General features: G+C 38.5%; 3 protein-coding genes across 7 annotated transcripts; 1 reads left to right on the top strand and 2 right to left on the bottom strand.

The window, feature by feature from the left end:
• Window positions 1-1,383: 1,383 nt before the first annotated feature.
• Window positions 1,384-23,973, bottom strand: IQUB (IQ motif and ubiquitin domain containing). Of its 2 annotated transcripts, XM_030478283.1 has the most exons (12): window positions 23,555-23,973; window positions 22,706-23,184; window positions 21,428-21,589; window positions 21,167-21,342; window positions 20,775-20,930; window positions 19,502-19,712; window positions 15,472-15,647; window positions 11,122-11,292; window positions 9,706-9,882; window positions 7,876-8,124; window positions 4,356-4,541; window positions 1,384-2,167 (listed from the first exon to the last, which is right to left on the bottom strand). In XM_030478283.1, exons 2-12 carry the CDS (start codon window positions 22,719-22,721, stop codon window positions 2,000-2,002), a joined length of 1,848 nt encoding a protein of 615 aa, XP_030334143.1. In that variant the 5' UTR covers window positions 22,722-23,184; window positions 23,555-23,973; the 3' UTR covers window positions 1,384-1,999. The 2 variants fall into 2 exon arrangements, with proteins under 2 accessions (XP_030334143.1, XP_030334142.1); XM_030478282.1 differs by lacking the exon at window positions 22,706-23,184 and having other exon boundaries at window positions 23,555-23,776.
• A 3,795-nt stretch (window positions 23,974-27,768) lies between these two features.
• On the bottom strand, window positions 27,769-31,172 carry NDUFA5 (NADH:ubiquinone oxidoreductase subunit A5). The gene is made up of 5 exons (XM_030478288.1): window positions 30,917-31,172; window positions 30,415-30,459; window positions 29,669-29,785; window positions 28,773-28,838; window positions 27,769-28,182 (listed from the first exon to the last, which is right to left on the bottom strand). Exons 1-5 carry the CDS (start codon window positions 30,935-30,937, stop codon window positions 28,081-28,083), a joined length of 351 nt encoding a protein of 116 aa, XP_030334148.1. The 5' UTR covers window positions 30,938-31,172; the 3' UTR covers window positions 27,769-28,080.
• ASB15 (ankyrin repeat and SOCS box containing 15) lies at window positions 31,092-46,376 on the top strand. Of its 4 annotated transcripts, none has more exons than XM_030478284.1 (10): window positions 31,092-31,166; window positions 38,200-38,328; window positions 39,409-39,461; window positions 39,558-39,689; window positions 40,101-40,259; window positions 42,243-42,488; window positions 43,155-43,326; window positions 43,707-44,277; window positions 44,856-45,009; window positions 45,328-46,376. In XM_030478284.1, the coding sequence occupies exons 2-10, from the start codon at window positions 38,213-38,215 to the stop codon at window positions 45,498-45,500; spliced, it is 1,776 nt and encodes a 591-aa protein (XP_030334144.1). In that variant the 5' UTR covers window positions 31,092-31,166; window positions 38,200-38,212; the 3' UTR covers window positions 45,501-46,376. The 4 variants fall into 4 exon arrangements, with proteins under 4 accessions (XP_030334144.1, XP_030334145.1, XP_030334146.1 ...); XM_030478285.1 differs by lacking the exon at window positions 31,092-31,166 and adding an exon at window positions 31,399-32,739; XM_030478286.1 differs by lacking the exons at window positions 31,092-31,166; window positions 39,409-39,461 and having other exon boundaries at window positions 38,249-38,328.
• Window positions 46,377-52,401: the final 6,025 nt, after the last annotated feature.

The raw sequence follows: 52,401 nt of genomic DNA, 5'->3' as shown, positions 1-52,401 counted from the left end.
ACTCTGATCCTTTCAATTAGCTTTCCCAGTATTTGCCACTATATGATACAGAGAACACTTTCATGCTTCTTCATACTTGTCCAGTTCCTTTTTTAATAGCACTTGTAAACTCCATAAACAGGTGAAGCAACACAGTAATTATTTTAAATTAATTCCTTTTAAAAACACAATAATTATAAATCCTATGGACAAGAAGGTGTTGCTGGAGCATATCCAAAGAAGAGCAGTGAAGCTGGCAAAGGGTCCAGAGCACAAGTCCGATGTGGAGCAGATGAGGGAACTGGGGTTGTTTAGCCTGGAAAAAAGGAGGCTCAGGAGGGACCTTATCACTTCCTACAGCTACCTGGGAGCTTGTAGCAAGCCAGGTGTTGGCCTTTTCTCTCACGTAACAAGCAACAGGATAAGAGGAAACAGCCTCAAGTTGCACCAGAGGAGGTTTAGATGGGATATTAGGAAAAATTTCTTCACTGAAAGGGTTGTCACACATTGGAACAGGCTGCCCAGGGAAGTGTTTGAGTCACCATATGTGCAGATGTGGCACTTGCAGACATGGTTTACTGGTGGGCTGGGTAGCATTAGATTAAAGGTTGGACTTGATATTAAAGGTCTTTTCCAACCTAGAAGATTCTATGACTCCAAAAATCTCCAAAATCACATGGCATTGAAATCAACGGACTAGTGGCTTTTCACATTGGTTTGTACTATTGCCTTACTGTTTATTCAAATCACCCTTCTGGGATTGGAAGTACATATTTTTAAAGCCGTTTAAATAGAAAGGGAACACATTTATAAAGAAGTGGGTTACCATCTATATAATTAATGTTTTATTTCTTGCCATTCAATGCATAATTTTCGTCAAAACCCCTTTTACCACTCTGGAAGAAGCCCAGTCTTAGCAGCCATTCCTATCTAAGGGCTCAGATCCTGGAGAGCACATAAGTCAACTGGAATGCTCATGTGCTGCAGCTCTACAATTAGTTCAGTACAGGACTAAAATCTAGAATCTCAATTTAATGGTAAATTTAATGAAAAGACTCCACTGATGTTAGAATGCACTCATCAGTCAGGTACTGGTTCCACAGTTCATGCATATTCTGTTGCGGGAGCCTATCCAGTTTTCAGCTGTTTGTTTCCAAATATATGCTTACTTCTGTTTGTAAATGCTACTGCCCTTTCCTAGACAGAGCAAAAGGCTTTTTCCTAGGTCAAAACCACATCTAGAATAGAGGTTTCAAGCAGAACTATGCAACTTTCTGTAGGACACTATTTAATGTACACCATATAAGATTTTTCTCTGCACTGTAATCAAATATAAACATAACTAAGTTTACAGAGAAATTGACTTCTATTTTAATTAACAGAAGCTCCTCAAAAATAATCATGTTCCAAACAGTCTGTAATGTTTATTTAAAATTGTAAGTCTGATTTACACTGATTTCAAGATCTTAGATGCAATAATTACAGGCTGGCAGTTCCACTCTGACCGTCAAAATGAACTATAAAGTTATTCTTTTGCCTAAATCTTTGTAAGGCAAAGCATCTATATTTGGAAGGGCATATCAATTCTGTTCTGCAGGAATTCAGGGTCTAGAGGATTTTCTGCCTTTTATGAGACTTTCTGCCTTAAGGTGAGAGAAATTTAATACAGTTTGTAACATTATTTTTCTAATTAAAAGGTGACAAAGAATTAGCTAAGTTCCCCCAACAGACCGAATGTTCCAAGCAACACAGGCAAACACAGAAAGACAGTCATTGTTCTAAAAATTTAGCATTTACAAAACTCACCAACATTTTAGTTTTTAAATAATAAGGTTACAAAACATGAAATACAGTTATATTGACTAGTCAAGGTCGAATTATTTTAACCTCAGAAGTTTATTTTGATATGTGTAATACAATTAAGGTATTGATGAAACAGTACATTTCTTTAAAACCAAGGAAATTGCATTAATCGACAATTCAGTTAACTTCTTTAACTTCAGCTAACTTCACCTAAGAGTTATGTTTTTGTACCAGTAGGAATAGGCGTAGCTATTAAAAATTCATTTGCATTTGTCTGATTTTCACTCCCCTGCAAAAATGATGTCATGGCTGGAATCTGAGCAAAGCAGTTTTTTGCCCGGATATGCTTATGCTTTATTCTGTGAATAAATGCCGCTTCGTAAGCCTGAAAAGAAAAAATCCAAATCCCATTAAATACAATTAAAATATCTAGCAATCTACACATTACTTCATATCTCAGACAGTATAAATAGTGACCCTTTAATGAACTAAGTCAAATAATTTATTCATATATGATACACAATGAAATGTTTTGTAGTTCTATACTGCTACCTTATGGCCCAATAGTGAAAATTACTAAGCACTCCTTGAGAAATATTAGTCACCTTTTATAAACAAAAAAACTTCTGTCATTTTTTATCTGTACAAGATAACATTTATTTATTTTCAGGTAAGAACATTTATACTTAGCTTTGAAAATTAAAAAAGGCAATGCTTAAATATCAACATTTGCAAGGTGATGACTATAGGACATTTCCTTGATAAGAATCAAGTGATTATTTACAAATAATCATGGCAGCATTTTGCAGCAATTCAGTCGGCCTTCAAGTTCAGTGGTGACATTTTCCTGAGTTTCTACTGATTAGTAGCAGTTCAGATGATATAATAAATAAACAGAATAATTAGCTGAAAAACCCCTTTGCTATCGCTTTAGTCATCATTATGAATAATTGCTATTAAAGAAAGTGCTTGAGAGGCCTTTTTTTTTTGTTGTTTCAGTGAATAAGAAACAATGATTCAACTTACAACATTCTAACTTTGCCTCATTTTCCTTATTTTACACATTGTTTTTTTTGAAACAAAGCTTTGGCCATTATCAGTGAAGAAAGCTGACACCTCTTTTTGTAGCAAGAGCTAAGGCAAAATACCTTATGATTTTAGGTAGGCTTGCATACCTTACCTGTTGCTCTTCTGGCCTAAATCCCACCTCCACTGAAGCTCTGGAACTAAGTTAATGACATCTCTTTGACTATGACATCCAGACTTACGAAGTTAAACCAGATCAGTGCATAACCAGAATTGCTGGCTGCCATAATGCTACTAACATAAATTTATGGATGCTGAGCAGCATTGCTAGATTCAGACTGCCTGAACAGCCTTGTTGACTGAAAGTGAGATAGAGGAGTCAATAAAGGAATCTCCAGCTTGAAACAGATTTAACCTTTAAAAGTAAGGCTCACATGAACATGTCTTCTTGAAGACATAAGCTGGGCACACACACACAAAAATATCATGAATGGCAGAATTCGCTTTACCTTTAAAATTCCCTGATTTATTTCGACCCAAAGCAAACCTTTCATTAAGAGAGCAATTTATTTGCTCCATCAGTTTAGTTATCACATACTCTCAAGACTTCCAAAAAGAAGGGCAAAAAGACAGCTGAAGTTGCATTGTGATATATACATATCATGTTAGAAATTGAATAAGAACATGCCGAACAGGACACTATAATACAATGAGCTCAGATCACTACTTACATAAATCAATAACCTAGAAGTGAAAGGCTTAATAATCCATTACTAATTGCAGGGCAAACAAAGGTCACAGGATTCCTCCATGCCTTAGAAAACTAAATATTCTACCATATGATGTCCAGTGGAGTGATATATTTACCAGGCTACCATATTTAGACATGGAATTTGGAGGGAGTGGTGTAAAAACACAGTTTCAATGACAACTTTAACACTTTCTTAAGTTTTTTTAACTCAGAACTGCAATTATGTTTTTACTGCTTAATTGCAAAAAGATTACGTTATCAGGGGTACTTAAATGACATCTGTATAAGAAAGTAAATTGAGACAAATTTTATTATGATTAAGTTCTAAACAAAGTGCCATACTGTTATTTGATGAGAAATTTATCAGGCCAGAAACTAATGAGGCCAGAGCATGTGCAAGAGCACAGGCACATAACTGTCATAGTATTTATGGTTAGTCTTTAGCATGTTTTTTATCCAGGCCAGCTCTTATCTGATCTCAGCTGGGTGAAAGAGCATAGGCATGGGACTGTTCTCAGCAGGCAGCCTGGATGAGGCCACTTAGCTGCTTTCAGTTCAGGAGGGAGAATCAGGACAAGGGGGAGATCAGGTACATACGAGTTGCACATGCCAGCTGCCCTCTTAATAATGTTTAATAATATGCCTGTTTAATAATACAGATGCAGTCATTTAAATAGTCACAGTGGGTCAATTTAAACATGGATGAGTGTAAGGACTAAATCTGGCCAAACATCATTAGTCACAGAATTCTATTAAAACATAACTATTGCAAAAAGTTAAGCCCATCAAATTTTACCTTCTGAAGGTCACACAGTTTAAGATGTGCATCTGCCTCATCTTTAGTGAGAAGAATAGTGTTCCACGGAGACCACTCATGCTGCTTATCCCACCTGACCATAACCAAATCATAGAGGTCACTGCAGGCACTGAGAGCTGACTGACAGCCCCATATTTTCTCAATCAGGTACTGCAGATCTTGATGCTGAAATGGAAAACATGGTTCAGAAGGAAAAAGCATGTTTCATTCTCCAACAAAAGCACTGTAACCATGTAAGAATCCAAATAAAGCTTTGAGTAAAAAATTTTCTATGTGTATGTCATATAATCACTTGGTTAAAGAACATCCAGACATACACCTCTTCCTTTAGCATGGTTTGGCAATTATTAACTGCATTTTTCTTGTATCATCTCTAAAATACTACATTCTTACTTTGTCCCTGCCAATGGCAATTCATATCTTCTACTAACATGCTGATTGCTTTACCACTCTTATAAAACTTCCTAAATCTCATGTTGGTTTTTTTTCTCATAGAATATGTTAAGCCTGTTCAGGACATTCTGGATAATAATAATCCATCTCTGCCATTACTGAGATGACTTCCCCATTTCATTTTTGGATTCAGAATTAATGTTCTTCAATAAATGAGTTATCACAGTACTAAATTACTTGAAGTCTACGTACAATCAGAATAATCTGGCCTGGAAAATGTGGGAAATTAGGACAAGAAAAACTTCCACCTGTGACAGACCCCAAATCACTGCCTACTTCGCTTTCTTCCCGTCGCTCTGCTGCTGACATATGGAGAGTTTATTGCGCTGATGATACTGTTGCTCATTTTACCAAATGAGATTATAAGATGAGGTTGCTATGATACAATATTAACAATAAATAACAGGAGGTCTGTTTGTAAAGGTTTTCCAGTACACAAAGGCTTTAAAATGTACTTTTAACCTAGGTCTAAGGTTAATTTACATCAATCTTAATTTGTTTAATTTGTTACCAGCCACCTGAAATCACTACTAAATCTTGATAAACACAATCTCTTGAATGAAAGAAAAAAAAAAAATAACTGGGACAGCAGTTACCACTCTTGCAGGTTTTTCTGTCACCATTAGAAGATTTTTATCTACAGAGTCGGTAAAAAGCAGATTTTTAAATAGGTTTTCCTCCAAGCTAGCCATTTGAAGAAGACTCATTCCTCTAAAAAGAAATCTTGACCTAATTAAATAATGGTGTTTACATGTTCCTTATGAAATTCCTGACAAAAGATGAATGAAACTATACAAATACAGTGCTTTAGTGATATGCAGCTTCATGTATACTTATCCATCTTGCTTCCAAAATCCAGGAGCCTGTGTAAATTCTTGCCAGGAAAAATGTAAGATAAAAGGGGGGCTTAGAACTGCCACTGGTAATAGATTTGTGCCTACTGATTCCAAGAACATAGGCCTAGTCCTACATCTGGTCTTAAATGTGGTCCTACAGAGCCTCCTTTATAAGGTGTCACTAATTGTCTTCTGTTTTCAGTATTTCCTCCTTTTCACAAAATTTCAAATAATTTCTGTATCTTCCTCTTAGAAGCCAGAAATTTGCAAGCAGACATATTAGCAAGTACTACTATTTCTGTGCTAAGCTACACATCTCTAAAGTTACATAAACTTGCAAAAATATATACTGAGGTATATAAGGGTCCATGTAAAACAGATCTATAATTTGATCTTCCCTGGATTAGAATTATCTTTTCTGCCTGAAAAATAGGTAAAAGCTTGTATTCTGTTAAAACTTCTCAGGTTATGGGGAAGAGTTTAAGAGACAACTTCTGCACTTCCTAAAGGTAGGCATGCATTTTTCTGTGAAATTTTACAGTTAATTGATTTCAAATTATGCTCCTCCCCTCAATTTGTTCTGTGCTCACAAGAAACGAAACAGCAACAGCCTTCAAGTGCTGTCATCTGACAGGCTGGGAGCAGGTATCATTGAATGCTCAGCAGGTGAGGCTGGGAAACAAGGGCAGGCAGCAAACCAATAAAGGAGTTAAGTGTATTTGTATCTTCAAATGAATACGACATTGCCATTAGGATGTTTCTCATCAAGAAAAATCAAAGCCATAGTATGTGCCATCAATTCTAAGGAGCATGGCATAGTTAAATCCTCTGAAAGAATAGAAGGCAGCCTCAGGACTTGACATACTTGCTGAACTAGTTCATTCTGATACAAAAAAGGCCTTTAGCTGCAGTACGCAGAACTTACTGGAGCTATCCTAACTCTTGCCAACTGTTTTTAGCCTTTTAAACCTTAGCAGCACTCACATAGGTGGTCAATCCAAACACAATTAGAATCAGTATGCAAGAGATCTGAGAAAAATCTTTTATCTTACCAGAAAAGTCTTGCATCTATCCACAATACAATCACAGCCAGCAATGCTACTGCACTGGGCAATAAATGAAGCTGTTATAGCTCATGCAAAAGACTTTTAGTTGTGCCCAAGTCATTCCTAGATGCCCCAGAACTGTTTTCTGGCTATAAGTGCAGAAGGGAACAGATGGTTGTTGGGAGGGGAAGGGAGAATAAAAGCTCATTAAAAAAAAAAAAAAAAAAAAAAAAAGGAAATGTTAGGAAAAAACCCAAGGAAATTAGTGATTTAAGATATAAACACCTGTTTAGATACTTACACCTCTAAAAAAAATAAGTTCATTTGGATGAAATGACACAGATGCTGCAGTGCTACAACCACTAATGGAACTGCATGTGAGGGCTTTCAGTGTCAGCAGTTAAGAAGCAGTCATATTTCAGTGTACCAATGGCCACAAGCCATCACAAGTGATTTGGAGAATGTTTACATATTAAATAAACTAAGTGAGACACAGACAAAAAACTTTCCATCTTAAGTGAAAACAACGTCAACGAAAAACATCCAGGTTCTTTCATAAAATTGCTTAACACAGGCATGATAATTAAAGAATCCCAATCTTCCCCTTGGCAACTGCCGTTGGCGAAGTGCTAAACCCTCTCCTAATAAATGCAAAAGAGTAGAACTTCCAACTATACAGATATTCTACTGACATAGAACAGAAACATCAAAACCTCAGCTCCTTTATCTTTTCCTTCTGAGAATACAAAACAATTTATTTGTATTACTAAAACAGTCTAAATAATGGGGCTCAAAATGTTTTACTAACATTATGGCTTGAGAGATATTATAATCACAAAAAACATTATTATTGCTTTACAGATTATGGTAGTATCTTTAAGCAACAGGATGGCCATAGGAGAACCAGAATAAGAATTTCGATCATCTGATTCTTTGACCTTGTCAGCTAAGACTTCTACCTTCTTGTGATGTACAGCTTGTAACCACTTTTGAAACTACGGCTATACTTCAAAAGCTTAAGTGCTCCTTCTTTATGGTATGTAACATTCCCTGTCACAGGAAGAAGTTTTTGTAGCTCTTAATCTATTTTTCAAACTGTCAACATAAAGGAAAAATTACAGTCAGAGCCATTGGTTTTATTAGCAATGCTCTTTCAGACAGTACCTGAAGTAAGAAAACAATTTTAGCATCATCCTGGTAATCAGCTTCAGACTTTCTGAGTTTTTCTAGTATAAGTTTGTACTTCAAAAATGTTTCTCGGCGCCGAGCCTCATTATCAAGCTTGCAACACAAGCGACATCTGCCAGTGGTGCGTGAATTAGCAGGAATAGGAAACGCAGTAGATGATAAGTAATTTTTGCAACTCTGACAGCAGTTCACATTTTTATAAAGCTTTAAGGGATCTGGTGGAACCTAAAAAGATTTTTTGAAAAGTTAATTTACCACAAAGTATCTTTGCATTACTTGTGTGTTACCCTAACTCTGTCAGAACACATTTTACACATATTCATGCAAGTATTCGTATATGTGAAAGCTAGCAATATTTATTTTAAAATACCCAATAGGTTTGTTTGTTTTTAATAAAGACTGAAAGCCACTGTATTTTCTTATTATACTTGTTAAAATCAGTTATATAAATCAGCCAATTCATTTTTAAGCTATATGACAACCCTAAACTTTATGCTCCAGTGCTCTTCCTGGCTTTTGTGCATGCTGATTGTCAGCCATTCTGGAAAGACGACAACGCAAAGAAAACAGAAACTAAATCTTCTGCATTTAATTTTTCATATAGAACCTGCCCTTTATGTCAAAGAAAAATCCCTGAGATTACGGGCATATTAATATTTTGGCAAAAGAATATAAAGTCATCAGAGCCAAAAACAATATAGGGGAAAATAATAAGCTAAACTTGCTAATGGCCTCCTCATCTCATATTGCTTCATGGGTTCTGGAAAGAATATAATTTAGTCTGTGCAGAGGGCCCAAGTCTGTAATTGGACAGTTTGAGCAGCCTTATTATCCACCTACCTATTGAGGTCATCTGCCCTTTTTTGAAAATAACCTGAGGATTTGGTCACTTTGTCTATTGATAAACTCCCATCTTCTTTTTATGGTCCACACAAAGTTAACAAGATTCAAATAGAAAAAAGATGCAATTCAGACTTCAACTCAATGTACAGCTAACCAAAAGCTACAGAAGACAAAGATCACCCATATCCAGTCTCTGCTATGACACATTTAGGTACATCTGTGCATAAACCTGTGTAAAATAACTGTTAGTTGATTCTAAATCCGATTAACATTTACTGACAGATTCTTTACCCCTGAGATACCATCAACCACTGTAAGAGGAATACTCTTCTGACAGATGCAAAATACATCTTGCTGCCTAAAGCAGCAACCTACAGTAGTGAATCATATTTTTAACTGTAATCTGTAGTCAGAAAGAAAAACAACCACACAACTTGAGAGGTGTCTACCACTTTCTCCGCTACCTAGCTATCTATATATCATGAAGTAGCAACTGGTTGTACAACAGAAACTCGTAACAGCTCTTGCTTAGGTGCAAGCTCATTAGACATCACTTTGACAATAGCAACATTCTTCCTTTCTGGAAGGGATGCTAGCCCTAATCCAGTGGAAAAAAGATAATCACTCTATTTGTTCCCTATTTGCTATTACATTTTACTGTTACGATCCCATAAGATCTACCATTTATAATTCTCAATTTTTATTTCGTACATAGAGTTCCTGGTCTCTCTCAGTGCTACCAACCACCTGTCAGGTTCTTACACCCATATCTATGCCCTATGCTTCCTATATGACTATATAAGCTTATTTATGTGAAGCTTGTGTACTTGCTACGTTTTACCTCTTGAAGAACTTCTCTAGCAATTCTACTGCAAAATGTAAAATAAAAAAGCATTCCATTCCCCTTCTCCACCATCCTTAGTTCGATGGCCATCATGTCAGACTGCAAAATAGGAATAATACCTTAAGTATCCTAGCAACTTCAGGGTTAAACTTTGGAATTTTAATAAACTGAAGAAATAATGTACAAATTCTTTTCCTTAGTCCTTCCAAGTTGCATTCTTTCACCTCTCTTGACATAAGATCAATTTCCCTGTCAATTAATTCCATGATCTCCTGTGTTAATTTACATTCGTGTTCCTGAAAAAAAAAATCACAAAGAAAAAGGAAAACAAACTCCACAACAATAAGGAAGCAAACAAACAAAATAATTCTAATGCAGATATGAAAGCAAACTATGGATTTGATGCCAACGATCATTCATACCTCTCTCTATGTTCACATAAGAACATGTTCACAGAACATGTCTTAGGAAAACAACCTCCAAGAAAACTAATGTAAAAAACTACAAAACTGAAAATGCTTACAGATTCTGCTTTAAGGTGGCCTGTATATATGCCAAAGCTGTAAGGAACTGTAAAGTTGGAGGCATTAAAAAATGCTAAGCAGAGGCACACAACACATGCAAAATTTTCAGTCTCCATAAACCCAAGAAGTATCTCCTAAAGGAGCTTCCTTTGAATATGTGATAGGAGAGAAGGTACAATGTATATACACAGTAGATGGTTTAAAAAAAAAAAACCAACATCAATATTGACTTGTATTAACATGGGCAGGAGTTCATAAACCAGCAGTGCTCTCAATGCTATATGGCCTTTAGATCAGATTCTGGTACTACTAAAGCAAATAGTGTATGTTTTAAGAGCAGGAAGCAGCATTCTCTTCTAGCTTCACGTCAAGAAGTCAACAAGTATCATGAAAGTAGTTTGAAGCTCCTCATATTCTTTTTGTACATGAATAAATATATAAAACAAATATGAAAGATTAAAAGAAATGCAACCAGCTTCTAATTCACTGGGAACACTGCAGCAGCAAGGGCGGGGGGGGAGGGGGGGGAGGGGAGGGAATAAGGGATAAAGGAAAAAACAAAACTAAACAAAACTATTTGCTGCTCATAAAACTGGTAACCTAAACAGAAAGATGAGGTTCTAAACAGACATTTCAAAGAACCTTGAAAAAATACTAATAGCCACTTACAACTCTGCCATGGTTTTCATCAAGTTGCTATAAATATTAAGCTAAACTTTGCACTAAAGCTCTATTATGTATCAAGATACAAAAAGACTAAAACCATGGGGTTAAAATTCTAACACAACTTCAAGAAAAATGTGCACATCACAAAATGACATATGAATTTAAGGTATATCTGGAACGTAAATTAGTCTCATGCCAGGTGGTACACTAGGCTTTCTCATACTGCCAGCTGATCATCCTGGCCCCTGTCTGCCAGAAGCAGCACAGCTTATCTGTCAACACAATTGATTGTATCTTTGGGAAGTACAGCTTCAAGCTAAACACAAAGAGAAAAATAAGACATACCTTCACTGTACATTTGACTGTTAGCAGCACATCTATTCTCTCATCTTGTGGGATGTCACTCATGCTAATGCTGCAGTAGATTTCCAGTAGTTCTCTGGCACGGAGTGTGTACTGTGTATCCATTTCAGTGATTTTTCCATCATATGCTTTCCATCTCTTAGGTTGTGCACACTTCAGAAACAATTTGTATAACTCTGAGCTATTTTAATCTGATCACCAGCTGAACCAGTGCACTACTTTACATCAAGTTTCACCAGAACAAACAGGGACTTAACATCAATGCTTGACTAATACAAAAGTCTAATTCTACTGTTGATATTTATGTATCTTTTCCCCTAGAGCAAGTATTCAGTTGCACACTTTGTTTAAAGCTGTAGGTCCTGAAAATTTGGACTTACTGTATATTAAAAGTAAACAGTATTCTCCTACAGGGATATGCTCTACTTCTTTAAAGCAAATTTACTGACAGTAGTGTTAAAATATATTTGCTATGTATTTCATCTTGCCTTCATAAATCCCTCTAACCTATCAGTAAAAATCAATGGGACTGTTGTGTAAAGATTGCAAATTTAAGGCCTTAGAGTTACTGCAGTACAAAATATCTCCAGGGAACTGTTCTATTTATGTTAGCTATACAGACAGATATTAGATATTAGCAAAGACTTTGTTAAAGCTGACTAAGGCAAAGGAGGAGTTACAGCTTATCAGATACTTCACCAAGCTTCTTGTTTGCTAACTCAACTGCATACCTTACCCCTACCACTTCAATTGTTTCTTTAACTTCTATAGACAATGAAAAGTTACAGTGTCAGTTGCCCCAGTCAGTTTGAAAAGTTCAACTATTCACCCCTTTCAAGAAGACTGGATTTGGTTGCAAACCACGCTGTTATACAGGGAGGTAGGTACCTAAATCCAATAGAAAGACAAGTATTCAAAACCCTCTCCCCATCACAACCTAACTCCAGTCCCTTTCCTTAATTCGGACAGCTCTTTGGAACCTCATTCCGTGTATTAATTATTCTCTTTCACTTTATTTGGAACTTGACTGCTCACAAAAACTTGTGAACTTCACTTTGCAGACTCAGTGTGAGTTAACTACAGCAACACTTCTTGCAGTATTCACTTGACTAATAGTTTTCTGGATATGACCCCAGCATTGACATCATTACTATTTTGACCAAATACACATGCTTGCTATGGTGATAAGTCATTAAAATGCTAAGAATATTAGGTAGAACAGACATGTTTAGTCACTAACACAATCAAAATAGAGCTTCCCTAACTTTTAAATAAAAAACTTATAAAGTTAGGAAAGCAAAAGGAAGACAAAATAATTGGGGGGAAGAAAAAAAGAATTTAACATTGAATAACTGACATTTTGACCTTCTGCAAAACTAGAAAGAGGCAGTTTCCTCTCTGTCAGCAAAAAGGGAGCATTCAACTGTAACTTCATGACTGTTTCACTACCTTCAGATAGTACTAGGAATTCTAAAAAAACTCCAAAACAAACCAAGCAAACAAAAAACCCCAAACCACCAACACTTAGAAGCTGTATCATGCTATAACTCCTTTGTATGATAGACTGCCAAAAATCACCTTTTCCTTCAGAATAGTTAATTCAGTACTTACATTTGATCCTCTTCAATGAAATCACTTATTACATGACAGGAAGGTCACTTGCTTATGCTAGGGAGAGTCAATGGGCAGAGTTTCCCCTAGGAAATGGTTATTAAAACTTGGTTCTCCTGCAACAACCCATATAGGAGCTAACGGTCTTGGTATTCCACTCTGCATATGATCCATAACACAGACTAACTATATTAGGATAACCTCTGAATTATTCAAAGATATAATATCTGTAACTTCTGTAGTTTTTTTTACTACCTCATCATAACTGGGTATTATATAAAATAAAATGATTTGGAAAAAAAATATGCAGCTTTTTACTAAAAAAAAAAAAAAACAAAAAAAAAAAACAAACAGATGTCTCATCAATATGAAGATTTCCAGTATTTCACAAAGAATCACAGGCTTTCTGATTTAAGGACTATTTTCATGTGTTCAAGATTGATGTGGGAAAACTAAAACTTTGATATTTTTTGCCAGCTTTTTCTTGCCTTTTAGTCTGCTGGCAGTGCTGCAGAATTTACAATAATCCTGTTATCTGGACTACTTGAGAGAGCAAGATTGCTATAACTGCACTCTGCTGCCAATGCATGAAAGCAGAAAAGAAAAAGCACCTAAGGAGAGAAACATACCATCAGACACACAGAAAAATGTAAGAAAAGTAAAAAAAAAAACAAAGGGGGGGGAAAAATCCACAGGTTGAGTGCAGAAATAGCACAAAGCATGAAAGGTATGAATTCAGTGACAGTTAATAATTACACGAGTTCCTTTAAGAAAATATGATTGCTATATAGAAGTCTAATCAAGTACTTCCTCTTCAAAGTACAAATGCTGAAGAAGAATGAGCCCAGCAAAAAACAAAACAAAACAAACTAGAATGCAAGCGCACACACAACCAGTAGCAACCATTGTAAAAGCATGAGTAGGTACATGCTTAAAGTAGAAAAGAAGGGAACAAAGGTTTCCATGGAGAAGCAAGTTTCATATCACATTGGCTATTGCAGCAAAGTGAAATGCTTGCAGCCTTCAGATGTGAAAGGTATTACTTCAACTGGCAAGTGTTCAGGTTAACGTTATCAGCTCAAAGGTCAAAAAATAAGTGAATAATCTATAACTTAGGACTCCAACAATGTTATACTACAGTTTGAAGTGTTTAAATTGCACTGCTACAGTCATAACAAGCCACACATTTAATTTTGAGATTTCAAAAATTCTTTTTACTTATTTTTTAAGAAATGCAAGAATTACTTTCTTTACCTCTGCAGTTAGGCTGCTATGTCAACAGTTTAGAACTTAAAGCCCTATAGCTGACATGAAAAAAACCATGAAAAAAGTTGCAGTAGTTCAGAACTCACCAGATTTTCAAATTAAAAAGAAACCAATCTCTTTAATGAAAAAAAAAAAAAAATTAAAATAGGAATAAGTAAATTAGTAAGTAAGTGCTTCAGAAACATGTCCGCTACTTGGAAAGAGAGAAAATCTCTTGTCTGTCATGTGTCTCCTGGATCTCGAAACATCAATTGTCACTAAGAATTCTCGTACTGAAGAACATTTTGCTTCTGGTTCCTAAATGTAAAAAAACTTGTGAGAATATATACTGGCAGTATCTATATAGGGTAGGACATTGGAAAGCAGTCCTTAAAGGAAAAATAAAGGTAGAAACTCATTTAAGAGAGAAATATATTTGGGTTTTTTGAGAATATAACAGAATACAATGTAAAAAGCAGAAACAAACATTTAGCATAGAAATGATTCAAGGTTTTGATATCCTAAATATTCCTTTCTGATTCCTAAATATTTAGTTTTTTGGGGTTTTGTACTTTCATCAAATCAGTTTTTACAGTCCAGATCCCATACATCAGTAATAAAAAGAATGAGAAACAGGGTGGGTTTTTTTAGATTGGGGGGGGCAAAAAACCTATTTCTGATGAGCATTTCTTTTCATAATTATGTCACATACTATGAAAACAGCCAGGAAATAAACTATTTCTTTTTTTTGAGGGGATGAATTGCTGGGATGTCTACCTAAAAAACACCTAAATCATGTTTGTGTATGAATGCTCTTCTTTGTTTTATAGATGAAAGCCTGAAGAACACTTGTGTTAAATTTCATCCCTAAGGTTATGCAAGAATGAAATCTCAAGTTAAAGTTCTAATGGAACTGAAACTAGTGAATTAATAACCAAGTTCAATATGATATAAGATTCAGTCAAAGTTCTTCTGGTTTTCTATCCTGTACATGCAAAAAGAATAAATGCTTTCTTTAAAGAGAGACATATGATGACCAGAGGCCTGTACTCAACTGAGGAATTGATCATTCTGAATTGTTAGAATGAGAGCCTTTAATGCTGTAAACAGTGCCATCTGAATCATGTTCTTTACGCAGAATAGTACATAACACAAAATTCATCCACTCAGTGCTATTTTTTAATGTTACATATACACACCTGAGATTTACCTTAGACACAGCTAGTTTACAGTCTTAATGATGCACTATTAGTCCTTCAATCAGTCACAGACCTAAGAAACTCTCAGCTAGGAAAAAGAAATTTACTGAATTGTACTGACCTGAAAAACTAGATTATTTGGATATTTATAACATTAGCGTTCACAGAATTAACTGTTAAAGCTACAAAAGTTACTTTTGGCAGGTAGTTTGCAGATGTCTTTTGTGTTCCTGTACTTTGTTATTCTTTATGTTCAGCCTAAAATTACATCACTGACCTTATTCAGAAAGTGCAGTATTGCTTTTTGTCGATTCTCCTCATCTGCATTTAGTTTGTGTCTCCCAATGGAAGCAATCAGCTGTGCTTCTTGTTCCAGAAGTCCACAAAGTGCTGCCTTTCTTTCAGCTCCAGTAAGAGTTCTGTTAATCTGTTCAGTCTCCTCCTGCCTCCATACTACAGATACAAATATTTTGGGTATTATTTACAATGTGTTTTCCAGTGAATGTTCTGCTTTCATATTTAAGAAATAACATAATTTTTTATGTTTATTTAAAGCTAGTTTCTATGTCAGGGAATTCATTATAATGTATATTTTCACACACAAAATGGCCCAGCAATTAATGTAAATTATACAGATGTACTGTGAGAGTAGGTGTGTGTACATCAATTCCAAACTGCCAATTCATACTCCAAACTCAAAGATGGGTTAGGAGAAAAAGTTGCTTTATGTGAGAAAAATAATTTATCTCCTGTGGAAACATGTATGGAAAAGGTATGAACAATAGGGACTTTTTAAACAATTGCTCATCAAAGTCACAAGGAAAGATACCATAGAGATCTTCCCAACAGATTAAGGACAGCATCTTACTGTCTAGTACTTCTACCACTATTCCTGCTTCTCCCTGCATAAATGAGTAAAATCTAAAGAAGGTTGAACTCTTCCAAAACGGAGATAAAGCTCGACTGGCAGTTGTATTTAGCACTCCAGGTCTTACAGTGAATATTTCAGTGGTATCACCTTTTGCCATCTAAAGCAGATGGAAGCGCATTAATAATTATACCGTATTTGCTTTACTCTCCCTTTCCTGTTCTACAACAGAAAGTGGAAGGAAGTAGCATGCAAACCACAGGATGCTCATCACAGCAGCACTTGAACCAGTAGCTGCTGTGTGGGACTCTGGCCTTCGGACTCGTATGGTCAAATCACCAAACCACAGGCACCTGCTGCACTTACAAGTTAGACTACTTAATGACACAAACATACAAATGTATACATGTGTCTATCATGGTTTATTTTGTAGTACCCATTTCTTGACTATAACTGGTGATACACAGACTATACGCCTTTACAGAAATCTGTTAGTAAAATCAAATTGTGTTTCCTGAATAGTGTTTTCCTTTGCATACACTGTAACAATTCTTGGCTTCTCTGAAGAATTTGTTCCGTTTCAAATACCTCTAGAGTTCTGTAGGAAATTTTGTAAGATCAGAAAATTCAACATTCCTGAAATCTCGCAAATCCCAGCGTTAAAGAAAACAATCCAATATGTGATGCACACTTACTGTATCAGGTAAGAGTACATGCAGGAGGGAAAGGAGGAAGGTTTAGTTTCTGCTTGCAGCTTCCTTATCTACAATACCTTATGTTTTCAATTTTAAAATATTACAATTCATTTCCTTAAGGCTCTCCAAGCTTTGGTATTAATATGACAGTTGTCTGACAAGTTCTGAGTACCCAAAGCTATATTTTTAAATAAAGTCATTTCAGCAAACAAAAGCACTTCAGAATTAATTTAAATGAAGTTTTATATGCCTGCAGGGGGCAGCAACGTCAAAGGTAGAGGTAATAAATACAGTAAGCAATTTTGTACTTACAGAAATGAAAAAGCTGTCAGTTATCATCAATACTCACCTACTGACTCACCATATACATGCAACCAAATTAAAAACATTCCTCTTAGATTATCTGTTCTGTAGGCAGAGATTATACACGTTACATTTTTTTTTCCATTTTTTACAGATCAAAGTAGTTCATACTTTTCAAATAAATAATGAATGTCTCTATATGCAGACACACTGAACATATAGATCCATCTCACTTGCACCACACTGTCATCAGGCAAGTTTTTGTACCAAGGAATCGCTTGTGCTGGCTGACCCTGTAACAGTATCCCCCTGTTGAGATCAGCAGCAATAACCTTCACAGGTCTCTGGAGGACAATGGTGTCATTCTATTACTGTCACAATGATTTAGCTTGTGTAGACTGTTGACACTGTAAGAATGTAAAAGTAGTTTCAGATGCAGGTAGGAAAAAAAACCTTCCTAGAACCACTAAGCTCTATTAAAATAAACAGCATGACTGCAAGTCTCCATGTTCAGAAGCAACTAGTCAACAAAGGTAAACAAAACCAAAAAAGATTGATACTAGACCATTATTTTTAACAAAATGTTAAAAAGAAATTTTAAATACTGGAGTTTGTTCTGTTCCAGGTCTGAAGCAGCACATGCTTTTTCAGGTTGCCCTGATATTAAATTCGTGAACATGCATAGCTGAAAGGTTTATTATTTGTGAATCTGGTTCACAAATAATTAAATTCACATCAAATTAAGCAAAAGAGACACATAACCATAAATTCTAAATCTAAAAATACTGGGAATACCAGCACTCATCCGCAACTTTAACTCAGCTCTGTTGTTTCTATTCCAAATAAGACTCTTCTCACTTAAGGAAAAAAAAAAAAAAGGTGGATTGTACATTTGATAACATTTTAAAGAAAATACTGCAGGAAATCAGACACCAAATAGCAGCACTTGCCATAAATGGAGAGGAAAAAATTATTTGAGTGCCTTGGCTTTTGGTTACCTTATCAGACACACCTTAAAAGAGGCTGGTTCTTGTGAAGTGAAAAGCTAACTATCTGTGAAGAAAACGAGAAAACAACCCCTAGCCCCAAGTCTCATAAAGATACCATTCCCAAAATTCTAAAGTTTAAGATCAGTAATAATTTTAAATGTCGCAAACACTAATGTTTACAAGTCATTTCTACACTCAGATCAAGTGATTTGTTCAGTGACCCAAGTATGACAGTATTAAAAGAGTTCTTGAATCATGACCCTAAACTCTATGAATAACACATGCCACCAAATTTATGCTCTGTTCACGATGGAAGAAACAGCAGAGATTATTTCAGGTAGGTCAGGTAGCTTTGCCATGAAGCAGGCAATCCATTAGGCCAGTTCTGCTATAGGGACAAAAATGTCCAAACTGCCACAGAGTTACACCATAAGGAAGCACTGTAGCCTACACAACGTACAAGCTACTTGCAAGTCACAATGTAAGCATCTTGCTTAAAAGGAGACATTTTTAAAAGAACTCTTGCAGTTTCATTATATGCTGGTGCAAGTCCACCGATTTCTGTTGTTTTTATGTTTCCCAAAAAGACATACTCTAGGTTTTTTGTTCCATTTTGCAACACTACTCTCATGTAAGGTTTTATGTCAATTATCTGCAGTATTCACCTTATTTTTCCAGGGAAGTTTAGAGGTGCTTGCCTGTACTAGACACCATCCACCTCAACAGGAAAAGTAAATCCTTCAGGATGCCCTGTAGGACTCCTAACAGATCTTTTTAATTTTGACAACACAGTTCTGTGAAACATGGAATAAATTAGAAAGGAGAAAAAGCATCCATAGATGACGACTAGGGCAGAAGGAATAACCTCAGTCATATATTGTAAAATTATGGGAAAAAAGTTAATCCATTATAAAAAATGCCTTTATTAAATGACAAATGTTGGATCTCAGTACTATATTTCTTCATGCCATTATTTTCAGCATCTTAAACATAGAGTAAAAAGATTAACATAACCCTGATCCAAAAAAAATGTTCCTGTTCCTCCAGATGTCCTTAACATTAGAGATGAATGAAAAAAAACCCAACTCAATAATAGAACTGCCAAATAGCACTATTCTATAAGCTGATTATTTCCTAAAAATATGTACTGGTTTTGGCTGGGACACAGTTAATTTTCTTCATAGTAGCTTGTATGGTGCTATGCTTTGGATGTTGATAACACAGGGATGTTTTAGTTACTGCTGAACAGTGCTTACACAGCATTAAGGCCTTTTTTTCTGCTTCTGATAATATATGAATGTCAAATTATTATGTAAAATTGAAATTCCACTGTAAGTAAAAAAATAAAAAAATCAAGGAAGTATCTATAGAAACACACAAAAATATAAGTCTGTTTTAAACAAACTGCTGTATTTTGGTGATTTAAGAGTATCCTTTTAAGAAAAAACTTACATTCTAAAGCATGGTACAGTAGCTCGAAGTCTCCTTTTGTTTTGGGGTTCAGTCTTCGCTCGTGCTCCCTTCTCAATTTTTCTTCTTTTTCTTTTTTTCTCTCTAATTCGTCTTGTGTCTCCCACTCCAGCCTTAACCTCTTTTCTTCCCTCAGTTTTTGTACTATATTTGTAGCATGCCAACGACGGAAATATCTCTGTAATACTATTACCTATGTGTGATACAATACCAAAAAATCATGAATTTAAATCAAAACAGCATGATATTTTGTTCTTACCTGTTATTTTTTCTAGCCACTTACCTATGTTTTCTAAGATTTGCCTCAATCTAATCTAAAGTACTCAAACTAATTGAAATGTACATACACACAAAACCAGCTGCTTTTTATTTACAAACAAATAATGAAAATGAAGTTAAGAATGCTGTTATGACCAAACTGGAAAAAAAAAAAAAATTAAAAAAATTGACCCTCCATAGATGCAGCTATTGAAGACTAGGGAACTGCCTATAGTATGCTAAGGGAGGATAATGCACAAACCCGACTTTCTGCCAGCTGCGTTAGCTTGGACCCTTGCAGGGCAATACCATGAGCTAATAAGCACTGTTCAGCATTGGAAGCTATCAAGCACATAACCACACTAATAGTTATACTGTCTCTAGAGATATCTTATCCTAATATTTCTCTTGAATGTGTCTCCAGCTAGTATTTCAATATGGACCTACACTGCATGGTGCAGATCCATCAACTTGAACGAACACCAAGCTGAGGTCTCTCTACTGCGTGCTATGGATTACCTACAAATACATTACATATTTCAATAATGATCACAGTAAACATATTGGTAGTCCGGAGGAAACAGTTACCTATTTGGGTTTTCCCCTTCTACAAGATGCATATTGCCGCCAGCTGATGCTGACCAACTAAGTTCTTACAGAAAATTTCTACCCAGAAGTCTTCAAAGCATCTTGCCAACCATGTCAATACAATTATCCTACTTCAGACACCTGGAGAATCAACTATCTCTCCATTTAGTTAGATTCAGACTGCCTATTTTAGGGAATCAAATTAATAACTAAAAACTAAATATCACAAAAACCACAGAGCAAACACACACCTCCCCCATATCTGAAAATTACAAAATGTGAAGATTAAGCAACATTTTGCAGTTCACTTTTAAATTCACTCTTTGAACACTCTGAACACTCATTAAATATTTGGATAACCTCTGTAATATTTTGTTTCACAGATAGTTTCAAACAGATAAGAACTTACCGCTTCAAGTCTACGTTTATTGTATTCTTCCGCTGTAAAATACTTCCCAGGACTTATTAGTTTGTCAGTCTTGTTTGACACATACAGGCCGGTTTTAGTCATTTGTGTTGATGTTGTATTTGTTGTTTGTTGTCGCTTATTTTTTTCAAAAACAGTCTGGGGAAAAAATACATGTCAGAATATAACAAAATATAGAGATTTTCCTCATTACAGCAAGTGGCAAAATTAGCTATCTGTAACAAAAATCACGAGACCAGTGATATTCATCCACTAAATACTTTAAATTGCACACTTATTCTTCATCTATTCCCTCATTCCTATTGGAAATAATTGCGTCGACATTCTATTCCATTTGGCAAAAACATTGTAAAAAGACACTACAAAGCTGTTACCTGTGTTTCCCTACAGAATACAAGAATTCCTTTATCAGGTGGTTTTTTGGGTATCGTTTGTGATCCTGCATTATGAAATTCCACTCCTGTTATCCTGTTCTTAAATCCACCCAGAAATGGTTTTTGATAGGTAGGTCTTTCAATTTTTACGATTACATCTTGGAATGAATCAGAATCTGTGAAAAAGGAAGTTCCAAGATTGAAATATTGAGATTAGAGCACAATTACATGTATCAATACATGTGCAAAACCAGCATTTACCTGCTTGTACTCTGATAGTTATGACATCGGGCATGTGGTAATCCTGTTGAACTGCTTTCCCAGGAAAATGTTCCTGATCTAGACATAACTTCTCAGACTGGTCAGTTTCATCAAGGTTAGCCCTAGTCCTCCCAGGAGTTTCATTATCCTCAATCATGCTTCCTAAAAATAAAGCCAAAATTAATTCTGGGTAAGCTTCTCAAAACAAATTTGTAACTCTTTCAAGTTTACTCTAAATAATCATATTTTTGAGCTGGAATGACAGTCTGCTTGAAAACTGAAACATTATCACACACTTTATAAAGAGATAACTAACGTAATACTGTCACCACTGAAAGTCATTCGTATTTCATTTTTTACAAGGTACAGTAAATGCATAATCTTAAATCAGTTGCCCATTTACAGAGAGACCTTTTACTGAAAAATCTTACTTAAACCTGCTCCACTTTAGACCTGATCTAAACATATGTTGTATGCTTAGAATCACTGTTGTTTTTCACACAATACTTAACATTGTGGTGTTTACTCAAAGACTATATTCTGAACCAGATCTACTTAACTCCAAAAATTACTTCTTGATTTAGAGATAAGACTCTGTCTGGCTTTGGTACAGTGCTTTTCCCAGGATGCAATTGCCAGCTACACTGAACGAGAGCATCTGAATACAGCCCTGCCAAGAGGACAGCAGTCAGCAGGTCCATACTCCAAGTGGTCACTCACTGCACTCACCTGCTGAATGAGATCTTCTACCTTCTGCTCTAAAGACCTAAGAAAATGGGGCACTGAACTGGGAAGACGAAGTAACACTGGACACCCAGAATGCAGAGGAACAAGTGCAGCACATAATGGAGTATTTCGGGGATTGCAGAAGGCATGGGTAATGGAAGGGTGGCAGGTAAGTTACAGGAGAATCTAAGAGAGCTAAAATAATAAGGTGTTTGCTGTGACCTAGTCTAAACTTGTAGTAGCCCATGTACTCATGCGAATTATGCACTGCTGTTCTGCAAATGCATGTACAAAACAGAAACACACACATTTCTGGACATAAAGATCACTGTAAAATGTCATATGAGTTTCTACTGCAACTTGAGATGAAGAATGCATTTCTCACCTTTTCAAGCATGTTTTACATGAGAATTTAAAAAGCCACTTCAATTTCAAAAGCCAGCAAACACGAATGGAATGAGAGTGCAGGGATGGAAGAAGCCCTATCAAGTTGAAGAAAAAAAAAAAATCTCTTTAAAGCCTTAACATCCAACATTTTAGTAACTTCTTTACCTGTCCCACTTGCCATGTTCTCTGATACTGAGTTTTGAGATGTTTGTTCTTCCCTTTCTGAATTTCTTACTTCAGTTAAAGTAGAATAATTCTCATTGGTAACAGGAGATGTGGTCTCAGATGATGTGTTGAATGAGGCACCCGGCTCAAATCTTGCTGGTTATTTCCAATTGCTCCTTGATTGCCTAGCCCTTCTCCAGGTTGTTCCCACTGTGCCGAACTTGACTGCTCCTGTTCCTTCAAAACTGACTGCTCCAGGGAAGACTGCTGCTCACAGCCCTCCTCACTGTGCAATGCCTGTAGCTTCTGAAAGCAGAGGCTTCTCCGCTTCGTCCCCGTTCTTGCCCTCTCCGACTGCACTTCTTGGTGGGGATGCAGATGGTTGCTCTGCACCTGGCCCTTCTGCTGTAACAACTTCACAGCAACTATTCAACATACCCTCCTTTTCCTGAAATATCAGTTGCACACTTTCAACCCTTCTGCAAGAATAATCACAGCATCTGTTTAAAACCACATACTAGCACAGCTCTACTACCAAACATACGGGTGGTGTAGTATTGTCAAAAGCTTTGTCTGTATCTATTCCCTAATAGCCTGTTTAGAATAGCCAATCCAAAACACTTATCATCTTCTCATTGGTGTTTAACAAACATAATACTGCACAGCAGGCAGTCAGCATAACTGGCCAGGCTGGATGGGGCTTGGAGCAACCTGGTCTAGTGGGAGGTGTCCCTGCCCATGGCAGGGGGTTGGAACTAGATGATCTTTAAGGTCCCTTCCAACCCAAACCATTCTATGATATATACACCCCGAGACTTTATCGAGCAGCATTACCCAGCGACAGCACACCTTTAATGTTTTCTGTGCTGCCGCTGCGATGACATGGGCTGGCAGAACCCGAATCCCACAATCGTGAAAAACGCGAGCAGCAGCAGCAGCAGCGAAGGGCGGCGATCCCCGGCCAGGCGCCGGCCACTCGGGTCATTGCAACCGACCGCGCATCCCGGCGGGCGCCCCCTCGCCCGTTGTGCCGCCGAGCCCCATCACGCGGCGCCGGGCGGCGCGCAGACGCAACCGCGGGGCCGGGCCGGCCCTCCCGGCATGCCGCGCGCCCGGGACCGCAGCCCGTGGCTGTGCCGGAGGGCAGCGGCTCCCCCGGCCCGCCCCGCGCCCCCCGCCCGGCCCCGCGCCCGTTACTTCCCCCGCGGCTCCCGCCCCGCGCCGCTCTCCGCAGCGGCCGCTTCCCCGGGCGGTGGCGCGTCGCGGTAGCCATAGCAACCGGGAGCGGCCGGTGCCGCGGCGGACGCGAGCATGCGCACTAGGGCAGGGGTGCCCGCTCCCCGCAGAGCCCCGGCTGCAGGCGGGACGGGCCCTGCTGTGCGCGGCCCACGGACGAGGAAGGCCAGGAAGAGGGTGTACGGGAAGCGGAATGAAAGAACAAAGGCCGAGAGGTCTCCCTGGCTCTGTCTGGCTTCGGCACTTAGCAGAAGCACGGCAGAACGGAGCACCTGCAGAGACTGCATACTGCTGTACCGTAGGGCTCTGTGCCTCGGCCCGCACAGTGTTGGTGACCGTGAACTCTTACCAGCTGACAGTGGTATAAATGTAGGAAAACACCATTTTTCCTTTCAGTTTACATTGTGGATAGTAGCAGAAATCATGGCAGTACTCCAAGCTGCTCCCTGGATATGATGAAAGGCTGGGGTGTTTGGATGCTGGTAACCCTCGCTCTATAGTCCCATCATTCCCAGCTCCTGTGGCAGCACTTACCTATATAATGTGCTCAGCCTAATAGTGTTCACCCCAGAAGGTCTGCGGTTCTGATGTGAGGGCTGAGGCTGCTGAGTGGAAATTAAGACACCAGAATTAAAGCCCTGTGAAACTGAATTTCTCGGTGTTTAATGTGTGATTTCTGAGACAACACCCGCAAGTATTTCAGCACGCCGCAGGAAAACTGACTAGACTCACTTTACAGAACCACTTTAGAGGTGAAATACACAGTTCTGCGTCACAACTGTGGGAGAATCCTGAAAAAAACTATTTCAGCAGGCCCTGAAATTTGGTAAAATACAGTTACCTGCATTTGGTAACTGTGTGCCATGATCACTGTTGCCATGTTTTGCAGACTCAGGCATTTGAACATGGACCTGCTTTGCATCAAAAGGGACAGAAATTTCCTGTTACTACTGTTAATGATCTTTTTTCTAAAACCTGGATTGAACTTGAACTGAGGATAGAACAGGACCAGCAGTCACTACTGCATAGTCGACTTGGTCAAACATTCGACCTCATTTTCAGTTTGCAAGATGATTTTTCAGGGGTTTTTTTATGAAATGGCATATAAACTGTAAATAAAACCAAGCATCTTTCACTCATCTTCCGTTGAACGCAGGCAGAAATTATGTCGAAGACTAAAATGGTGTCCTGTTTAGCCCTAGGAACAGGGGAAGCACCACAGAGTGCAGGTACGAATAACAAAACCCTCAGTACTGCTGCTGCCTGGCAATCCAAAAGCTGTTTTCCTGGTTTAACAGGCTCTGTCTCCCTTTGGTCCCATCCCTGCAGACAGTGGGATGTTCACTTACATAACGACTCCCATCAGATGATCTCAAAGCATTTTAAAGATCTAAAGTTTGTTAACTCTAAAGTTTGCAGTGATTTACCTTACCAGACTACAGCAGAGAAAGATAAAAATCTTTTGCATCATCATGTATTTTCAACATAGTTAAAGGAGGAAAATCAAGCAAAATCGTTAGTCTCCAAATTAGACCTTGCTAGCAAAATCGTTAGTCTCCAAATTAGACCTTGCTAGCACATTTATCTTAAATTATTTGCAACACAGTACTCCTAATATAGATTCTCTCTTGCCCATAAAATATGCATACTGTTATGTTGCTACAGTATGCTGTGGATTGAAATAACAGATACATAGTTACAGAGTTAATAGCAAGGTAAAAATTACTGTTTCTCTTCTTAGCAAAGACGTATTTTTAAATCAGCTAGGAACAAGCATGACGTGAACTACCCAACACTGCACAAAAGGCACGTACCACTTCATTTCAAAACTGCAATCCTCCCTTTCTTCTCAATAACTATTTAAACAATGCTACAACATAATTAATTTAGTAATCTTGTGTAGCACAGGTAATTAATTTATGCTAATATAATGAAACCATATTTAACCAATGATGATAATAATGAAAATAAATCATAATGCAAAAAATACTAAAAAGCGCAAAGCTGGAAAATCATTATTAATGATCCCTGGACTTGGCTTCAGTAGAACCTTTTAAGAATTAAGTTAATTGATTCCAAAATTAAAGCATTTGTGAAGGCTAATCCAGTGTTTTGGATAGAAAGATTTAGAGAATGATCTTATTTTGAGTCACGTGAAACAAACACTCATACACCAGAAAAATCACTGAGAATATAAATTAGGAAATACAGCTCTGAAAAAAAAGAAATTCCCTCAAGGTAGTGAACATCTTATGTTAGGGCCTGTACGAAGGACATATTTGTGCATTTCTGGAAGGGAGAAGGTGCGAGTACACTTTTGATCAGTGAAACTCAGTTTTAAAAGACCAGATTTTTAAAAGACAAATTTCAACAGCAGTGGGCCAAGAAAAATATTTCCTTTCCCCTGCAACAAACTCATGAGCTTACTGGAGAGCTACTGGAAGTCACGCGACAAATACAGCTTTAGAAGTGGAGAAAGTAACCGCACAAGAAGAGAGTTCAGCTAATGTCTCAGTTATGAAGGAGCTATGAAGGAGTTCCAACAGTTGTGACCATCCCTGGCAACTTATTTTTTCCCCCTCGAGTACCGCATGCCAGCATCATTCATACTAGACTTTGGGGTATTTTATTTTTTATTTTGCTTCCTCCCACATCAGCTCAGTACTTATACCTACACCCATTCATCTTCATTTCTCACCTGACATCGTTTGCCCTCATTCCGAGCTTGTAATCCTTTAATAGTTCTCATGTGAAAACTGTGCATGTTAACTTTAGCAAACTCCTCTTCTGGAATGCCATCTAGTGGTTTTATCTCAGAAGAGACCAGCTTCTACCCCTTTCAAGACTGAAAAACCCTTCAAAACGAACCAGTGAAGCAAAATACCTTCCACTTTTTCAATTTTCAAAAACTGAAACTTTCTGTAATTATAGTAATAATAGTTGAAATAAACAATGATAAAGAATGCAGTGAAAATAGTTGCTAGAGTCAATACCCTAGGTATACTTCCTGGTTTTTTCCTTCCACTGTCCTACTCCCCTAATACCTTGATTATATGAAATACTATATAAAGATGTAATTAATCATTAATAATAATGATGTCACAGGCAAACTTACAGGCCTAATGACTATGAAAACCAGCTATGACAAAGTATATTACATAATGTTATGTAGTGCAGTGCCATTATCGTAAACGTTTAACCAACTGCAGATTTTTGTCATACAGCTGTATTCTTCTCTTTAAACTTCTAAGAACTTTATTAACACTACTGAGAAAAAAAAGTGAGTAAAGGCAAACTCACACAGTCCCTTTGATCTAATTTGGATATTTTAATTGGAGCTTATAAGCTGAAATCTGTAAACAAAAGTTTTCAGAAGAGGCAGGCACTGTTTCCATTTAAATGTTTGAAAGAACCTAGCCAGATGTATCAAGAAAGATTCATTATTTTTCTTCCTTTACTAAGTAATATTCAAGGTCTGAATCAATAGTATACATCTATAAAGTATACATGCTTATATACCAAGCTTTTGTAAGACCCTAATAGTAAAGTCTCTGCCCTGTGTATGATGTCAAGCATGGTAACCTAACCAACAAACCTGTTCTTGCCCTCACCTTAAGGGGCAGCCTTCCTTCTCCCCTTGCCCATCTACTCTTGGGTCTTCCCAGTGCCTCCCCTGAGACAGAATTATCACTGATGCGGGCAGATACCAGTCACCAGATCCTGATCTCAGAATTTCTTTGGTCACAGATAGTGGCAGCAACTGGCGAAAATACAAAACCCAAGATTGGAAAGAAGGGCAGGATCACACTTTTCTACAACTTGGATTCTGATTTCAAATGGCCTGTAATATCTGTATTTGTTAACATACAAAAGCAGATTATAAAAATAACACCGCACAAATACCCCGTTAATAATAAATTACTAAAGGAAATAAACCAAAGGTTGTATAACAGCTGGAAAGAATTTTCCAAAAACTGTTTTTCCAAAGAATTGGAAGCAGTCTTTAGATTGCTAAATATAAAGGGACACTGGGATGAAACATGTTTTTATGAAGTTATATTTAAGGACAGCTGTCAGAAATAATAGATTAATAATTAACTTTTTTTTTTTACTCTCAAGAGCTTACACCATTTTGAAAATTAGATTGGCCATCTCCACTGGTCAGAAGGAGGTTCTTCAACTAGAGGCTCCCATGGTTTCCACTGCATCATTTTTCTTGCCAGGGAAAGCTCACTTTCAGCCTGTTAATAAACACCATACACAAATTCTTAAATTCTGTACAACTGACAAAGTATTAAATTACCTCTACTTCAGTTCATTATCTAGGTGATGTCACTACTTATCACAGTTACAGACTACCACAAATTTACTCTATAAATACCAAAAGGAACTGTGTGCTTTGGGGGTTTTGGGTTTTGTTTCTAAAACCCATATTGAATCACCCCCAAATACCAGTCAGTCACTCTGTTCACCAAGGCATTCCCAATGACAACTTCATGATACTTTCCAATTTATCTGGATTATCCCCCCAATATTATTCAATCGTCTCCTGCCCTTTCCGCTGATTTAAGACTCCATAAGAACCAGTGCAGGTACACACAGTATGCATGTAAGCATAATGCAGTAAACGTGCTAACTGTGTCAGGTTTCAGCATGGTCATCCCAATCACATGACAATTCATTTTCAGATTTTTTTTTTTTTTTCCTGTTTGACTCTTTTGCTGCAAATGAAGATATGGAAAACTGCTGATTTTCTGACCGAAGCTCAGCCAAAGGAACACTGAAAACCACAGCTCCCTTTTGCATCTAACCTTCAATTTTCCCACTTTACCTGTAAAATGACTTCTTCTATATGACCACTATTCAGTTTGTCCTGTAGCTTTTGCACGTCAGTCTCCTGTGTATTCAAACATACATAAATAAATATTTAGATTCACCAAGAAATAGAAAGCCCAGATAAACTATGAAAACAATAGTTTAACCAGATCACATTCCAGTCTTCCTCAAAACTACCACCAAATTAGCTAGCTTCTGCCATTTTACATTACCAAAGAAATCTCAACACACTTTTCTTATTGGAAAACAAACATTAAACTCTCAGTGATAAATACAAAAAAACGAGTACTATCTAATGACATCCAAAGAACAATTAGCAGCTCGGGGCTTCAGTATGTATCTTGAAATAAAATTTTGATCTTAGCTTTTTATAAAATGATATGCAGCCTTCCAATTATCATTTTAAATACACAATTCCAGTATTGCATAGTTTAACGTACCAAAAAGCAGTTTAAAACGTCAAAGGCAAGGACCGCACTTTGAGCAACCTGGTCTAGCGAGAGGTGTGCCTGCCTGTAGCAGGGGGTTGGAGCTAGATGAAATTTAAGGTCCCTTCCAACCCAAACCATTCTGTGATTGTGCTAAGACCCTACATTGTTAAGAGCACGTGCATTTTTTGTGCATGTGGAAATTACCACTCTTCTATGTATCTTAAAAAATTATGTTTTCTTCTAATTTTCACAGAAAACATCAGAAAGTAACAATTCTTTTTAATATACCATCAAAATGTTCCAGTCAATAACAAAAATAAACCTCAAGTCTTCAATTACTTCTGAACTGATACCTGAAAGGTACATATACTCCTAAAAACAGCCAGTCATTTCGAAAATCATTCTTCTCATCCTAAAAATGTTTTCACGTGTAGCATTTATGAAGCAGCACCGTACTTACTGTTTGCACCAAATTAAATCGCTCATTTACAATCTGCTCAGTGTATTTCCTGTATGCTGCATCTTTGGGAATGTTCTGCAGGACACCAAGGATTTTTGTGTACAGTATTCGCAGGCGCTGAAGTGATCACAAGACATGGTTAAAATACACAACTACAATTACTTAACTTCTTGTCCCACTTAACCTACTAACTACCTAACTATACACAAATATAGAGGGTTATAAAATTCAATCCAGAAAGGTAGGATTAACAAAATAATTAAGTCTGAACCCCAGAACTGCGTCTTGGTTAAGACTGGGATTTATCAGGACTGGAAAGTGAGCACTGTCAGAGTCCTAGAAGAAAAAATACATTTGATGCAAAATGAAAACAGTAAGAGCTGTGTTTCTAATACTAACCATATTTTTAAAAAATCTGGTAAATTCACATCTAAACCATCAGTTTCTAAAAAATTACCTGGGAAAGATTACCTCGGAGATTAGAGAAATCAAATACTAGTTCATAACACTATGTACACAAAGGAGGTTTTTGAAAATTAGCACATGCAACAAAAAGCAAATGTACAAAATAACTCCTAATGGTATCAGTTAACTTCTGAAAATTTATTTCCTTATTACTTTGGACCTCATTAATAAGTTGTCACTGCTTTATGCTACACAGTGTACCTACTACCACAAATATGTACCTAAAAGCCTTGATCTCGCTGACAATTTCCATTAAATACACCACAAGACACATGACATACCTCATGAGGGTTTTCAGCTACGGCCAGTCCTACAAGTCCAGTGGTCTGCACACAGAGCACAAACACATTTAGTATACTTAAGCATCCATTCCCGTCCTACCCGATGATTCTGTTTTGGCTCAACACACGCGTGACGGGGACCACCCCATGACATGAGTTTCCGCCTCCCACCACACACACACACGGCACCCCATAAGGTTTGCGGTGCTTTGACCGGGCGGGAGAACGAGCAGAGGGACCTGCTCACAGGACAAGGCGGCTGCCGGCAGCCTCCCCGGCGCGGCGAGCTTCGGCTTGCCCGCCTCCTTCCCCGGACCGCCCCTCCGGTAACGGTCGCTGCTGCCCTACGAACACCCGGCGCCTGGCCCGCGTCCCCCGCGGAACTGGGCCCTACGCTCCCCTCAGCCCTGTCCCCGCAAGGCGCGCCGCTCGCTCTCGCCCGCCGCTGCCCAGGGAGAGACCCCCGGCGCAGAGCAGGCTGCCCGCCGGCCCGGCGCCTCACCTTCCTCAGCGCCCCCGCCATGGCCGCGCTGCGCGAAACGCCCCAGCCCGCCCTCCGCCGCCGGACAGCGGGCAGCCGCGCGCATGTGCGCACGGAGCGCCGGGCGCCTACAGCCGCCAGTTAGAGGACGCGGCGAAGGACGCCGCGCTGCGCGTGCGCCGCGGCTGCGTCGGCTCCGGTCCCGGTGAGCGGCGAGCGAAGCGGAGCGGAGCCTCAGGAACGCGCATGCGCCCTGTGACGCCGCGGTGACGTAAGCGCCGGGCGGCGGTGTGGCGCGCATGCGCATGGTGGCGGGAGACAGAGGGGCTGTTCGGCTGCGGGCCTTCCGCCCGGCGCTGCCTCGTCCGCTGAAGAGGGCCTGCCCGTGTGGTGGTGCAGTGGCCGCCTGGGGGGCAGGTGGCTGGGCCGGTGGCTGGGCCTTCGCTGGGCCTTCGCTGTGGAGCGGCGGGGAGGGGAGGCGGGGTCGCCCTGTGTGAGAGGCTGGGTTGCCCGTCCTTGCCCGGAGCGGCCTGGCTGGGGGTGGGGAGAGTCCAGGCCTGCTTTCGGGGCCTGTTCCTGATACCAACATTAGGCCGGGGCCGTGCGCGGCCTTTGTTTATGGAGCGGTGTCCGAGCCGGAGGCAGGCCGGGGTTTGCAGGCCAGTGCTGCTTGATGGGCAGGGTGTGCTGTAGCAGTGCACTGCGGTTCGTACTTTGGTGCTCTGAGGAGAATCACAGATCTGATTATCCCCGTTAAATGTAAACACGTTTTCTAATAGTGCTGCACGTAAAAATTCTGAAGACAGCTTCTGGTCAGTTTGCAGAAGTTAGAATTTTCTAAATGACAAATACTCCGTTGAAAAGTTGAAATGGGTTGAAAGACCCATTCCTAGAAGTGCATTGCACAGAACTCATATGTGTGGCATGCTGTGTTTAGATGTTTAGCACATTTCTAATAAAGATGCAGTATACATTTTGTTGATGTGTTTGTATGGCTGGTGACAGCAGTGGAAATCGACTGACTCTTGCCAAGTGATAGCTAACTAACTGCCATAAGGAGTTCTCAGTGCTAACAGGTTCATAGCTTTGGATTTGTTTTATTTTCCAAAATGTTTGGCAGCACCCAACTTGATTTCAAAGCTCCCGTTTCATGAGTCAAACAACTATGTCAAGCCTTAAAGTGTCAGAAATATGTTTGGCTGCTGCTCGGAGCAGTTTTGTGTGATGTGTACTTGGAAATAAAGATACTTATGTCCCCTCACGGTGGGATTTTGGTGTAGTACATGTGATTTGAATATGTTTCATAAAAAGTATGATCGATAACTGATGCAGTGTGCAACAGTAGGCATTTTTATGCCTGGGAATGGGATCTAATTAGAAATAATGTAGAAGCTTATAAACAATTAGAATGTTACACATCTTTTGCAAAATTACTGTACTAAAGGGTTGTGTGCATGTGTTCATCAGCCAGGTCTTCCTGAGGTTGGTAATTTTCCAGAAGTGTTCTGGAATTTGTTTAATAAGCAGAAGCATGCATATACCTTCTGTGAACTTTAGCTGTGAAATTTGTTTGACATAAAAACTGTTGAAAGTAGCTAATTAGCTACAGAATCAAAAATAAGGATCGCTGTAATAGAATATGGCAAATAGGTGATTGCTCAGTTAATGTGACCAGTTAATAAAGCAAAAAAAGTATAAAATACTTCAGGAAGAAAGAAAACTGAGTTAAGGGACGTGAGATAGGAGAAAAAAAAAATTGGTAGATATAAACATGATGTTCATTTGAAGATCTGCCTGTTCTTCTATTAAGCTGTATCATTATGGCCTAGCTGCTCCTTTAAAGGGTGAGTTTTGCATGGTGAGTAATGTTTGATAATAACTGTGTTGTAAGTTTATATAGTAAACTTACAATTTGGACAAATGTTTCTTTAGAATTCCTTTGGCCTGCTCTTGAGCTCCTCTTTTCCATCACTGGTAAGCAAACCCGTGAAAACAAGTTCCATAATACCATGGATTTTTCCCTGAAAGCCAGTCTTTTAATAAGACATGTACTGCCACCATTCCATAACTAAAGCAAAATTATTAATACAGCTTATATCAGAATTACGGGTTTGGGCTTCTCCACTTCCAAGCATTCTTTAAGATTGTGTAAGAGAGACCTGGAGTTTCTTTCCAAGGCACTGAGAATCCCTCTTTCCTATCGAAATGACATTCTTTAAACATTTCTGCCTTTCTTTATTGGATTATTTCTGCATTATTCCCTTCTCTGTGATGGTCCAACTAGATGATCTATTTCCTGATTATACTAACCAACCACAGCACAAATTGTTCTGTGCCTGGTGATCTCAGTTAGCATCATTCAAACAATAGTTCTAACTGTCTGTTTAGACAACCCAGGCATGTAGGTGTCCTTACTGCATCGTAGTACAGAGAGTAACAAATACTAAGCTGTGTTGATGAGATAGTTCATGAAATCAATCTAGAAGTGATACAGTAGAAAGTTCCCCAAACAGTTGCCCTGCCAAAAGTTGCAGTATTATTTATCATCATTGAATGTTTTTATTGATCTCGTGTCCAAAGATGAGATGCATGTAATGCCTTGGTTAAGCTTACAGTTTTATGGGTCTATAAATGCAGGTGAATCATGGGGCACAGAAGAGTTAACAGCATACAATTTCATTTCCTCAGAACAATTAAAGATGTAAGTTTGTTGTTTCAGTTTGTTACGTTTCCTTATTGTCAGTTCATTTTGGTAAAGATAATGAATAATTGCTTAAAACCAAAACAAGGTGGAGGTGTTGCATCAGTGGTGAGTATCCAGTTTCTTCCCCATCCGGTGCCTGTGACTGAACTTGCTGGGTACTGCTGCTGTTGATGTTACTTTTGGGTTATTCTGCTTTTGCATCACTGCTGTTTGTGGGGCTTATGCCTCTTGGTTCTTTGTCCAGTTTCAAGTTCTTAAATCTAGTAAAATAAGCACTGTAATTGTCTGTCACTGAATCTTTGCATCGTCTCAGCCTCAGAGAGAGATCAGTGTTTGGTGATTTAATATGGTGGGATCTAGAAGTAGTGAAAGGCTCAGTCTTCAGAGATTTGTTTTCATTTATGTGAATACGTTACCAGATTTTTTTAATGTAGCCCTTGAGACTAAGTTGGCAAATAATTTATTTTCTTAATGAGAGTTGTTGAACCAGTGAGGGCACAGATAATCTTATTATACCATCCTGACCTCGTGTTACATTTGACGAGATTGTAGAGAAGTCATGTGTAATACTTTCCTGTGGGTCAAGTCTGCTTATGTTACAGTTGTACAAGGTCAGACCTTAATTTATCTAGCAACTGCGTATTTAATTTTAGAAGTATCACAGGACACATCAGCTTGCAGGGCACCATTCCTGGCTGTTCAAAGTGCAGGCCCCAGAGTAACAGTGGCAAGATAATGGGTTGCAAAGGTGAGAATATATGGTATACTCGCCAATTAGACTAACAGAGAAAGAGCTTTAAACTGTAGTATTTAATAGACTGAGTCCAAATTTAGATTGCTATTAATTATTTTATTGCTATGAATAACCTCTTTGCATGCCTAAGGGCCTTCTATTTATAGAGAGCAAAGCTAGGATTGTCTAGTTTATTTTAAGGATAAGAAATTAGAATAACATTAACACTCGCATAACTAACTTTATACCTATGTGTTTAGAAGTGATGACTGCTTTCCAAGGAAAGACGCAACTTCCATGATTAGCAAGTAGGTCAGATTTATTTCAGTGAAAAAACAGTAACTTAGGAGAGCAAACCTTTTTTTTTTCTTTTTTTAAGGAAACCAGAAAGAAATAATACCTAGTTTTTCAGGCATAAATGGAAAAAATGTCAGAGTACTCAGTGTTGTTTAAAGAAAATATTCTTGGTAATACAAAAAGCAAAACTTGTTTAGAGTAAGCATTTGCAGTTGTTTTTAGTGATCTAATGCCTGGTTCTGGAAATTGCAAAACTTCCATATGTGAATGGAAGAAGATTTTGCTGCTGAGATTTTTAGCCTTTTCATTGCCAAATCACGTAGCAGAGCTGGGATGTCTCTGCTGCTGCTCAGTGTATCAGCCACGCTGTTATATTCCACTGTGATCCTAGTGGAACATCCACTCCTCAGTTGGACCTTGTCACCTCAACACAATATAATACCAGCAGTGATACCATAAATCAGGCTCTCGAAGCATGTATAGACCCCTAGCAATGTGTTCAGGACTTGTGCTGTGGTGAGCTCTTTGCCTTACACTTAGTGTACCGTGTCACAGTCACTTGCTACCTTACTAACTTTCTTGGTTTGTAATATATTTTTCATGGGATAAGATAATTTGAAAAAGGTGCACACAATTCTGAAACACTGCTCATTTGAGACCCTTCTGGTTAAGTCTGTGTTCAAGCAGAGCTTAATATTGCCTGTGGCATAATTCGTCTGGGGAATATAGCACTGCAGGAGATGACTGACCAAATAAGTATGGAAGTTACATGGCCAGAGGAAAAAAGTTTTCATGATGAGCTATAAGCTGAGTTCTTCCTCTAATCTTTTGGGGAGAAAGGGGAGGTAGAAGGGCAATACATTTTTTCCAGAAATAAAAGGGTTTTCTTACTAAACAACTGTCCTGCAAGATGTTCTGTGCTCTTAACTCTCCTTGGAATCAGTGACATTGGAGGGTATTGATCACCTCAGTCAGGTGATTTTCACCTCACAGGACTAAACCAGATGTGAACATTTTCATAAAGATACTGTAATATATAAACTAGCCTTTTTTTCAGACATTTTTCCATGTGAAGGTCTAAGTCTTCAGGAGTCTTTTTGGTTCAGGCTCTAGGGCAGAGATAATATGATGGGCTGTAAAATCATAATTTTCAGTCTCAATTCTCCTAAGGACAGTAGGGTTTGTGGAGCACAAAGCTCCATCCATGTGGATCTGATAGGGTGACCATGATTCGTTAAAAATATGTTTCAAAAGTTTCAGCAATGGCATAAAGTCTTCAAATGGAGGGTTTTCAAACCGTGAGGTGTAAAGAAAGGGGAGGTAGCTTCTCTTTGCCTTTAAGCTGTTGTGAAGGAAGCAAGAGATAATGAAAGTTACGCATTTTTCCTTAATGAATTATCTTATGTAAATTAACTGTTTAGACTCATTAGGAGCACTGTCCAGCTCCTAATGGGATACATACTTTCCTTTTAGCTGATGACAAGAGGTTGTAGGTGTTTATTGAGATACACCTCTAAAACTGCTAGTCCAAGAGGGATTTTATCTTTGCTGTCTAAAAGGTTTGTCAGAATGATGGAAGCTTTAAGGTGCCATAAAATTAGAAAAATGTTTATGCAAATGTGAAGATAAACGCACAACAGAACTTGACTCAGAATTCTGCCTGTCAGCAAAGTTCATTGCCAACAAGAGATGAGGAAGAGAGGCTCAGTTTCATGGCCTTATTGATGATAAGAATTTTACATTCTGGTTAGTAAGAAACTTGTGGCAGCATTCCGAAAAAAAGATGGCCAGCTGCGTTGTTTTGTGTAGCTTCTTCAAGTTGCTATGGTTTGTATTACACCTTGGAAGTTTGGCATGGGATACCTTCCTTTCTGCATAAAGCAAATTATATTAAAACTAAACAGATGCTGTTTTTGTGTGAGAAGTTCTACCTAAACTTCAGTATGCCAGAAGATAACTTTGAGAACTTTCCAGCATTAATATGATGTGGAGCAGATTTAACATTAGGTAATATGTGAAAGATTCTGGTACATGTGTCTGCATTGTGCTGACAAGTTCATCAGTCAAACTTATGTGTGAAATCTTCTTTTGCACTGTTATGGTGAGGCCTTGGTTAGAGATACAAAATGAGGGAACAGAGGACCCTTCAGAAAAGCATTGTCTTTTATGAACAACATAAAGGTCTATTCTTCTAAGCCTCAAAATAAAATGTGTCCATTAATATTTATTATTATTTGTAGAAGGTTTTTGGCAGACAGAAGTGTCAGTCAAGACCAAAATTGTATATTTTTTCCTTCAAAGAAAATGGGATTGAATTGGGAGATTTTTTCCACTTTCCTTCAGATAGTCCATCCTTGCAGTTAAAAACATGGGCCATGAAAGAGGTGGGAAAATGCATTACATGGGAATCTCAATCCAAGAGACCTTTAGATTCTGAGTCAGTCTGACTCTAAGCCCTTACTAATTTAATACTGGTTTGCAAGCTTTATTGTAATACTCTAAGTAGTAAAGTATTTGTGGATGGGATTATAATATTTGCTATGGTACTTTGATTGATTTACTGTTTGTGGGAACAATGCAGAAATTAGTCTAAAAAGAAATCTGGTTAGCACTTTACCTTGAAGATCATTTTCAGAAAATGGCCTCCAAATAATTTCTACAATGTTCCTTCTCTAATTGGAAGATGACTCTTATTCTACCAGAAACATGTAGCACACGCTTAGTGTAATTGTTTAGTATGTGTGCAACACTTTGATGATGATAAGTGTTCTGTGGGATAGGTACAGTGCATGTAAACTGTGGGAAGAGTAGTTTAAAACTTGAAAAAAAAATAATTCAGCATCTGGTGTCCTCTGCCTCATTAAAGGACAAATGTGTTAATCCACTAAGATTGAATACAACAGAAAAATCGGCAAAACGCAAAGTCCAATAGTAAAAACCTAGGTAGCTACAGCCAGGCGTATATGAAGTTAATAATTCTCAAACAATTTGAGTGCTTTTCTTTTTTGTGTCTATAATTTTCAAATGTATATGTGTTTTTGTTTATGTTCATGAATTTGTGAATACCTGTGTTTGATAGGAATCATTTATGAGGTGATAACTGTGTTTACTGTTCATTATTCATGCTCGTGTAAACAACATATATTCACTGACTTGATGACCACAGCTTTCAAAGAGGAAAGGTTTCTTTTTATGGTTCACAAATTTTCCAGTATTTGTCTGTAGATGATAAATGCAGTGTGTGAACAATAAAGAGAGCTTTTCCTAAATGGTATGTCTAGTGCTAAATGTTTCCAGGGTTCACCATATTTAAACAGGAATTTTAACATTTTAAAATAGAATCCTAGAATGGTTTGGGTTGGAAGGAACCTTAAAGATCATCTAGTTCTACCCCGTGCTGCCATGGGCAGAGACATTTCCCACTAGTGCAGGGAATAAACTCACAAAAACATTATTAAATTAAAAGACATTTATGGGAACACCTGATTTTATTACAAAAAGTACCTTAAGCAAGATATGAACCTTAGCAGTATATTTTTGTGTGTATTTCAAACTAGCTTATCATTATAGCTCACCATAGAAAATGATGGATGAAAGAGAAGATTTGGTTGAAGATCTGCTCACTGAGTATGCCATACAGCTTAGCATCCAAGAATCAAATGGGACCAAACCACCAGTGTCTTCCAGCTATAATGACAGGTACTGTCCATTCAATATGTGTTAGAGATTATGCCATATTTTAAGAGTGTTTTGAGACATAAGTGTTGAGTCCAAAGCAGAACAACAATAAAAAACCCACATGGGTGTTCTAGTGAGGGTTCATATGTGACTTTAATGTTATGGTTAAGAGTGGTTCCTGTGATTAGGAAGTATAGGGCTCAGCTGAGCTACATGGCATGATGAGAACTTTGGGAAGTGGTACTCACTTGGCTAAACTAATACTTCGCTTTTCAGGCCATTTACCTTCTTATGAAAAGTGTGTCAAACAAAGCTACTTTGTCTTAATAGTTCTTCAGCAATAATCCCATAAATACATTTTGTAGATTGTTCTGTCTAAAACAGAAAGTTGTAGACCTGTAAGTCATGAGGGACTGTTAACCTTTCCTAATTTCCTGTGGGCTTTCATGAAGGTCTGGGTCCTCATTGGGCTCCTGTATTAGGACTGGAATCGCCCTTTTCACTGAAGGCTGTTAGCAGAGCCACTGGGTTATTTGGCTGATTTTTCTTTTTTCTTAAATCTGATCTGGTTTTTAATATGCTTTTACCACCAAAATATCTCAAAGAACAAGCAGGCACCAGTAATTATATCCCATCCCAGGGAGGTTTAAATGATATTGTTAAAAATCTTACAACTCTTTTCCAGGGAAAATGGTACCATTTTTCTACTGGCATTATCACACTCTCCTTCATTAGTGAATATTGACATTCTGACACTGTCACGTTCTCATCCACTGTCTTAAGGTTTCTGAATCTGACGGGATCATTTCTGTAGTACGGGGCAAATACAGCTTTTTAGTCTATGTCAGAATTCTTCAGCAAATTAGGAATTTTATCAGGTCAGCCCTCAGCAGGAATTGCGCCTAACTTGAGCAGTTTAGGTACTCTGAAGGACCACAGAACAAGTTTAACTTGGAAGGCCACAAGACTAATCAAGTTTGTAGTTGATGTATTCAAAGAAAAGTTGGCTCAGAGGAGAACCTAATGGAAAATACTGAATAAATATTAGAATGCACCTACTTTTTCTTTATATTTTCTATTTTCTGCTCTTTTTTTGGATAGTTTTGTACCACCTAGTGAGGAAAATAGGAAAATTGTTACATCCATAAAGCAAGGTAAAAACCCTAAACCAAAATAGTCCCTTTGCAAAAATGAGCTTTCTGTATATTGTTTTCCCAATTGCATCTCATTTATCTGTTGGATTTTTGAAGGTGAAGTATTTGGGCTCCAAGAACTAGTGAAACAGAAATATGCTTTGGATGAAGCTGATGAAAGAGGGTGGTTTCCACTGCATGAGGCTGCAGTTCAGCCAATTCAGCAAATACTTGAAACCATTTTAGATGGTGAGTAAGGTAAAAATATCCCACAATATAAGGGAAGCACCAAAGAATCGTAGAGCAGTAAACAGCTATCCACAACAACAGGTTAGAACTTCTCACTAAAAAGAAGTATGATCAAATCCTCCATGGAGCATCTTGCTTATGTTGTTTAAATACTTAGGCAAATTTTCTTTTTGGGAAAGCTGCATTAATTTACATCAGCAAAGAACTTGGACTGTTTTTAATGTTTTGTTCAGAAACCTACAGAACAAAAATTACCATTCAGTATTCAGTATGTTTGGCAGTGCTAGTTAGGCTAAGTTAAACATATTTATGAGTAATTTTCATAAAGACTTAGCATTTAAGGATTTCTAGTATGTGTTAACAGCCTTGTGTTTTAATTTTGTCTTGTCTTTTCTCACTTTCTTACTCTAGCATCTTATAAAGCAATGTGGGAATACAAAACATGTGATGGAGAAACACCATTAACTTTGGCAGCAAAAGCTGGCTTTGTGGAAAATGTGCGAACATTACTGGAAAAGGGTGTTTGGCCCAATACCACAAATGACAAAGGAGAAACGCCACTTCTTATCGGTAATTGCCTCTTCTCCCTGGGTTTAACCAAAGCGAATGGCAGCGCTTCCCATCTGCTAAGTACTCACCCAAGTACTCCTGTAGGCTTGTGTGTTTAGATGCTGGTCATTGTTTTAGATGAAACTAGATGCCCAGCACTTGGTGAAATGTACCCAGCATTCAGTTCAGCACTCATTATGCTTTAGGTAATCATTGAGCTCATCTTAAAGACACTCCTGTGCTGTAAGTGATTGCTGAGCTGCTCCTAAGAAAACAGGACCTATTTTTTGGTAAAGGAACCTTATCTCTACCTTCAGGTGCTATAAAATCTTTACCAACCTTTGGTCCTATTTGACCTTCTTAAGATTCAAGTACAGTATAAGAATAAGATGATGCTTTAACCTGAATGTACTTTTGTGGAGGTCTGAAGGTTATTGGAGATTTTTAGTTTTATCAGATGATTTCTTCTGGAGTAGGCAGGTATTTTCAATTTCTGAATCTCCCATGTCACTTCTCTCCCCTCTTGCACTGAAAATAACTTTCAACTGCATTTGTAAGTAATACCCCAGTTGAAAGAAAGATGATTCCTTTCGAAGATTTTATGCTATTGGTAGACTCCTATGAGCTTTACTATGCATGACTGATTTAGCTATATTAGCTTCTAATTTCTTCTGAAGAGAATCTGTGAAATTAATACAATATAAGAAAATACAATTTATAATACAATTATCAGTATTAAAATATTCAGTTCTCCAAATTTTTCTTAACTTGCAATTACCATATTAACATTTTAAGGCTCGGAGGCATTTCAAGACGCTCCTCTGCAATGTCTTGTTTTGCATTAAGTTCTTTTTAGTAACTGTAAGACTATGAAACTTCAAAGCTATTTGTAGCCTTTGCTTTCAGTGAATGCTGCAAGGAGTTAACTAGAGCTTATGAAAAGGGGTTTTACCCCTTATAATGACTACTTATTTTCCTAAATGTTTCTCTATACAAACTTCTGAAAATGAGGTTTGTCAGCTAGGTGTTGCTTATGTGATGTTTCTTATGGTTTTGTGTCACTTAGCACTGAAAATGTGGATATAGATATTGCTGTGCATCATACATTTCAATCTTAGTCTAGAGGATCAGGTGCTTGACTTTTAATAGATTATGCTCATTATTTAGTTACTCCTTTTAATTTTAAAGCTCTGGACCAAAGGGCTCGTTAGTACAAAGGTAACTGCTGAAGAAGTTTCTGTCTAGGGGGATGATTTCTGCATCCAGGTACATTTGGTAATACTCTACTTCAAAGCAATTGTGGATAATTACAAAGAGTGTTGCCTCTTAAAAACCTTCTTAACTATATAATGTGACCTTCACAGAAGTTAAGCTTCTTAAGCCTGTGATGCTGATCTCCCTCAGCTGCCCCACCAGTCAGTGGAGAGATCTCCTATTCAGAAGTAGAATGAGATTCTTACTCAGGATCACTATTTTATATGTAAATAATTTGCAGGTGTAGTTACCCTTGAAAACCATGGAACCTAAAAGGCCTCTAAGTATGACAGATATTAACTGTACTTTGGCTGACAACAGCCACTGTGTACATTAGGATTAGAGTTACCAAGGGACAAAGCCACACCTGGAATGTTTTGGGGACACTTGAATGTTTACGCCAACTTTAGAAGTAAGGACCGTATTCAAATATGTTATTTTTATTGTTGCTTTACTTTGATACACCTGCTTCTGCTTTCTCAGAATCAAAGTGGCGCTGCTTTTGCCCTCCGTGCTCCAAATTGACATATTTTCCAGCTTGTGTTGGTTTACCTTGATTTCCTGAGCAGCTGACATTACCACTTACTTACCGGTAAATTGGATTCCCAGATTTCTAGGACTGGGAATCTTTTTAATTTCCTCATATCAGTACAGAAGGAAAAGCCTTTCTAAACTTACTAGATGTCTTCAACTTTTAAGACAATATATCTGAAAATGTATTATTTTCTTCTTTTTTAAAATATCTTCAAGCTGTAAGAGGAGGCTGTTTTGAAATGGTGTCCACTTTGATTAAGCACAACTGTAGTATCCACCAGCCGTGCGTAAAACATTGGTCAGCAATGCATGAAGCTGCAAAACAGGGACGCAAAGACATTGTTGCTCTTCTTCTGAAGAATGGTGGAAATGTGAACCTTAAGGATGGATATGGAGTAACGCCGTTAGGTGTAGCTGCTGAATATGGTCACTGTGATGTGCTGGAGCATCTTATTCATAAAGGTATGTATTTTATTTGTAAAGGTATGTGGTCAGGGGAATACACATGCATGCACGGGCATACATCTTACCTGGTTGCTGAGGTGTTTTAGTGTAATCATGGAAAAGGAAAGAGAGAGTAGTGATGAATGAGAAGTTTGGTTTCTTGGAAGAAAATGAAGCTTATGTGAGTGTTCCTGCTAGACTGGAGTGATGCTTACATGTTTCCATAATACATAGAAGAGGAGTGGCAGAGTTGATACCAATCCATTTCAGCCAAGGGGGGCCTTACTGCTAGACATGCCCTTCTTGCCCTTCTTTACCTCTCTTTACTCCTGTCCCTCCCTTCTTTCCTTTCCTCTCTCCCTCCTTCCTTCCCTCCCCTGTACAGAATTATATTGGTGTTAATTAATGAAATTAAGTATTTTTGAAATATGTCAGAATTTTGAAAATCCTCAGTTGTAACACTTATGTTCAAAGCAGACTCCACTCAGGTGAGCATTTGAACTTGTCTCTGTACAACTCTTGTTTTGCCTTTGAGTTCTAAATTTGCCACAAGGAGTATTTCTTGTTTTGGTAGCATTTTAATTTAAATACATCTGAAAACTAAGAGGAAAGTACTCTGGGTTTATTTATATGATGATCTGCAAATCACTTTGAATATAATTATAAACACTTTATCCTCTCAAGGTGGTGATGTCCAGGCCTTTGCAGATGATGGTGCATCGATACTTTTTGAAGCAGCCGGAGGAGGTAACCCAGACTGTATAGCCCTTCTTTTGGAATATGGAGGAAGTGGCAATGTGCCTAATAAGGCAGGACTGCTTCCCATACACAAAGCAGCTTATGAGGGGCATTACCTGTGAGTATGAGCTTGGACTTTACATTTTCTTTAAGATTAGATGTGACACAAGGTCACACTGAAGAAGACTGGTAAACTTGCAAATGTATGGATTGTTTATATTTTAGAAATGCCTATGGTAGCATTGGTTTGAATTAACTTTCAAGCAGTTTTTTAGCATAAACAAAGGAAAACGTGAAACGTACTCCTTAGAACTTAGTGAAAACCACTGAAACAACTTAAACACAAAGTCCTGTTTGACAGTGCTCAAAACTGGTGTTTCTGTGTTTGCATATTCTTGTTTAAAGAGTCTAGCTGGTAATTTAGCATATAGCTGAATCAGGGTCATTTTCTTCATGCAGGGAACTGATGCCTAACTAGTTCTATTCACTGTTTTTTAGGGCCCTGAAGTATCTCATTCCGGTCACATCCCAAACTGCAATCCAGAAAAGTGGAATAAGCCCTGTTCACTCAGCAGCAGATGGCCAGAACTCGCAGTGTTTAGAGCTCCTCATTGAACATGGTTTTGATGTCAATACTCTCTTGGCCGAACACATTTCAGATAGTTACGATGACAAAAGGAAAACTGCACTTTATTTTGCTGTTTCTAACAATGACATTCTTTGCACTGAAATATTGCTCAAAGCAGGGGCAAATCCAAACAAGGATCCTTTAAACTGTCTTCTTGTGGCAGTGAGAGCTGGCAACCATGAAACCGTAAGGCTGCTCCTATCGTACGGAGCAAATGTCAACTGCTACTTTATGTTGGTTAATGATACACATTTCCCCAGCGCCATTCAGTATGCTTTGAATGATGAGGTGATGCTGAGGCTGTTGCTCAATCATGGATATAACGTGGAGATGTGTTTTGACTGTATGCATCAAGATATCTTTGGAAATTCTTTTGTGTGGTCAACTCCAGAGGAAGAGATTCTCCCCGGGTGGACTTCTTCTGTAATAAAGGATAATCCAGTAAATACATAACTTTCTTCCTTCTCTTCACTTTGCTCTTCCCATTAGCCATCTTTAAACATTCCAGATTACTGTGCAGAATTAAGATTAACATACTGGCAAAATCCTTTTTTAAAACACCCTTAAAATAAAACAACCATTTGCATTTTCTACTCTGAGGTAGAGAAAATTACATACATAGGTTGGTTTTAGATTGGGGTTCTTATATTAGAGCTTTAGGAAGGATGTTTTAAGAAATCTTGAGAAGGTTCTGGAATTTCTGTTCCTATGCTAACAAGTGGAGTGGATGTATTTCCAAAGAGATATCACTGCTGGAACAAAACAGTGCTGCAAATTATAGCAATGTTATAGTAATTATTTGCCTTCAGGCCTGTCCAGATGAATTAAGGCATCGCAAAGGTTTAAGGATGGAAGAAAATTACTTTTAAAGTAACGTACCGAGGCATAAATTCATGGCTGTTAAAGGTCATTGCTAATACTTTGTTTAAATTAGCTTGTGTAATTGCTTGAAAATGTGTTATTTTGGCATTCTTTTGCACAGATTTTGAACTTATGACTTGATGTGTTTTTCCTTTCAGTTCTGTGACTTTATTGCTGTTCCTTGGTTGAAACATTTAGCGGGAAAAGTGGTTCGTGTTTTTATAGATTACATGGATTATGTTCCTCTATGCACAAAAATTAAGTTTGTCTTAGAAACACAGAAAGAGTGGACAGAGATACGTCAAATATTGGGTAAATATATAACTTCCAGTTAATAATGTTTTATGATGGGAGACTTTAGTTGCTGAAGTCAGGTCACATTCATCCAAAGTGTTTTAGCAGTCCAAATATGTACTAGCTAAGAACCAGGTTGTGCCTGTCATCCAGTCCTTGAAGCAGATTGCCACTGCTCATAAATTAGTTACTCAGGCTGGAATATGGCAAACATGCATCTGGTGGGAATTAATCTACTGATTTTATTAGAGCACGTTTTGAGATTGCTAACTGGCTTAAAATCCCTGTTAATGGCATTGATATTCCCACCATTTCTTTCTCTCTATCACTTTTTAGATAATCCTCGCCCACTGAAACATCTGTGTCGCCTGAAAATACGTAAACTCTTGGGGTTAAAGAGACTCCAGCAACTGTCATCCATGAAGAAGTTTCCACTTCCACCAGTTCTCAAGAACTATATCCTGTATAAAGAATATGATCTGTATGGAAAAGGGATACATTTAGAATAGTTTTTAAAATAACTGCATACAGTCTGTAATTTGACTCATTTCCTCACTTTTTTTTTTTTACTAGCTAAAGAGCTGTTTGTGTTTCATATTCATTCACAACATTCTCATACTTGTTGTGAATAGTTCTTTTATGGGAACAAATTTTTCTTCAGAACTAGTACATTAAAGCTCGTGTTTTAACACAACATTGTACTACCCAAATATAAACTAAAATCAGAATAAGGATGCTCTAATAATTATGTTGAACAGTACCCTCTAAATGGGAATTCAGATGAATAAAGGATAAAAGAAGAATTTTCATGATGGACTTCCCAATGAAGATGATAAATACAATTGCTGCTCTCAGCTTACGGCATTAGTTTATTTATAAAAGAAGATAAATGTCTAATTTAGCTTGGCAAAGAAAATTAAACCACTAAATACATGTTTCTGTCATGTAATTGGCCCAAAATGTAGCACATTTTGTACTTTGAAGATCATGGTCCTATTATAAAATTCTCCAAATGCTTAAACGATTCTTTTTAGGTGTTTTTGCAAAGTATTTTCTCCCAAGTACAACTGCTGTGTGTGCCAGTACTGCATGTTCAAGGCCTGGCAAGATTTGAGGAACTTTAAGTAGGCTGTTTTAAAAAAAGAATAGGTTTTGATAGACAAACCAGGAAATCGGGCAGCATATTCCCTCGATTGAGAAATGTTGCAATGTCATAACTTTAATAATGGTTCCTACAGAGTTTTGACAGATCACTTCTCCACCAGACTAAACAACACCCTCAGTCACGCTGTGATGCACTTGCCAGTATGCTTCTGTGCCTCTAAAGACAAGCACACCTGATTAAATATTATTTAAATTACTCTATTAAAAGTGGATTACATTTACTCTCTTTTCTGTTCTATCATCCCTTCTATTTTGGGGGAAAAAAAACCAAAACAAAACAGCCTTCCTAACCAAATATTTCAGTTGATGGATGTCAGGATTACATAGGGCATAGTTAGAGTTTAGCTAAACATGTTATTTAAGAGATACACTGGTTATCACACACAGACACACATTTGCACCAACCAACATCAGCTCAAGCATCCTTCTGCTGTGCTCCCTGCACTGTCTTTGCCTGTTCTTCAGAACTCCTTATTTACTGGATGTTATTGTCACATATAACTTAGTAACAGCTCAGATGATAGAGATGTAAATTCCACTTCCAAAGGCAGCTATATCAGTCCTTTGTGAGTTTGTCCTTCCTCACAACAGATTTACAGGAGCAAATGGAAGGAGCGAATATTACTGGTCTGGGACATGTAGAAGGTCGAACACAAGGCTTAATTGCTGCTTCTGCTCTCACTGGGGCTACTGTTCATCTGGGTTTCCAAGACATGTTCTCTGTTTTTTTTGCCAGAAGTTTTCTCCAGGATGAAAAAGAACTTAGTCACTTGTGACAAATGTGTAGGTGTTTGGCATCCGGGCAAGGGCCCTGAGAGACACCCAGGGTGAAGAGTGCCTCTAGGCATGGCCTGAGCACAGAGTGCCCAGTGAACCCAGCACGGCTGTCTGCTGTCAAGGCTCCACTGGCCAACACATCCTGGACATACCAGGCTAAATGCATGTATGGTGTATAACCTATCAACTGATACTTCTGTGTGGGAATTCCAAGACAGAAATATGGGCTTAATAAGTCTCTAATAGAGGTAATTTTGGTGAATACAGTGACCACAACACAAGAATCCGAGTAGTCACATATCTGATACAGTATACTGCAACCAGCAAAGGAAACATGATCAAATAGGGCTTTTGACAGGAGATTTTAAACCCTTTCTGCGGCTAGAGCCAAATTCCATTAGTAATTTTAGTTCATGGGCCAAGGTTTATATTTAAGACTTTATACATGCCTCAGGCAATAGTTGCCTGTGGCATTAAAGCATCCAGCTCTAGGACAGAGCACTGCCCCAACTGTTTAAAATATAATGAACTAGTTCTTAGAATATCATTAGGTAAGCTAAAAATATATTATATTGTTGTTTTATCTTTTAAGCAATACATCTGGGCCCTTTCTGTTGTTTGATAGCTTGTTACAGAGGTGGCCTAATCCTATTTCAAAGCTTTTCTGTCCTTCAGCATTGAAGTAGTTTATTTATTGAAGACTTGCCCCCCGCCCCCTGAATGCTAAAGGAATTGCAGCATTATGAGAAAGCATCTCTAATGCTTTCAAGGCATCTGTGAACTGGATGGAGGCAGAAGGGGCAAGACTTTGTTTCAAATGGAATATAAGGTGATATAGACACAGAAAGGGAGCTTTGTTCCCCATGTCAACTTATGGGGTACAAAGGAGTTGAACACAAGTCTTTAACTCCCATATTTTGCAGCCAGACCATCGAATACTACTCTTGTGGAGTTGAGTATGTCGTGGTGGCAGCAGGACATGTAACTGGTCCAGGATTGGTGGCTGCGTGAAAAGAGGCAAAGGCAGTAACCTTTTTCTTGGTCGGAAAAACTACTTACCCCCCCCCCCCGTTTGGACTGTGATTGAACCCTTGCAATGCTGGGATTTAATTTTCTCTGCTATTTGGGTGTGACTCATGGGTGTTCCACAGCAACCTAATTCCATGGCATGCCCGCCCCATGGGCAACATTGGCTAGCAGTAACTGAATGCCCTGGCATTGGTTCAGGCCTGCTCTGGGGTAGGGACTGCTACTGGTTTGGGGACAATGTTTGATAGCAGAGGTATCATTTGGTCTCTGTTTCTCATAAAATCTGACACAAGCAGCTGCACCAAACTGATGAGCTCTCCAAGAAGCCAGAAATTCAACAGTGGTTACATCAGCCTTTGCAGCACCAGCGAGATGGACTTTGTAGCTGTAAGTGTTTTCATAGCTCAGTAAAGGACCAAACCATAGCCAGGAGTTCTGATTATGACCAGCTATTCCCTGTAGGGGCCATATGTGTTGTATGGGCCATCCATAAACTTCCATGCACTGGCTATCCTCTAATCTTGAGAGGTGGCACAACAGATACTTGTTCTGGGTATCAAGGGGGGGGGGCAGTTTTACTGTTTCATTGCGGCAGTTGGTTTCAGGCTTAGGCTCTTTGTGTCTGAGCTACCCTTTCTCAGACTATTGTTGATAATACAGCAGTCACGCACGGAGAAACACGGTCACAAAGCCACAGGCTCTTTTGTGTCTACCTTGGGGTAGGGCAAAGGGATTTTTCTGAGCCTTACTTGGGGCAGAAAAAAGCTTATAAAAAAATCTAGCTGTTTAGCTATGGTTTGCATGGAGAGAAGGGACAGATTCATGATCACTTATCTCTCTGGAACAAGTTTCATCTCTTTTGCTTTTCCATCACTCTCTTTAATATACATCTAATCAAGAGTCTCTTGCCCTTGCTGCTGTGCCTTCTGTATAACCAGCTTTGCCTCTCTGGTGTACTTTGCTTCAGCTCTGGTCTACCTGCTAAATCAGTCCTTTTAAAGACTTCGCCCTAATTTTACTTCCATGTGAGTGTTAGGACTGATAGACCTGTGCTTAGGAAAGGTATCAAGAAAAGCAATTCCAACCAAAGCGATTTTCAGCCTTAATGGATCTTGTTCTTTTCCCGACCTCCAACTGGAAATCATTTATTTAAGCTGCAGTAATTAAAAATGGCTCCTTGCAACCCAATGTTTTTATCCTTCAGAGGCTCCTTCAGAGGCCTCTTCTGACCTCAGTTCAAAAATACACCATCTGTCTCCAAATGCATGGAACAGTCTTCAAAGAAACCCATCCTGATTCTTTACCAGGAGAAATGCTGGGTAAATCAGACAGAAGTACATGGGTAAGTGCACTGAATTACTGTATAAATATTTAAAGATCTATTTTGCAGTGGGAAGCATTTTCTTTCTGAAATGTTCCCATAAGTGTCACTCACACCAGCAAAAGAAGTACTTAGATCAAGAGAAGTATTCCCTGAGTAACCTGTGTTTCTGGTTCTCTTGACAAGCTGTAAAAATATATTAGTAAATGGTTAGTAGTCATAAGACTGCTATAACAGTGTAGCTCTTGCGCCATGTACAAGGTATTTACATTTAATTTTCAAAATTCACATTTTCAGCAGAATTTTCTACTTTTGATTGGGAAAAAACATTGCCTTTTGTCTGCATATTCGGCATGTGGTAGATCTGGTTCCCAGAAGTCCCATAATCATTAATATGGACTATTTAAAAACCAGACATAAAGACAATAAAGTAGAGGATTTACTTAGTGAGTACTGCTGCTTTTAATTCCCTAACAATTACATCACTTGTTTATATTGCTGGGATCTCCTTTTTAAAGCAAAACTTAACTTAGTAAATACACACAGTCCTCAACAAAACCTCAACAAAACCCAAGGAAATGCCAAATATAGAAGCAAGTACCTGTATTGCTCCCTATGTATAAAGAGAGAGAGCTAAGCTACATGGGAGAACTGTTTGGGACTAAGGCATTAACAAAGGGTTAAATCCATGCACTTTTTACAATCAGTTATAATTTAATAACTGCCTGATCTGGACATGCAAATTCTGGTGTATTTGCAAATACCACCACAAATAAGATAGTCCTTACATTGGCAGATGTTACCTATTTTATCATGCTTTCTGGGGAAAGAATAGGTAGACTGCAGCTGCCTAAACAATGTCCCATTCAAGCTGCACTTCTAAACCCCACATTTTTTGTGCATGCAGCAGTGCCTCTGCTGCTTTCTTTGCAATACAGTGGCCTCTGCTTCCTGTCCAAAGCTGTTGAGCAATATTGCGATGTCATTCCAAACAGCTGCTGTGGTCACCCTATGTCTGTACATCAGTAGCGAGTGAAATGATTTCTATATATAGTTTGTAAATCTGTTGGCAATGTTTGTAAAGCACACTCAGATTCTTCGTGAGGGATAAGAGCAGCTATATGAAAGCAAGAGCATTAAGATCACCACTGCGTACAAAGCAGTTTATCTTTTTGGTGTGGCAGAAACCAACACTGATGAAATGGCCAGTCTGCAGAGATGTGGAGCAGCACTTGCTTTGAGCAAAACACTGGCAGGAATAGTTTGTGCTGTCAAAGATAAGCAGGTTCAACATGCGCTGTTATTGCAGAACATGACATTGTACTGACACAAGATTATTAAAAAGTACTGGCTGTGTAAGAAGGAGAGAAAACTGGGAATGGGAAGACGTTTATTCAGTAAAATTTATTTGTCCCCCTTGCCTTCCTTATTTTAGTATGATTCAGGTAGGCAAAAGGGGCAATAAACCATGAGTATGCTGTACCCTTGGCATGCAGCTGCATGCCTCTCTGTATAATCAAATAGACCTTTAGGATCCACACACGAAGGACACTGGGTGCAATGTGGGCAGTGAGTTTTCCTTCTCTTTGTCAAAGGCTGAGGAATTTGATAGGCCAGAAGGGTTCTTATTTGCACCCATATGAATTTTTCCCCAGTGCTTCCCAGCAGCTAGGTCAACCTCTTGAGTCCCAAGATGCATCCTTATGCTCTTCCCACCAACAGCACTGTAAAAGCCCATTTGCTTTTTCACTCACTATGACTCTTTTGTCTTCTTGATAAGCAAGGCAACCTAAACACCCCTGCCATCAAAATACATTAGATGAGTGGTTGCCCCATGGCTTTTTGGTATACAGTGTTGTATTTAGTCTTCTGGTTGTGTCTTCAGCAGCTGTTGGGAATGCTGTTTTCAAAACTAATATGAGCAATAAGGCAGCCCACATGCACATATTTTTGAGTGAAAGCTGATCGCTGTTTGTGATGAGTCTGAATTGTTAAGCTACAATCTCGACCTGGAGTCTGCCCTCTTGGTACTCTTGGGTGTGCTAGGTTGAGTTAGGATGCTGAGTCTGATTCCCAAGCAAAGACTGCTTTTGGACCAGAATATTCTTTAAACTTACCCCACTTTTTGTTTCCCCAGCATAGATGAAGGGAAAGATCTTTTTCTCCTGTGTGACTCCCTGTTTACGGCATCACCAGGGGCGATGAACTGGACAACAGAATCATCTGGCATGGAGAAAAGCAGCTGAAAAATTGATCCTTTGGATGCCTTCAGTGCATGCTTTATCCCATTTGCTCTGCTGATACCACGGTTAAATGTAGGTGATGACACATCCTTTTCAGGAACAGTATGGTGTGCACAATTTTCACAAGTTATGCTAGTCTCCTCAGGGAAAAGAGCTACAGCTTGTCCCATCAGTCTGCCTCACAGTCCTGTTTAGATGCCAGCTTGTTGACCCTCTGTGTCTCCAGGCCTTTTCTAACTCTGCAATCAACCTGGGCCTGTACAAGCAGCATACAGAAACTGAGACACACACATATCTCATATCTTAATTGCTATAGGCTGTGGAAGGTGAATGCAGGCAGCAAGGAGCATGGGGCAGGATGGGAAACATGTGAGAAAGGAATGAACGGTCAGCAAACAGGCTGAGGAGGGGGTGAGGACAGCAAAAGGCTGTGCAGGGAGGGCAAGCGAGGGGGACCTGCATGGCCAGGGGTGGAGAAGGCAGCACAGCAGCAAAGAGGCAGGAAAGGGGAAGGTGGGAGAGCTCAGGGGCTGGTGCCTCAGGGTCTGCTTGAGGGGACAGCAGGAGGGAAGGAGCTGGTTGAAGAATGAGGGGTGCAAAAGCAGTGAGCATTGCAGGCAAAAGGGCAGCAGGGGAGATGGGGAAAGCCCAGTGTGCTGTGGTGCATTGTTTTTAATGTGCTCTATGGCAAGTGGACCTGTTCCTGCAGCGTGGGACCGCAGCTCAGTATGAGCCAATGCATCTGTCCGACAGGCTGTCCTCAGGAGCTGTGACTGAAATAGCCACTCTCCTGGGGCCAGCCATGTCCCATGCCCGAGGACAAGGTTGCGCAGCCCTCTCTTTGCTTGCCTGCAATTTTCCCTGCACTCACCCAGG

Source organism: Strigops habroptila, chromosome 3 (assembly GCF_004027225.2).
Source record: "Strigops habroptila isolate Jane chromosome 3, bStrHab1.2.pri, whole genome shotgun sequence".
Lineage (NCBI taxonomy): Eukaryota > Metazoa > Chordata > Aves > Psittaciformes > Psittacidae > Strigops > Strigops habroptila.
Note: the sequence above shows the minus strand (reverse complement) of the source record. Positions and strands in the feature narration are given on the sequence as shown.

Coding starts and splice junctions, on each gene's coding strand:
- IQUB (XM_030478282.1), bottom strand. CDS start 23,690: ATGACCCGAGTGGCCGGCGCCTGGCCGGGGATCGCCGCCCTTCGCTGC. Junction 15,648..19,501: donor ACTGTACCATGCTTTAGAAT/GTAAGTTTTTTC, acceptor TTGTATCTGTAG/TATGGAGGCAGGAGGAGACT. Junction 11,293..15,471: donor TACTGCACTTTCTGAATAAG/GTCAGTGATGTA, acceptor TTGTTTCTGAAG/TGTGCACAACCTAAGAGATG.
- NDUFA5 (XM_030478288.1), bottom strand. CDS start 30,937: ATGGCGGGGGCGCTGAGGAAG. Junction 28,839..29,668: donor GATTTAATTTGGTGCAAACA/GTAAGTACGGTG, acceptor TTGAATACACAG/GAGACTGACGTGCAAAAGCT. Junction 28,183..28,772: donor TAGAAGAAGTCATTTTACAG/GTAAAGTGGGAA, acceptor GTTTATTAACAG/GCTGAAAGTGAGCTTTCCCT.
- ASB15 (XM_030478284.1), top strand. CDS start 38,213: ATGATGGATGAAAGAGAAGATTTGGTTGAAGATCTGCTCACTGAGTAT. Junction 39,690..40,100: donor ACTTGAAACCATTTTAGATG/GTGAGTAAGGTA, acceptor TTCTTACTCTAG/CATCTTATAAAGCAATGTGG. Junction 40,260..42,242: donor AGAAACGCCACTTCTTATCG/GTAATTGCCTCT, acceptor AATATCTTCAAG/CTGTAAGAGGAGGCTGTTTT.